The 70,488-nt window shown below is 44.2% G+C and overlaps 2 protein-coding genes and 1 long non-coding RNA gene across 11 annotated transcripts; 2 read left to right on the top strand and 1 right to left on the bottom strand.

Moving 5' to 3' along the window:
• The first annotated feature begins 25,882 nt into the window (after positions 1-25,882).
• OTUD3 (OTU deubiquitinase 3) lies at positions 25,883-53,362 on the top strand. Of its 7 annotated transcripts, none has more exons than XR_012079453.1 (9): positions 25,883-26,220; positions 32,133-32,281; positions 34,864-34,976; positions 38,505-38,627; positions 43,161-43,292; positions 43,754-43,850; positions 44,976-45,160; positions 46,143-46,442; positions 53,151-53,362. XR_012079453.1 is itself a non-coding variant. In XM_072975235.1 (8 exons), exons 1-8 carry the CDS (start codon positions 26,000-26,002, stop codon positions 46,317-46,319), a joined length of 1,197 nt encoding a protein of 398 aa, XP_072831336.1. In that variant the 5' UTR covers positions 25,883-25,999; the 3' UTR covers positions 46,320-51,212. The 7 variants fall into 7 exon arrangements, 3 of the variants coding, with proteins under 3 accessions (XP_072831336.1, XP_072831338.1, XP_072831337.1); XR_012079454.1 differs by lacking the exon at positions 53,151-53,362 and adding an exon at positions 50,371-51,212; XR_012079451.1 differs by lacking the exon at positions 53,151-53,362 and adding an exon at positions 47,287-51,212.
• A 490-nt stretch (positions 53,363-53,852) lies between these two features.
• On the bottom strand, positions 53,853-60,403 carry PLA2G2E (phospholipase A2 group IIE). 3 transcript variants are annotated; one of them, XM_072975238.1, is made up of 4 exons: positions 60,251-60,403; positions 59,375-59,513; positions 59,042-59,148; positions 53,853-54,124 (listed from the first exon to the last, which is right to left on the bottom strand). In XM_072975238.1, exons 1-4 carry the CDS (start codon positions 60,288-60,290, stop codon positions 53,868-53,870), a joined length of 543 nt encoding a protein of 180 aa, XP_072831339.1. In that variant the 5' UTR covers positions 60,291-60,403; the 3' UTR covers positions 53,853-53,867. The 3 variants fall into 3 exon arrangements, with proteins under 3 accessions (XP_072831339.1, XP_015093428.1, XP_006196781.1); XM_015237942.3 differs by lacking the exon at positions 53,853-54,124 and adding an exon at positions 55,175-56,209; XM_006196719.4 differs by lacking the exon at positions 53,853-54,124 and adding an exon at positions 56,753-57,183 and having other exon boundaries at positions 60,251-60,402.
• A 3,227-nt stretch (positions 60,404-63,630) lies between these two features.
• Positions 63,631-67,857, top strand: LOC140700780 (uncharacterized). Its single transcript, XR_012079455.1, has 4 exons — positions 63,631-64,553; positions 66,416-66,813; positions 67,363-67,497; positions 67,640-67,857. It is a non-coding gene; the product is annotated as an uncharacterized lncRNA (long non-coding RNA).
• Positions 67,858-70,488: the final 2,631 nt, after the last annotated feature.

Raw genomic sequence — 70,488 nt, 5'->3', positions numbered from 1 at the left:
TGGTGAGAAAGTAAAATTATACAGATGCTTTGGAAAACACTTTGGCAGTTCCTCAAAACGGAAAACGTAGAATTACCAAATGATTCAGCAATTGTGCATCTAGATAGATGCTCAGAAGAATCAAACACATGTTCACCTAAAAACTGTAAATGAAGGATCATAGCAGCATTTTATTTATAACAGCTGAAAAAGTGAAAACAACCCAAATACCCATTTACTGGTAGGTTAATTTTTTAAAAATGGAGGTACTGGGGATTGAACCGAGGACCTCGTGCATGCTAAGTGTATGCTCTACCACTGAGCTATTTCCCTCCCTGCCAAATTTCCACTTACTGGTGAGTAGATAGACAAAATGTGGAATATACATACGATGGTGTATTACCCACCTGCAACAGTGAACGAAGTAATGACATACTACAACATGGGTAATCCTAGAAAACACTGTGCTAAATTAAAGAAAGCAGGCAGAAAAGGTCACATAGTATTTGATCCCATTTATAGCATCCAAAATAAGCAAATATGTACAGTCAGAATGCAGGTTAGTGGTTGACAGAGGATAGAGAGAGGAGGGGTTTGGGGAGCGACTGCTAATGGATTTGGAGTTTCTTTTTGGGGGGTGACGAACATATTCTAGTCTTAGATAATGATGATGGCTGCACAACCTTGCGAATATTTTAGAAGTCAATCAATTGCACATTTTAAACTGGTGAATTTTACAGTATGTGATTTATATCTCAAAGAAAATAAGATCTAATTTTTCACTGTTGGAGGAGAAAGATACAAGTATGGAAAGGGAGAAAACTGGAATAAACTCTGAGGTTTTGAGTTGGAACTGGAGGTCCCATGTGAGCTCATGGCTTTCAGTACATATAGATGAAAAGATAAGAGACATAAATATAGGTCTCAGTGTGTGTGCGTGTATGTGCGTGTACGCGTGTGTGTTTGCACGCACATTCCTTATCTCTGTCCAATCAAAGGGCCTGGGAGCAGTGATGTTCTCGTAGCAATGAGCACAAGTAGCCAACTCAGATCTTGGTTTCTAAATATCGTTCTCCACTAAGTACTTTGCTAAGGAGTCCAAGGGATAAGGACACGTTGAGAAATGGCTGATTCCAAGGCTGGAGTGGAAAGAGTACAAGGTGAGCCTGGAACATCGTGTGCCAGGGAGGGAGGAGGTACTCAAAGAAACAATGTCCCATTGTCCAAATCAGCGACAATTTAGCATTAAAATAAGCAGTGATAATAACAGATTCAAATTCGTGAAATAAAATAGGAAACTATGAGTCATCCAGATCTAAATCCATCACAGAAGAGCTTGAAAATGTCCTGAGAAACAGGATATGGACATAGCTTCAAAGTACCTCTCCAAGCAATACTTACCAATTACAAAAGGGAAAAAGAATAACCCCATGGTGGGAAAGCCTGGCAGACACCACTTGAATCAAGGGATTAAAGTGAACATCAATAATGGGATGGAAGTAAATGATGCTCCCCCAGCAGGGGATAGGATTGCAATGGGAAGAACTCAGCGCTGCTTCATTAGTTTTCCTGCCAATGATGAAAACCTAGATAGAATCACAAGGAACTATCAGTCAAATCCTTAGTGAGGAACACTCTGTAAAATAAATGGCTTGTAATCTTTAAAAATGTCAAAATCATTAAAGTCAAAGAAAAACTGAGGAACTGTTCCAGAGTTAAGGCATCGAGGGAGATCTGCTATCTCAATGCAACATGTGATTCTGAACTGGATCTTTTTTGGTCTAATTGTTGGGACAATTGGTGAAACTTTCATGGGGTCTTTGGTTTAGAGGGTGTTCTTTTCCTGGTTTTTATAGTTTTAATGGGGTTGTGTAAGGGAATGTCTGCGTTTGTGGGAAATATATCCTTAGTATTTGAGAGTGATGCATCAGATTGGCAACTTATTCTCAAATGGTTCAGGAAAAAAAGTTGTCAGTGGTGTGCTGGAGATCATATGCTTATATTTTTTCAACTCTGCATTCAGTAACATCATGCTGGTAGCTTGAAATTGAGTGTGGTGTATTTACACCACAGAAATTAGCAAATGTTACAACACAGATCTTTTTTTGCCCCGGGGAGCCAATTGTTGAACATGTATCAGGATACCATTCTTTATAGCATCTTTCCAACTTTTTTTGGTGAATTTTTTTACTGTTACAAAAATTATTAAATTAAAAAAAGAGAAAAGATTTAATAAGTTACTGTTTCAACACCTCCTTTGAACAAGACTTGCCATAAATATAGAAAGAGCATTTGTATAGTATTTTATAGTTAACAGAAGTCTATTTCTATACTTTCACTTAATATTCCTGACAACACTGTGAAGTAGAAATTGTCACACCCATTATAGAGACAAGTAAATTGAGACCTAGATTAGTTATGTTCTTAAACTTTAGGACAATGACTCTTTTTCTTCATCTATGTACACTCAGCGCCTGGCATATTCCTTTGCATATAATAGTTGATCAATAAATGATGGCAGAACATCTCCAAGTAGAAAAGACAAGTCTGAAATCTGGAACTTGTAGCTCCAAATCTCAAGTACTTTTTCTGTTAAACTTTTAAACATGAAGTTTAATTACCCAAGTATCGCATGAGTATATACCTGTCCTAAAACTTAAAATACTACATGTAAGACTAACTTCTCCTTGGCCACTTTACTGCCCCCTCCATGGCCCCCATCCTATCCCCTCTATAGGGGCAGCCTCTTATCAATTTGTTCCCCTCTCACAGACCTGTTTCGATACATTTGTGTCTCCTCTGAACCACACCAGATAGCAAATTCATGACCAGCTTTGACAATCCTGGAGCATTTGTGTTTTCCCTGAGATTAAACTCTACCTGCTTTTTCCTTCTCTTTTTTCTGCTGACCTCGATTTTCTGTCTCTCTTTCATTAAAAAAAAAAAAAGCATTAAGTTATCTTGCCAGTAATCAAGCCACCCTCCTCTGTACAGAGGCCTCAGAAAAATGTATTTCCATCTCAGAGTAAAGTCCTGGTTTGTAGCCTTGGCCCCAGCACGTCATAGGAAAAATCACCAGGGTTGTTCAGCTGTTCCTTGACAATGACCTTGTGTTCTAAAATAAATGTCTGTGATCCAAAAACAGGAAGAAGGAGAGACAGAATATTTTTCAAATGTAAGAGTATGAGGGTGAGAGGGAGCAAAGGGTGGGGTTTGGAAAAAATCTCCTTTCTCTGTTTGCTTTCTGTGGGGAATGTCTTCACACTGGGATCAGTGTTGCCTATTCATCTTCAAGGAATTTAGCTGACTCCTAAAACAATTGAGCCAGCAGCTAGGGAGACCTTCGTCCAGTTGGTGTTGGGACTGAGGTCAGAGCACGTGGTCAGCAGTATATGTTTTCTGCCAGTGGCGCAGTTTGCTTGATTACAAATGGATCTTTTATTAGAAATAAAGTGAAGCTCAATCCAAATAACTCATCTTAAATCCTTGTGTAAGGAGTGTAAAGGACGTACTACTGGTGTGGACATGATCGCGCCTTCCTTTTCTGGGTCTGAGTCTCCGTCCTGTGCCTGACTCCCCTTGGTTGCTTTACACAGTTCCTGGACTCTCCATCCATTTCCAAATAGAAAATAAAATAAAATTGAAAAAGGAATCCATGCTGTATGCCCCTGAATCCCAGCTTGAATGTTAGTACCTGCCCTCTTAAAGTCACCCCAGGAGCAGAAACTCAGTTTTGACTATCATCTTAGAAGCATCATTATAATAGAAGCTCTAATTCTTACAGCTCAGTGTCCCAAAGTGAATCCCGTGGGATGTTTTGCAAACAAGGGATTCTACTATCAAACAGCTTGGGAAACAGAGTGTTAAGCCAAGTTAAACAGAATTCGAGTCTGGTTTCTTTTATTATACAAACACATGTTTTTGAATTGTCAAGGGATGTACAGGTAGATGTATATGACATTGTCTCCCAAACTTATTTGGTCATCAAACCACCCCTCTCTCTTTTAAGAACATCTTCCAGGACTAGGGTTCAGCAGAATATAGTTTCAGAAACTTGGCTGAGGTTTAATTTAGTTGAAGACTAAATGTGCGCCCATGTGCGCCTGCAACCACCACCAAAGTGAACCTTGTCTCTGAAAATAGCAGAGGAAAATGGAGCCGATGTGCCTTCCCTCTCAAGAAAAGCCCCTTTCTTCACACGCAAAGATGACAGGTCACCGTTGGACACTGCAGCTTCAGGGTTGTGAGTGATGATCGGAGCAACCTCTCATCTTACAGAAGGGAAAACTGAGCCCAGGAAGGGAAACCAACTTGTCCTCGATCACCCAGCCAAGACCACAGTCCCTGCAGTCCTGATGTCCAACATCAAGGGGTTAAGCGGCATTGAGCTCCAGACACTTAACACACTTTGTCTTGTTTCACTTTTTTAAAAGGTATGTGCACAGAGTTCATACACTTTTCATTCACGGCACCAGTAACTGTTTGTAAAAGGTGGGATTGCCAGAGTAAATTCAGGACAAGTTAAGTCTGACCTTCAGATAAATAACAAATAATACTTATAATAAAAAAACCTGTTCATTATGTAACTGTATTTTTACTTGCTAAATCTCCCAATCTTGCATGAGTTCAAAGTCCTTAGAGAACTTTTAGCTAGTGCAGTGGGAAGCATGAAAAAGTTTTGATATTAGGTTCACATCCTAATTTGGCCCCTCACAGACTCTGTGACCTGGGGCAAGTTGCTTAACCTCTCTGAACTGCAAAGAGTTGTAGTAAGAGTTAATTGAAAAAAACATTTGGGAAGGTTCCTGTAGGGCCTGGCATGTAGTTGGCACTCAAAAATGGCAACTATTACTATTATTATCATTTGCTTAGAATAATGCCCTTTCTCAGGCTCTTGTCCTGGCCAAGAAAGCATAAATGTGGATGCTGGGGGATTTAGTTGGAAATGCATACTTGACTTGGACAACCTAGGCACCCACTTCACTTTATCACCCACTAAAACCAGAAAAATTCAAAGCAGAAGGCAGAATGTGGGTTTTGACATGTGTGGCAGGCACTGCGAGATGCCTGCCAGGGATAGATGCAAGTTTTGTGGAACCTGAAGTTTATGCAATTTGGGAGGTGTGCTGTTAAGAAAAAAGAATATAAAGCTAAATATATAAAATTAGGTATAGGGCACTAGAAGGGGACCGACAAATGAGATACCATAAAACTTCAGCTACATTAGCTCTTCAGTAATCTATTCTGATGCCTACACAATCCCATTTTTTAACATAACTTAAATTTTGTTCAGGCAGTGCTATGGACTGAAGGTTTACATTCCTCCAAAATTCATATGTTGACACTTGATCCCCAATGTGATGGTATTTGGAGATGGGCCATTGGTAGGTGATTAGGTCATGAGGGTGGAGTCATCATGGATGAGATTAGTGCCCTTAGAGACCCCAGATTGCTTCCTAGTCCCTTCTGCCTTGTGAGGACATAGTGAGAAGATGGCCATTTGTGAACTAGGAGGCAGGATCTCACCAGATACTGAATCTGTTCATGCCTTGATTTTGGACTTTCCAGCTTCCAGAACTGTGGGAAATAAATTTCGATTGTTTAGAAATCACCAGTCTATGGTACTTTGTCACAGCAGCCCCAACAGACTAAGACAGGTAGACATGGTCTCAGATGAAAAAATAACAGCTTCCTTTTCTAGATTCTTTTGCAGCAAGGCATGTCCACAGGACCTACTTCTTGCCAAAGAGATTTAACTTGTAGAAAAATAATTGTTTTCCTGATTAAAAGGCATAAATTTAGGTGACATACTCCTTAGCCTTTGCTCTTTCCCTTTTCTCTTCTACTTCCTTGGAATGAGGACAGATTCTAGGAGGTGCAGCAGCCATGTTGCAACCATAAGGACAAAAGCCACACATTAATATGACTGATCAGAAGGATAGAAGACTCCTGCATCCTTGGTGGCACCATGGCGCCACCACACCTGTACTGGATGGTTTATCTCTAGGATCCTTGGGATTCGAGAAAAATAAGCACTTCCAGCCACCATAGCCTGGCTTTTGTTATATGGAGTCAAATACAGTCTTAACTGGCACAGCATCAGACATACCTGAGTGGATTCAAACCATAATCCCAACATTTACTATTTGGGTGACTTTGGGCCATTTACCCAAATTATCATCATCATATTTTTAAAAACAAGGGTTATGGTGATAACTAAACATCAGAACAGAGAGTTAGAAAACAGATTGTATATATGGGATATTGATATATGATAGAAGTGTCTTCAGAAATGAGTGAAGAGAGAACAGATTATTTAGTAGGTGGTGTTGGAGGAATCAGCCCACTCTATGAAAAATGTTGCATCTCTGTTTCCTACAATATGAAAAACAAATCCTCCAGTGGATTTAATACCTACTTTTGAGAGATAAAAATTATAAAGCTAATAGAAGAAGAGTGCCATTGTTTATCTTGGACATATTGGCGTGGGTACGGATTTCAAAAACAAGAGCATGAAACACACATTTTAGAAGGAAAAAAATGGACCCAGCTACATGTAAATTAAACATGTTAATGTTTTTTAAACACACATTTTAGAAGGAAAAAAATGGACCCAGCTACATGTAAATTAAACATGTTAATGTTTTTTAAACACACATTTTAGAAGGAAAAAAATGGACCCAGCTACATGTAAATTAAACATGTTAATGTTTTTTAAACACACATTTTAGAAGGAAAAAAATGGACCCAGCTACATGTAAATTAAACATGTTAATGTTTTTTAAACACACATTTTAGAAGGAAAAAAATGGACCCAGCTACATGTAAATTAAACATGTTAATGTTTTTTAAACACACATTTTAGAAGGAAAAAAATGGACCCAGCTACATGTAAATTAAACATGTTAATGTTTTTTAAACACACATTTTAGAAGGAAAAAAATGGACCCAGCTACATGTAAATTAAACATGTTAATGTTTTTTAAACAAAGGGCATCAGAAACAAAGTTAATAGATGGATGAACCAGAAAAAGATGTTTTTAATCTTAAACCAACACAGAACTATGACATAGGGTCTAGAATCTAGGCTTGCACTGTTGAGTATACAACTAGCCACATGTGGCTATTAAACACTTTATATGTGGCTACTAGAAATTAAGATGTATTATAAATGTAAAATACATACTGGATTTCAAAGACCTAGCATATTCAAAGGAATGCAATATATTTCAAGAATATTTATATTGAGTACATGCTGAAATGATATTTTAGATATATTAAAATAACAAAATTAATTTAATCTGTTCCTTTTTACTTGTTAGCATTAGAAAAATTTTAATTACCTATGTGGCTCACATTCTATTTCTATTGGACACAACTGTTCTAGACTATATGAGAAACTCCTATATAGCTGCAGGAAAAAAGAGTGGAAACCCAAGAGAAAAATGAATACAAGTTATGAACAAGCAATTTTTAAATTTACCCCCCAAATGGGGAGAAGTTATCAACAGGAATTTACAATGAAACCAGAATGGCTAAAAAGTATATGAAGAAGTCTTCAGCCTTACTAATACCCAGAGAAATACAAATAAGTGTAACAATGAGAGTAACTTGACACCCATCAAATCAGCAAAAGTCAAAAGTTAAATAGTTTCAAATGGGGACAACATGTGAGGAAAACAAACAAAAAAAAGAGGATCTTCATGCACTGCTGGTGGGAATGTAGACTGGCAGAGCTGTTCCTGAGTAAGTCGAGTGGCCTGATGAAATTATGTTTGTGGCTATTCAAGGCAGATAACTCAGTTCGTGGGCACCAAGACGGCTTATGGGCAGTGTCTGTTCTGAGTGACCACTAAGTGCCTGCATCTTGATGGTTGTTAAATATTGGATATCACACATGTGTATAATCTATAAACCAGCTGTCCCACTCCTAATGAGCCCCAGAGAAACTCTCTCTTGCATGTCTGTAAGATAATCAGAGAAATACAAATAAATACAGCAGGATTGACTTGACACCTATCAAATGTGCACACAGTTTGACTCAGAATTATTTGTGGAACAAGGAGGTGGAAGCTACCTAGGTGCCCACCACTGGGAGTCTGTTAGGTAAAACCTGGTCTATGCATTCAATGAAATATGATATAGAATCCAGAACTAATGATCCAGTGGTATATGTAGCAACATGGATAGATCTCAAGAAGAAAGTGTTGTGGAAACAAATAGAAATAGAGTAAGATTATGGTATAATTCCATTTGTATGAATTAAAAAATCAGTAGGATACAACTGACTATAACTCAGTAAAAAAAAGAAAAAATCAAAAGGATGCAGTTTCAAATTTATATTTATATCAAAATAAACAAATGGAAGGTAAATTAGATGGATTTATCTTAAATAAAATCAATTTGGATGCCTACAGTGGGGAATAGAAGAAGAAATGGAAGATGAAGGGAAAAGGAAAAAATAGAGCAAAATTTAAAATGGAGGCTTTAACTAGGGTTGCTCCACATTTCACAAATAGAAGTACAGGACGCCCAGTTAAATCTGAATTTCAGATAAAGAACAGATAACATTTTAATATAAACATGTCTCCATAATTAGACATATGAGTATATCTATAATGTTGACAGTGGTTAAATAAAAAGTTAAACTCAAATTCAACTGGACATCATGGGTTTTACCTGGTAGTTCTAGACTCAGTACATTGGTAGGTTCTCTCCTCTGCCTAGCTGAACCGTCCAGGCAATCATAAAAGTATATAATCAGATTAGAGTTCTTGGTAACTTGGTTTCTGCTTCCCACAGTGGAAACCCTGGGTGGACCCTAGCACTGCCCACAGCTTTCCGGTTGGATCACTGGATATCACAAAGCTATCTCCTTGGCAGAAAGGCGGAATGAATCAAGAGTCTCTGGCTGTTTACAGCAGTCACCATACGTTACACAGGTTTAACCCTTGTACTGTGTTAAACGCCTGTCTTTAGGACCCCCTGGGAATGTTCAGTCCATCACTCCTCACTCACATCCTATGGTGAAGAAAATCTGGGAAGACAGAGAGACGGAGAGACAGAGAGAGACAGAAAGAGATGAATGGGTGAAATCATAGGCATTACTGCCAGACTAACCTTGATTCAAATCCCAGCCCTGTCATTTAATTAGCTCTGTGATCTTAGGCAACTTACCTCCTGAGCCTCAGTGATTTCGTCTGTAAAATGGAAGAATAAGTCAGATACCTCACAAAATTTTGTGAGAATTATAAGAAATAAGAGCGGGAATAATGATAATAAGAAAACATAAGTAAAGAATTTAGCACAACTGTTGGAAATATTTATGTATCATGTATAGAAAAAAAACTTGGAAGGAAATCGGAAATATGGGCAGTGGTTAGTTAAGTAAATGACTAAATGAGGCAGATCCTGTAAGGTGCTTAACACATGACAGTCACTCAAAGAACTGTTAGTTATCATTTTCTTTTACAATTTCTTGGTGATGGGCTCATGAATGGTGGTTATTTTTTCCCTTTATACTCTTCAGTCTTTTTTGCCTATTTTCTAAAGTGAAAGCATAATGATGTTTGAAGCAACAAGTGTTTGCGGGGCACCCGCCACTGTCCTGGGCACTGTGTTGGTTGCTTGGCATAAATTCAGAACAGATGAGGTCTTAGTGGAAAATCCAGGCTGAGGTGACGGGATGGTATCTTTACTGTTGCTGTTCTCCCTCCTGCCCTTTGTGTTGCACTGTTTGTAGACTAGATACAGTGCATGGAAAAGCAACATAGCCTCATGGCCTTAGCATTTTCATTTAGGCTTTTGGATCACTCTTCACCATCACATACCCTCTTTCTTCTTCTCCCTCTACTTTTTTTTTTTCACTACTTTCCTGTAGTAAAGTACTAGAAAAGGGCATTAAAAATCATCTAGCATTGCCCATTAACTTTACAGATGGAGCATCAACCTGCAGCTTCTCTCCTCTCTCACCATCTTTTCAATTTCTTCTGTTTTCTTTTCTTTTCTTCTCCTGCCACTCCATTTCCACTTTTCTCCTAGTTATACGCATTCTTGATGAGCCTGTGGTGGTGTAAGAAGTGTCTGGTTGCTGCTTGTTCCTCTTTCTGGGTTGCTGTGTGCTCTGTCTCCCCAGACTGCAGGGAATTTTGCGTGGAGGTATCTACTACCTCTCCGTCAGTGTTCTTGCTCTTTAGGAGACAGAGTTGGGTGGTATTAAAATACTCTAGACCAAATACTAGGAGTCTCCAAGTTCAAGTCCCCACATACCAATAATACCAGCTGTAATACATCCTGCAATTGCTCTGTGCCAGGCTCTGCACTGAGCCCCTTTGATATACCTTCTTGCTGATGCTGAGACACCCAGAAAGATGTCTGAAGAAAGACAGCTTCACAAAGTAGTTTATTCTAAAGAATGAATGAATACTAGCGAGGCCAATCACCTGAATTCACTGGTTTTAAAAATTGTTTAGGTAGACTCTTCTAGAAGAACATTTTTGAGATGTATGTCAGATAATGTTTTGCCTATACTTTCTTCTAGGAGGTTTATTGTATCTTGTCTTATGTTTAAGTCTTTGATCCATTTTAAGTTGATTTTTGTGTATGGTGTAAGGGAATGTTCTAGCTTCATTGTTTTACATGCTGCAGTTTTCCCAACACCATTTGCTGAAGAGACTGTCTTTATTCCATTGTATATTCTTGCCTCCTTTGTTGAAGATTAGTTGACCAAAAGTTTGTGGGTTCATTTCTGGGCTCTCTATTCTGTTCCATTGGTCTATATGTCTGTTTTTGTACCAATACCATGCTGTCTTGAAGACTGTAGCTGTACAGTATTGTCTGAAGTCTGGGAGAGTTATTCCTCCAGCCTCTTTCTTTCTCTTCAGTAATGCTTTGGCAATTCTAGGTGTTTGATGATTCCATATAAATTTTATTATGATTTGTTCTAGTTCTGTGAAATATGTCCTGGGTAATTGGATAGGGATTGCATTAAATCTGTAGATTGCCTTGAGCGGTGTGACCATTTTAACAATATTGATTCTTCCAATCCAAGAGCATGGGGTATCTTTCCATTTTGTAAAGTCTTCTTTAATTTCCTTCATCAATGGTTTATAGTTTTCTGTGTATAATTCTTTCACCTCCTTGATTAGATTTATTCCTAGATATTTTATTACTTTGGGTGCTATTTTGAAGGGGATTGTTTCTTTACTTTTTTTTTCTGTTGATTTATCGTTAGTGTAAAGAAATGCAACTGATTTTTGAACGTTAATCTTGTAACCTGCTACCTTGCTGAAATAAAAGCAAGAATAAACAAATGGGACCTAATGAAACTTACAAGCTTCTGCACAGCAAAGGAAACCATAAGCAAAACAAAAAGACAACCTCCGGAATGGGAGAAAATTTTTGCAAATGAAACCAACAAAGGCTTGATCTCCAGAATATATAAGCAGCTCATACGACTCAATAAGAAAAAAATAAACAACCCAATCCAAAAATGGGCAGAAGACCTAAACAAGCAATTCTCCAAGGAAGACATACAAATGGTCAATAGGCACATGGAAAAATGCTCAATATCACTAATTATCAGAGAAATGCAAATCAAAACTACAGTGAGGTATCACCTCACACCAGTCAGAATGGCCATCACTCAAAAACCCACAAATGACAAATGCTGGAGAGGCTGTGGAGAAAAGGGAGCCCTCCTTCACTGCTGGTGGGAATGCAATTTGGTGCAGCCACTGTGGAAAATAGTATGAAGATTCCTCAAAAGACTAGGAATAGGCTTACTGTATGACCCAGGAATCCCACTCCTGGGCTTATATTCAGAAGGAACCTTACTTCAGAATGACACCTGCACCCCAATGTTCATAGCAGCACTATTTACAATAACCAAGACATGGAAACAGCCTAAACGTCCATCAACAGATAACTGGATAAAGAAGATGTGGTATATTTATACAATGGAATACTACTCAGCCATAAAAACCGACAACATAACGCCATTTGCAGCAACATAGATGCTCCTGGAGAATGTCATTCTAAATGAAGCAAGCCAGAAAGAGAAAGAAAAATACCATATGAGATTGCTCATATGCGGAATCTAAAAAAAACCAAACAAACAAAGCATAAATACAAAACAGAAATAGACTGACAGACATAGAATACAAACTTGTGGTTGCCAAGGGGGTGGAGGGTGGGAAGAGATAGACTGGGATTTCAAAATTGTAGAATAGATAAACAAGATTATGCTGTATAGCACAGGGAAATATACACAAGATCTTATGGTAGCTTGCAGAGAAAACAATGTGGCAATGAATATATATATGTTCATGTATAACTGAAAAATTGTGCTCTACACTGGAATTTGACATAACATTGTAAAATGATTATAAATCAATAAAAAATGTTAAAAAAATTGTTTAGGTGCAAAAGCACCTTTAGTCATAGTACTCTTTTGTAGAACATTATAAAACTTTTATATATACTGCCTCTAAAGAATAAATGAATGCAACTATGCTATATGCTCAAGTCTTTAAAAAAAAAGAGAGAGCAAGAGATTGGATAAAACATGGCTTTCTTTGAGCCGTCTCTTTAATTTTAGGCTGCTACTTATTTATTTGTTTAGTCATCTTTGAGCATTTATCAGATAGTAAACAGATACTATACTTATTGGCGGTCAGATTCTCAGCAGACAAATGGTAGTAAGTTCCAAAAGTCTGGGAAAGACATCTTTATGTGAGAAAAAGATTAAGATTGACAAACATTTAGAAGCCTTCTGGGAATGTTTGCATTTTGAAAGAGGTTTCACTTCTTATCCCAAACGCTTGACAGCTCTAATTGTGAAACGTAAGCCAGTGTGATGTGTCAAGATAAGACGTCTATTTGGAGGCAGGGATACCCTTCCAAGGCCACTCAGCTCATGCAACTGACACAGCACTTACCTTGTCTTGGAGAGGCCTTTCCAATGCGTGGGCCTCAGGTACCAAAACATCCCCCAAGCTTTATCCTAAGATAAGATGGGAATAGGGATCCTTGGGCTCCCCCTTGACAGGACTTGACCTTTGTACAACTCTGAAGAAGTGAGAAGAGAGCAACGACTGAAAGAGCATGACCCAAGTGCCACTTGCCCCATCTGGGTGGTGGAGCAGGTGTTTCCAGGTGTGTCCAGGTTGCCAAGTCAACAAGCACGTCAGTCTGCACCCACCCCGCTGTTTTCAGACACCCTCTCCTCTTCCTGGTGTCCTTTGCTCTGGGTTTTAGCTGCCTCAGCCATGACTCTGAGTGAACCTGGGCCCCAGAAGAACTCTCTGTCCCAACTCTGTCTGTCAATATCTAGAAACACATGTGTAGATGGAGAAGGAGAGGCTATGGAAGATCACTGACCTCAGAGTGTTGAACCAAAGGCCTGCTGCTTCCTAACTAGATGGCCGTGATAAGTGTCCTAACCTCCCCAGAATTCAGTTTTCTAATCTGAAAGTGAGGATCATGATAAAATCTTCATCACAAGGTTGTGTGAGAATTAAAATAATGTACGAAGAGGCTTTAACACAGTGGTGATGCTTAATTGGTAGTAACTTGGATGGTTATTAATGTCCTGAAAATTCAACATATGGGATCATTCAGCCCTTTCGGAGACTCACAGACCCAGCATCCCTCTGCCTGGCAGTCCAGAGTCTACTTTGCATATTTCCTAGAAGACAAGTGGCTTTCTCTGTGATAGTAAAGTCCCCCAGGGCAAGAGAGAATTCAAGGGGGTAGAATGGAGCGTGTGTTGGATTCTGATCCCTGTGGATGACTCACCTGCTTTGACTTGAAACCTGCATTTGCAAAATGGGGACAATAAAACATTTTCCCTTTCACTGCCTCACCCTTGTCTCCTAATGTATGAGGCTGACGGGAGCATTGATTAGCCTGTAAATTGTCTGGTCTAACCTGGAGAATAACATCTAACAGAAGCGATGAGGATGGTTGCAGTTTACAGAATTGAAGACTTGTTTTCGGAGCACTGCTTCCTGATACCTGGTACTGAAGACTTTTTTCTATGTAGACTCAGGCATGTGTAGGTGGAAATAGCTTGGAGCTTAATCTTGGAGAACCAATAGTCCTAGGATTGATATTTGTTCCTGAATCAATATGGTAGGATAAATGATTCTCAGACCCTTGGCAAAAGGGAAGTTTTACTTAAAACTTTGTGGTTAGAAGCACATTCTGGAGTTGGCCTCTCAGGTTTGAATCTCAGCTCAACTCCTGCTAGCTATGTGGCTTTGGGCTAATTTACTTAATCTCTCTGTGTCTCAGTTCCTTTATCTGTAAAATGGGAATAATGGTAGTACACAACTCATAAGACTGTTGTGAAAATTGAATGAGTTAAAAATCTAGTTTTTAGAACAGAGTATCTGACAGAGTAGGGCCTTGATACATGTTAGTATCTATCCGTCTGTCTGTCTATCTATCTATCTATCTACCTATCTATCTATCTAGCTATCATCTATCTATCAATATCTTTATCATCTGGACTGAGCAGTACAATATAGAAGAAAGAATCTAGGATTTGAAACAGATATACCTTTTGTTCCACATATACCTCTTGTTCCTGCCTTTACTACTGAGAAGTTTTGTGATCTCTGGATACTTAATCATTCTTAAGTTTCTGTATTCAGTAATGGCTGGAAGCTGGAGATACTTACATGAGCTGTATAAAATACAAAAACATCTTGAAAGTAGTAAATAGCTAACAAGATAGTGAGGAGAACTGGTTGAGATCTGGGAAAACCTAGGATCCCAGAGAATTCACCTTACACTCAGGGCCACTTTTGCTCAAGAACATTTGCTGATCTCAAATAGGCAGCTCTTTCAGAGCTAATAGAACTAATGGAGGATTTTGGATCTCATCAAGGGTAATGATCCTGGTAATTTTCATTTTTAGCTGGGACTCAAAAGCACTGTACCCCAGGAGAAGGGATGAGATGGGAATGAACTAGCTCTTGCTCAGACTGTAGCCAGTCTTTGAGTTAACAGGGCGGTCCAGAAAAACCTCAGTCTTTTGAGTTTGGTTGGTTAAATCATCCTGGACAGTTACTATCCTCAGGTATTTAGTAGAAGCTAATGAAAAGTCTCTTTTGGGAGAACATAGCATCTTGCTAAGCCTCAAATTATTTTAGCAAACATATTTTAAAATACAAAATTCAACAAGTAATTAAAGATAACCAAGCACACTAAGAGACAAGGCACCATGAGCAAAAGCCAAGAGAAACAACAGACAAGGGAAACAGACCCATAGGGACCACTGCTGTTGGAATGACCAGAAAACAACAATAAGACAGCCACACTCACTATGTTCAAAGAGATTCAGAGAAAACTGGAAAATTATGTCAGGAAACAGGAAGTGACAAAAAGTGACACAGCAGATTTGAAAAAAGAACCAAACAGAAATTCTAGAACTGAAAAACATAAGAACCAAAACTAAGACTGTAACGGATGGTTTTAACACCAGATTTGACCCAGCTAAAGAAAGAATTAACATCAGAAGCTGCAAGACAGATAAAGAGAAAATCTCCAGGAAAAAGCATAGGGAGTCAAAAGACATGAACTATGGAAGAGAAGTGACACCGAATGTCCAATTTAGGATTAACTGAATCTGGCTTTTCCAGAAAAACATTATTTTTCCCAGAAGAAAAAAGCAGAACAGAGCACAGATTATATTAGAAGAAAATGACGGGAAAATTTCCAGAGATGAGGGCACATCTTTTCAAAGACACAAGAAACCCAAATATTTCTAGGCAGAATAAACAGAAGGAAATTCACTTGGGAACATCTAATGGTAAAACTGCCTCAGTGATTCCCTATTCCTGGAACATTCTTCCACAAGGCCCATTCTAGCTAAATCCTATTCACAAGTCACATTTTATTTTCTGTCTAATGTAGATTAGAATACTTCATGTCCATCCTCCTTCCCCCACTTCTGAGTTAGGTGGCCCTTCTTCTTTGTTCCACAGCATCCTGGGCTTACTCAGATTTTCTAACTTATCATACCTGAAATTGCCTCTTTCTCTGGCTGTCTCTCACACCAGGCTGTGAGATCCATAAGATGGAGGAATGTGTCTATGTTGCTCACTGGTGACCCCAGCACCCCAGCACAGAGCCTGGCACACAAAAAAAGCGTTAAAAGTATGTGTCAAAAGATGAAAATCATCTAAACTCTTTGAGCTTCTGTTTTCTCATCTGGGTACAAATGGGTACAATGATGCCAATTTCATGCAGTCTGCATAAGGTTATAAGAATTAAGTTAGATAAAACAGGTACCAGACCTCTGCTGATGCAATAGTGCTATATATTTGAACTCCTTAAACCTCTGTTTTCATATTTTTTCAGCGGGAAAATACTATCAGTTAGGTCATTTTTAGCATAAGCTGAGACAAGCTATCAATCATGTCGTAGTTGACAGTGAGCTAAAGGCAGTTAAATGAGCCAAAAGAGGGCCAAACCCACTTATTAAATTCCTACCATGTGCCATTTGCTGTGCTAGGAGCATCATATTCTTTATCTCATTTCAAGGTGGATGACAACATGAGACATACAGTTCTCCTCGTCCCTCTTAGATACTCGAGAACTAAACGCCTTGCAGAGATCTCATCAGATAACTGTCTTAGAGGAAGAGGAAGGAGAGAGAGAAAAGATGCTTTAGATCTTGGGGAAGCTCTTGATTTTCAACTTCCACTGCAAACTCTGAGCTTGAGGAGGAGAGAGATTACTTTGTTGAGCAAGATTCTCTCCTCCTGCAACCCCAGGCAATTAGAAAAACTTTTTTTTGAAAAATCAGCAAGGTCCTAGGATCCTAATGTTCCTTATCTTATAGTCACTAGCCTTCTCAGAAATAAATATCCAGTATAGTAAAAACCATCACCTTCTGGAAAGGTGAGAGGGACAAGGGGTCAAAATCCCATGAGGCTGCTTTCAAGGGATTCAAAGGATTCAAAGCCCTGGAGTCATGTTCAGCGAGCAAGCGCTTGGAATAGGCACTGCATGACAGACTTATCCAATCTTAACAATGCTTTAAGATTGCATTAGTTAGTATAATATTACTAGATGCTACAACATGTTTTTAAAATTTCGTTTTATGAGGGGAGGTGATTGGGTTTATTTATTTACTTATATTTGGAGGAGGTACTGGGGATTGAACCCAGGACCTTGTGCATGCTAAGCATACGCTCTACCACCTGAGCTATATACCCTTCCCTCAGATGCTGTAACAAATAAAACCTAAAATTTCAGAGGTTTAACACAATCAAAGTTTTTTTTTTTTCCTCTCACTTAACAGTCCAGTGAGGTTATTTCTGGTCAATGGGTGGTTTTCCTCCATTTGGTGACTCAGGGACCCTGGCCTGGAAGGGCCACACATCACTTCCGTTCACATCTCAGAGGGAAAAATTTGTCTTTGGCTGCATCTGGGTGCATGAGGGGCTGGAAAATGGAACTTATGGAAGAGGAAGCATGGATTTTTGGTGTAGAGCTAGACATCTCTTCTGTAAAAGTGTCACCATTATCATCATCATCCCCACTTTTGGATGGGGAAACTGAAGCTCTGGTACTGAAATAACTTACTCAAGGTCTGTAGCTGATAAGTGGTAGAGGCTGGATTTGAACCTGGGTGGTCCATTTTCAAATCCCATGTACTTGCTATTGTAATCTGCTAGCTCACAGTGATGAATAAAAGAAAGATTTTGGCTACTAAAGGAACTGAATTTTTTGGTTGCCTGTGTTATAAGGCTCCACCAATGCCATTTCCTACCAAACATAAATTGTGATTGTCTGAAAGAATTGGAGATAAATTCTCAAAGAATCCTGAGAACATGTCAATGCTTTTATCTAAAACTGTGGGCTTTTGGTTGCCATGGCGACAGGGACCCATCTTTCAGGAATAGGCTCAGGACCCTCTGGAAGCTTTGCCTGATGCTCCTGCTCTGCCCCCTGACTTCTGGATGGGATGCTCTAGCATCCTAAGTCTGGCACTAGAGAGGTGACATCACAGTGACATGTTCTGCTACGATGTCTGGCTTTCCCAGACATGAGAGCCTTTCCATCCCCAGTGCTCTCGGGCACCCAGCAAAAGGAGCCTGGGCTTTTCTAGCACAGTGGTCCTCACTCTTTCACTTCCTGCATTTTTCCTTTAATGAACACTCAGCACCCATTAATGGGGCCTCTAAGGCCATAGATAACTAAGCCAGAGTTTCAGCACGGGAGAGCCAGGCTAGTGGAGAGAGGCAGATAGCAACTCTGAATATTTAATAGCAAAAACTTGAAAACGAATCAACAAAAGCTACCCATATCGACATAGATAAATTAAAAAATATAATATTCCATAAACAAGTCACAGAATGATATATTCGCCTTGGTATCATTTACGTAAACTTAAAAATGCTAAACCATACTGCATGTTGTGTGGTAATACAAATCTGTGCGTGGTAAGCACCAGATTTATGAGTGTGGTTACCCCAAGTTACTAGGGAGGAGCAGCTGTTGGGGAGCAGTGTATGGGGGGTTTCCGTAGTATATGCCATATTTCATATCCCAAGAAAGGAGTGTTAGGCATGTTAGTGTACAGTGCATTATTCTTTATCCATACTTGTAATTGTTAATATTTAATTTCATTTTGAAAGTAGTTTTACAAACTGTGGTTACCCAGGGGAAAAGGCGGGGGGTGGGGGAGACGGACTGGGAGTCTGGGAATTGACAGATACACATTACTATATGTGATAAGAAGCAAGGACCTACTGCACAGCACAGGGAACTATATTCAATTTCTTGTAATGAGTTGTAATGGAAAAGAAACTGAAAAAAAGTATGTATATGTATAACTGAATCACTTTGCTGTACACCTGAAACTAGCATTGTAAATCGACTACACTTCAATAAAAAATAAGAATAAAAAAAGGTAGATTTAAAAAATACATACACATATGCACATATAGTCCCATCTCAATTTTGTATTTAAAAATGGACTTATGTTCATGGTAGAGAAAAGATGGGAGGAAACAGCAGGTTAAACCACAAGAAACTATCATTTGTGCTGGTTAAAAAATGCTCGATTATCAGCAATATATGGGTCAACCTAACACACTAAAATGGCAACAATCACTGTCTCCGAGAGTGGGATTCAGGGGAATTTAAAAAAATTCTTTCAAGTATTTTCAGATTTTCTCCCATGCATATATTTTTCATATTAGAAAATTTTCGCTGCAGAATGTAGGAGAAGGAAGAGAGAAAGCCGTCTTTCTGCTGCCCCCTTGTGTGCCCTGCAGCACAAGGCTCCCCTTCCCTTCACCTGCCAGCTTAGTTAATCTGCACTGCAGGGTGGGGTCCTGGCACAGGTGCCCATGGTGCAGTTGCGGGTGGTTTACGCCGGATGTCTGTAACAGCAGACACTGTGAGCAATTAGGATCTTTGGCACAGAGGCACCAAACAAAGAAATGGTTATGGAGCTGTAAAGACAAGCCCTTCAGCTCAAGGACTAGCAAAGACATTTTGAATGAGTATAGGCATCGAGATCAGGGACAGGAGCCCCCATTCCCTTAGGCAACACTGTTTTCTCCCTTCAAGGGTCATTGATGAAATGGAAAAAAATCAAGTGAGGATCACATGAAAACAAAAACTGATGTCTTTTATTCTGCTGGAGAGCAGGGTGATGTGCTAGTCAGTTGCTAGAGAAAGTAACAATGGAGGATACTGAACTATTCACTTCACCCATATAAATAATTTGGCATATGTAATAGATTTCAGTTTTATAGCCATTTAAGGGAAAGTGGGGAGAATGGGCAGTGGTGAGGTAGAAAATAAGGAAGTCAGGGAGAGAGGAGGAAGGAAATGAATATTTATTGAGTCAGATACTTGGTTAGGGTCATGATATCAATTCCCTAGAACAACTCTGAGGAGTCATGATTGCTTTCATTTCTCACACAGGGAAACTGGAACTTGGAAAGAGCATGGGAAATACTGCTGATCATAGAAGCTATGGGCAGCAGAAATGGGATTTGGACTTAATTCAACATGACTACTCCAAAACTCTTTTCTTTTCGATCCACCATATGCTGAGTGGGTGAAACCAAAGAGGCGCTGGAAATCCAGAGAAAGAGGACAAGAGGGAAAGCAGGACAGACTGGGGTACATAGTGGGGACAACCATCACCAAGAACAGGAGCCACAAATGGAGAAAGTGATGGAGTGATCAAGCTTCACGTGTGCGTGCATGCACATATGCAAACACACACACACACACACAAACACACACACACAAATACACCCCCCCCAACAGACGCAAAAACAAAATGCCTGAGAAAGAGAGAAAAATACTTTTGGTGACTAGCATTCTCCCCTGTGGTGTACTAGGAGATGACACAGAAGATAACTAAACCATGTTGCATTCTGACAACATTGGATACAAATGATGAAATCAGACCTGGCCTTGGTACTCCTGCCCTGAACTTAGCTTTCTCAGAGACTCTCAGCCAATTAACTGCACTGAGCACCCACCCAAGGGAACGTGCAGAGTGGGTGTGGGTGGTGGGGTGACGTGATGCTCTTTACCCTGAGTGTTTGATGTCTACGTATGTGCTTTCTGCCCATCAAATAGAACGACTTATCATTAACTCAAATTTCCTACTACGGAATCTGTGACGGTTTAGACACAGCTGTGTTGATATTTAATTTTGCTTAGGAACCCTTGCCCTCCCAGGAAGAGCCAATTAACAGTAAAACAAGACTGATCCGAGAGTGATATGGTGAGAGAAGCAAGAAAGCAAGATGCCAAGAACTCTTTTCTTTTCAATTTTAATTGGAGTACTGTCAGTTACAATGTGTCAGCCTCTGGTGTACAGCATAATGTTCCAGTCAAGCATATACATACATATATTCATTTTCATTTTTTTGAAGAACTTTTAAAGACTTAGGAAATACTTCTTGGGAAAAGCAATATGCTTATTACACATTTGTGTTAGCTGATAAAACAGGTCCCCAGAAGAACTCTATGGGCTTCAATTTGCAGGAAAGAATAGATTTTATTAGTCTAGTAAAAAGAATTATATTAATTTTGTTATATACACAATACATGATCATATTGCGCTCATGAAGAAAATATGTATAAAGGTAAGTTTACTTTCACTCTTTCTTCCCTCCCCATTCTTACCAATTTGGTGTTTATCTTTCTGGACCTTTTTCTACATATGTGAGAACAGCTGATCCTCCGTATCTATGGGTTCCACACCCACAGATCCAAGGTTGGCTCAAGCACAATCCAAGGTTGATTGTATCTGTGGATGGGGAATCCTGAGTACAGAGGGCCAGCTGTACTACACCATTTTATATAAGGGACTTCAGCATCCATGGATTTTGGTATCTGTTAGTCTTGGAACCAATCTCCTGTGGATACCGAGGGGGACCTGTACACACTGCAGAAAACATACAGTTCTTCTGTCTTGTTTTATGTTGTTGTTGTGTTTTTACCTAAAGTCTACATGGAATAGATCTCTTTGCCATGTGTTTTTTCATTCCCCCTCACATCCAGGAGAGCTTTCCATGTGAGCTCATCTAGACCAACCTCATTTCCCCTCCACCATTCTTTTAAACGGTTGCCTAGTATTTAATAAATGGCTCTTGCATAATTGAAGAAGGCATTTTCCCATTGATGGATACTTACACTATTTCTAATTATCAGCTTTTACACAGCACTACGCCTTAAATACCCTTGGAAAGAACTCCTAGTGCATGAGTGCAAGATTTGTTTAAGATAGTTAGTAAAATGCGGTATTTCTGGGTCACTGGGCATTTAAAATGTTACCAGGGACTGCCCAAATTGCCCTCCCAGTGGCCAGACTAGTTTACCTCCCACAGCAGTGTGTGAGACTTCTCATTTCCCCACACCATCGTTGGTATGCTCTTGCAAGTCTTAAAGACACATTTATTTCTTCACGAAAGTTCTACTCGTCACGCTGTTTTACTAAATTGAACTTAATGCCGCTCATTGAGGTTTGATGATTATTTTAATGAATTCTGGTGATGCTGGCAGAGCGTTCATTTAATTCACAAGTACTCCTTCCTTTTGGCCTTTAGATGTAATTTATAAGCAGTATTGATTTGCACTCAAAGGGAGACATTGTTCAACACAGGCCTCTGATGACAGAAGAGAAACTAGCTCATTCAAGATTCTGGGCATGGCCCGACGGGCCAAGGGCTTATGCAAGAAAAGATTTTAACAAGAAGGGCAAGTGTTTGCATTTCTGTCAATATTTCCACATTTTTAAAATTGAAGTATGGTCAGTTTACAATGTTGTGTCAATTTCTGGTGTACAGCATAATGTTTCAGTCATACATGTATGTACATATATTTCTTTACATATTCTGTTTCATTATAGGTCAGTACAAGATATTGAATATAGCTCTCTGTGCTGTACAGTAGAAACTTGTTGTTTATTTATTTTATATATAGTAGCTAGTATCTGCAAATCCCAAACTCCCAATTTATCCCTTCCCACCCCCTTCCCCACTGGTAACCATAAGTTTGTTCTCTGTCTGTGAGTCTGTCTGTTTTGTACACAAGTTCATTTGCATCTTTTTTTTTTTTAGATTACACATATAGGTGATATCATATGGTATTTTTTTCTCTTTCTGGCTTACTTCACTTAGTATGACAATCTCCAGGTCCATTCATGTTGCTGCAAATGGCATTATTTTATTCTTTTGTATGGCTGAGTAGCATTCCATTGTATATATATGTACCACAACTTCTTTATCCAGTCACCTGTCGATGGACATTTAGGTTGTTTCCATGTCTTGGCTATTGTATATAGTGCTGCTATGAACATCGGGGCACATGTATCTTTTTGAATTAAAATTTCCTCCAGACATATGCCCAGGAATGGGATTGCTGGATCATATGGTAAGTCTGTTTTTAGTTTTTAAAGGAATCTCCATACTGTTTTCCATAACGGCTACACCAAATTACATTTCCACCACAGTGTAGGAGGGCTCCCTTTTCTCCACCCTCCCCCCAGCATTTATCGTTTGTGTCTTTCCACATGTTTTGTGGTGACAAACCCTTCTTCACTGGTTTCAGAGCCCAGGAGTTTTCCACAATCAGAGGAATGATTTGCGCAATTCCATTAAGCTGGTACTTAACCGCTGGCCTGGAGTTTTATATTTTTATATAATCTTTACAACTCTCCCTCCCATCCTTATGTTACCGTAGTCATTGTACAGAACAGAAAATTGAGGTTCAGATGTTAAATAACTTGCCTGAAATGAAACCAGGATGGAAACCCAGGCCTATGGGCTCTAAAGCTTTGTGATCCACTTTAATGGAGGGACAGTTAACTAGAAAATCAGCCAACAGTGGTATGTGACAACAGACATGGTAGGAAGGTGTATCAGCAACAAATATGGGCAGCGTAAAGGAGTTCATCATGAAATAAATTCAGGTACTTTATAGGGTACACTGCATAGAGTAGTTTATGAAAAAAATTATATATGTAGTATAACATAGTGGTTAAGAACATCCACCCTGGAGCCAGATGGCCTGTCTTTAAATCCTGCCTCTGCCACTTTCCAGCTGTGTGACTTTGGGCAAGATACTTAACCTCTCTGTGCTTCAGTCGTCTCGCCTATAAGGTAGGGATTAAAAATAACACATATTTCCTTCCATTGTCATAGTGATTAAGTAAGGCAGTATTTGTAAAGCAATCAGAATTGTGCTTTGTACACAACAAACATAGTAAAGGTTTTATTATTATAATTTTTATTATATTTGATCTTCAATGTTGTTACTTCCGTTTTACAGATGAGAAAAAGGAAACTAGGGAGGTTAAGTAACTCACCCACAATCATGGAATCAGTCAGTGATAGGCTTGAACCAGAACCTGGGTCTCTGCCATCCTGTTCAGAGTTTTTTTTCACTCCTTGCACTGCCTATCAACTTAACTAAATACAAACAGAGGGGTTGTTGCAGGCCTGGCAATGTCTGTGCAAGAAAAGGTGGTGGCCAGGCATAATTTACACACATTCTTTCTAAGCAAAAAATATGGCTTTGTAGAGGAGGAATTTCAGGAACTTCAGAGAAGTAAAACATTCCACAGTATTTCAGTCCAATTCTGTTTCCTGAACTTTTCCTAGCATGAGACTCTGTTTTTCCAATCTACTTCTCTTCCCTTCCGTCCCAGACGTGGCATCACCATCCCCATCCCAGTCTTTGGATGGCTACAGGAACTTCCCACCTGGCATCCTGCTTTCAACCCATTCTCCTAACTATAGCCAAAGACATATTTCTAAACATAAGCCTGCTCATGCCATCTCCTGATTGAAATGCTTCCATGGCTCTAAGGACTTGGGCAAAAACCCCTCATGTGGCCTATGAGATGGGGCTAGAGCTGGACTTTCCTTCCATTTCCTGTCTCATAACTCAAGCCCCCCTGCTCCCATCAGAGTGAATTTTCTTAAAAACAGATCTCTGGTGTTGGATACACAATCCCTTCTCTCTTGACTGTCTTAGTCTGGCCAAGTCCTACTCATCCTTTAAGCTTCAGCTTAGAACTCAGCTCTTTTGGGCATCCTCTTTTTGCAGTTTTCACTCCACTTTTTGCTCCATGGCACCCTGTACCTCCTCCATCATAGTATTTGTCATGCAATATCATAATTGCTATTTCCTTGCCTATATGTCCGACTGGAATGTGGGCTCCTTGAGGGCAACTGCCATGTCTCTTGGGTTCAGTGTCACATCTGGCATCTAACCCAGGGCCTGAAACGAGAGTTATTTACACCATGAAGATAAATACACACACTAGTTGAAATTGAGGAAGTGGAGTGTCAGAGTCAGAGAGAGAGGGAGACAGCTCACCATTTTTGGAAACCTGTACAACGAGTCCCCAGATAAACTGGAACTTGCTTTTATGTTGCAGGCTTGGTTATTTATCCCCATGGGTAGGAGCTGATTGGTGGGTCCTTATGCAAATGAGGGATACTGAGAGGTAAGTTTTGATTGGTGGGTATACTGAAAGTGAAAGGGGTGTGTCTGAAAGAGAGAGGGATGGGGATGAACTTTCCAGTAGCTTTCACTCAGGTCTGGGGAGGCGGAAGTTGCTATGCAGATGAGGTATGCCGAAGGGTAAATCCTGATTGGTGGGTTTTACAGAAGGCGGGAGTTGTTACTTAGGGTCCACTGGGCTTGTCCCGAAATAGTGGCGGATCCGGGAAAGGAGTGGTGGATCACGAAGGGGAGGTTGGTCGTGTCTATCATGGAGGCTGTTCCCAAAGGGGAACTTGGAGATAGGGTGAGAAAATAAGATTATTAAGGGCAGAAACGTTAGCAACATCCCCATAAATGGTGAAAGAGACTGGTTTGAGGAGCAAGAGGTGGAGGAGACAGTGGCATCCTGTGGGAAGAGAGAGAAAGAGGGGTTTATGGCAAGTGAGAGGGGATTACTGATGGAGTTAGTTTCCAGGGTAGGTGGATGTGGATTAGGGTTACCAACTACCCCGGTTTGCCTGGGACTGTCCCCATTTTAAAAGTAAAAGTCCTGTGACCCAGGAGAACGCTTAAACCAGGTTGAATCAAGATTACCAGAGGAACCAGTGGTTTTGGGCAAGGACTACCTCTCCCTGAGTTACGAGGGAAGGTAGAGAGGTAGAGAAGGGGAGGAGTAAATAAAGTGTATGGGCTTCGGAACTAAGGCTCTCTTTGACCTTACCCTGCTTTGCTCTCCCTGTCCCACCAGCCCCTCACTTGGAGTACCACCCACCGCTAGGGGGCGGAGTGGAACAAAGATCGGTGCCCCTCTAGCTCTGCCAGGTGCACCCTTTATGGCGCCTGTCAGCCGAGCCCGGCGGAGGTGGGCGGGGTTCCGTCACGTGACAGGGGAGCTCGGCGCAGGCGCGGTGGCCGCCTCGCCGTCGCCGGGCTCGGGCTCCCGCGCCGCTCTTCCTTCTCGCCGCCCGGTGGTCCTGCGGCTTTTCCTGCTGCCGCTGCGGGCCGCGGGGCCAAGGCCATGTCCCGGAAGCAGGCGGCGAAGAGCCGGCCGGGCAGCGGCAGCCGGAAAGCCGAGGCCGAGCGCAAGCGGGACGAGCGGGCGGCGCGCCGGGCCCTGGCCAAGGAGCGGCGGAACCGGCCGGAGTCCGGCGGTGGCGGCGGCTGCGAGGAGGAGTTCGTCAGCTTCGCCAACCAGCTGCAGGCTCTGGGGCTGAAGCTGCGGGAGGTGCCGGGGGACGGGTGAGGTGGGCCCGGGAGCGCGGGGGGCGGCGCCGGGGGACGCGCCGGGCATGGCGATCGTCGCCGGTTCTCGTCCACCCCTTCATCGGGTGGTCCTGAGCGCCAGCCGCGAGCCAGCCGCTTCCCAGTGCAGGAGGTCCGGCGGCGAGCGAGGCGGCCAGGTCCTCCCCTCGAGACGCTTGAGTAACCCCCAATTCCTCTAATCGTGGCAAAGGCCCCAAGCAAACTGTGAAAGGGTCCTCAGAGAGAATAGTGGAGCAGGTCTCCCTTAGATCGCTGCCCAGGAAGACCTCCTGAAAGGTGACATTTAAGCTGAGACCTGAAGGAGTGGGATGGAGCCACTCCGTGGAAGAGGAGGACGGCACGCAGAGCTGTCACAAGGACGCTCAAATAGAGGCATAAGCCCCACTTGGTATAACGCTTGGCCTCCTTTGAGTCCTTTCTGTTGGATATTGGACTCCTTGTACACTTGGGAAATTAGGTCTGTGAGGGCCTGTCGTTTGCTGAGCTGAAGGTAGCTTCTCTAATTCTTACTTTCATGGGCTTCAATTTCTCCTCTAAGCAACGGCGCTTACCCAAGCTTGCTTGGGGCTTAGTCTGGAATCTAGATCCAGCTCTTTTAGGGAACACGGGATGGGAGAGAGTGGGGTGGGAGGGAGAGAACGGGTGAAGGGAAGGAAAAATGGCCTCGGGAAAGGGGGTATGGATCCAGGTGCATGGAGGAAAGAAGGAAAAGGGTAGGGGAGAGGGGAGGAGATCAGTTAGCATCCCACTGCAGGGGTAGGTAAAAGGGAGTCTGATTGCCAGGGTTTGTCCCTCTAGAAGAGACAGTATTAATAACAGCCTTGCCATTGTTGTTCCTCCCTTCATTTGGGGAATCAGATAGGGCAGAGGGAAGAATAAGATGAAGCTAAAGACTGTACAAAATTGCCTTAGGTATTAATGGTGGAAGAGGGGAAGAAAATGTTTTCTAGATTTCACGTGATGACATTGAATCTTATTAGTCAAGACTGTTTCTGAACTGACTTTAATTTACCTTTCCCACCTTTCCTATATATGTGCAGTGCTTCAGGCAAATTGGATTTATAGCAATTTATTTACCGTCACCCGGCACAGTGCCTGGTACATAGAAGGCATTCAGTGCATTTTTGTTGAGTGAATGATAAAAATATCGTAGAGGGAGGCCAGCAAGACTCTCAGCAGGGCCTCTCTAAGGGGCATTTTCTGAGTGGAATTGCTAAAGTTAAAAGCTTGCTTTGCTGGGTCTTGCTTTTAGCCTAGTAGCTTGATTTTTGTCAAATATAGTTTATTAAATATTAAGGGACTTTCTTATCCTAATCATACTCACAAGCACAAGACATTGCTATATAAGCCAAAATACCAGTTGAGTTCTGTGAGATTGGCGTGAGGCTGGCAGTTCCTTGCAAATGATTGGATTGCTTGTGTCTGCTAAACCGGGTGTGATATTCCCACTGTCAGCGTGTCCAGGAAACTAAAGTGCTCAACAGGAGGTTGCTTATGAGCAGAAATGGCAGCAAGGGGAGTTGTAAAATCCTGAGGGGATTTTCATGGTGCTGTGGGAAACTTTGGGAGTACTGCCTCTACTCTCCTGCTCCCAAAGAGAGCATTCTTCTTTGGTTAATTCAGCGAACATTGGTTGAGCAAGGTGCTGGGAATACGTTGGAGACTTAAGTACTTAAGGAGTTCATGGCCTGGTAAGAGAGAAGGTTGACGGCAGATCTCAGTCATTTTGGTGTTAGCTCCCGTTTACACTCCTAAAAGTTACTGAGGACTCCAAAGAGCTTTTGTTTATGTGGGTTCTAGTTATCAATGTTTACTATATTAGGAAGTAAAACAAAAATTAAAGACGTAATACACAAACACACATTCCATTAGCTTTCAGAGTGATAACATCGTACATATCAGGTGGCCTCTGGAAAACTCCACTGTACCTTTGTGAGAGAATGAGAGTGAAAGAAATGAGTAACATCTTAGTTTTGGACTCGTGGATTACCTGAGAGGGTCTCAGAGACTGCCCCCCCCCCGCCCCCTAAAACTGGGCCACACTTTAAGAATGGGTGCTATAAATAATTAAAATTCAGGTTGATGTATTCTTAACAGTGACTGATTATAGCTGTACTATTGAGAAGGAAGTGGCCAGCACTCCCTGAAATGGTCAGGGGAACCTCATTCATCCAGCAGATGTTCACTGAAACCTACACCATGCCAGGTGCCTCTCAGAGGAGGTCACACTCAGACTGGGTCATGAACGAACAACAAAAATACGCCAAGAGAACATTCCAGGCTGAAGAGTAATGAATGTAAAGGCACAGGAGCACATCACTTTTGAGAGACCTGCAAGTTGTTCAGGGTGACAGGAGTGCAGGGGGCCAGAGGCCACCGTGACTACAACGCTCATGTCTCTCACTTCTGAGGTCCCTGTCCTTTGGACAGTGTTAGATAAAATGATAATGATAATTCCACCTTTGTAGGCTCTGTGAAGCTAATCCCTTCCTGTTTACAAACTCTTCCCATGGGTGCCATGAGGTGGACTGTTCAGCCCTCTTTAGCGTTGTCGCTCTTTTGGATATGGGGAGACAGGCTTTATCACTGTGCAGTGGATGGCGTTTCCTTTGTATGTTATGGGTTAGTAGGTATCAACAGATTCTTTGTTAGTAGCTTATTGACTACTCTTGGTGAAATATAAAATTATGGCAATAAAAAGAAAAGTTGACCATCTCCCCTCTTCCATCTTCCCATTCTTTTCTGATCACAATGTTGAGTAGCCAGAGAGAGCACCTCACTATAGGTATCCATTGCTGGCAGTATATGATACTTGTAGCATCCTGGAACCTTTGGGTGCTTGGGAATAAATGAGCAAGTATTCTCTAATGTAACCTTTGCATGAGTTGAATCAGTGTAGCATAGATTAATCAGGGAGTTACTTATGGGTCTTTGTAATGCATCATCGCCTTCATATTTGTTGTATTGTCTGAAGGGTAGACCCACATAAATTGGATTCAATTTCAAAACAAGAAAGAAATATTTTAACCTTGATAAATTGTCCTTAAAAACATGATTGGCTGTGTCGTGAAAAGAATCTCGAATTGGATTAGGCAGTACAATATTAACATCTCTCTGAACTGTATCCATTTGTATCTTACTAAATGTAGCCTCAAATTACATTACTAATTAGTAGTGTTCTAAAATTAAGACATTAAAGAATCACTAATTTTAGCCATGTATTTTTGTCTCAAACAGTTTTATTTTTAAATTTTTATCTTATTTTTATAATCGTAGAATCTTAGTGATGGAAAGGCATTCACACGTCATCTTGTCTAATTATCCACTGGTACCTGCATCCCTGTACAGCAGCCTCATTTTTTGTGTCTCGCTCAGTGGTTTTCAACCTTGAATCACGTGGGAAACTTTGGGAAAAATAAAGCGCCTGGGCGCCCCCCCCCCCAGATCAGCCACACCAGAATCTCAGGCAGTGGGGCCTGCTTATTGATCTTTTTAAAAAATGTCCACGTGTGATTCTAATGTGCAGCCGCAAGTGAGAACTGCTGATTTAGAGCCTGGAGTCTCGGCATACAGCAGAATCACCAGGAGGACTAATTAGACACTTGGAGGGACTAGATTGCTGGGTCCCAACCCCAGGGTGTCTGACTCAGTAGGCCTGGGGTGTGGCCTCAGAATTTTCATTTTGAGCAAGTTCTCAGGTGATGATGATCTTGCAAGTCACGAATCATACTTTGAGAATCCGTGATGTAGACCAGTGCCGTCTAACAGAGAGAAAACGGTAACCACATTGGAGTTAGCCAAGCCGCAAGGTTTGGGGACACAGTTTTACACAAGACTTCCCTGACTTCTGACACCAGCTGCAGTTCGTGGTTTCCCAGAATCACTCTCAGGTTTGATAATTTGCTAGACGGACTCAGAGAACTCACTGAAGGCTGTTAATACTCACAGGTACAGTGCATTACAAGGAAAGGATACAGATCAAAATTAGCCAAAAGGTAGAGTCTGGGAAGATTACACAGTGCACAAGGAGGGTTGTCAGCCAGGCAACCTCACCCAAACTTCAGTGTCCAGAATTTTTATGAGGGCTTCATTATGTGAGTGATACTGAATGACTGCCTAAGTGGTTGAACTCAGCCTCCAGCTCCCTAGTCCCCCAGGTCTTTCTGATATCGCATGGCCACATGGATTAAACACAGTTAATACATAAAACGTACTTAGAACGGTCCCTGGCTAAATGATGGGGGTTTCAACACTTTTTCTTTGCATACATTTGTGTATGTTTCTCCATCTGTGTATATACTATGCAGATGAACATGACTGAGCTCATGCGTGTACACAGTTTTATACCTACTTTTTTGGCTTACATGGAGAACATTTGCCCGTTACTGAAAGCATGTTATTTTCCGTAGAACAGCATTTTGATATATCAAATATAAGATAACTAGAAATGCAACTTTGCGCTAAATCATACCTTCTTTTAGACTGGATTCAGGAATAGACTAGTGGTGGCAGATGTTAAAGGTTTAAGAAAAGTTTGAGAGAAAAACTTAAAATTGAGAACATTTTCTCCATTAGCTTACTTCTTTTTACCCTTGTGGTTTGAAAAAAGGCTGCTATTGTTAGATATTTAGCGACAGACATCTCATTCTAGTGTATAGAACTATTATGTTCCAAACCCTTCTAGAATCTTGCCCCAGATTGATAACAGAGTTTCTTGGATTCTAGTTTATAGAATCAGTCATCTTTAAGTTCTCTTCTCCCTTCTGCAAATAAAGGTATAAATCCTTATACGTTTGAAGAGATTCCTGCCTCTCTATAATTTTCTATTGAAAACTGACTTTTCTGAGTTGAAAACTGAAAAACCTCCATCATCTACACATTTAAGTATCCGAAGTCTTTCCAGAAGTGATGAGTTTGAATTTTGGAATTAGAATATCATAGATTTTCATTTAGAGGAGTAAAGAGTTTGGTGCAAAAGTGGGCTATCGTTTGGCTTCAAAATGGCTGTTTCCATGGTTTTGAGGTTACCAGATTGTGCTTGTCTTGTTTCAGTCTCTGTGTTTCTGGGCCCTGTATTTGTGATATAGTTTGGAATTTTAGAAGCCTTTAAGGGGTTTGAAAGTAAAGATAACACTTAAAGTTTATTACCAGCATTTTAATGTTTGAAACAGAACAAAACAAGAAGCAAACTTGCAAAGAGTTTATTTGGCAGGAATGACAACAGCCCCATGGCTCCTCGGGTGAGAGGTGAGGTGAGGAGCCACGCAGGGAGAGGATGCTTGCGCGGTGCACCTTGCACCTGCCTGTTGTCCAAGTGCTCTCCTTCCGTGCCTTTCTCCACTGTGCTCTTAGGACTCAAACAGGATGTTAAGTTCAGTTATTTCTGTTGGGAGCTCGACAGATTGCTGTCTTTTGGGTGCTCTTTGTCAGATGAATGACTGGTTAGCTGGGCAGCTGGAGTGAAAAGGGTCTCAGAAAAGAGGAAGTAGATACGATTTATCACTTTGGAAGGGGGTCTGGGAGCTACGGCCCCCAGGCGTGGAATGGCCAGTAGTGTCTGGACCCTGTCTGAGGTGGATAGTTATCACCAGCTTCACCTGTTGAAGCAACTGAGACCCAGAGAAGTCCAGTAGTGCTCCTGAGTCAGCCAGCTGGCGAGTAGGGAATAGAATCCTTGTTTGCTGCCTCTCAAGAAAGTAATATGGTTGAACATCTGCCCTGGTGCTCTCCCCCTAGTATCTGGAAAGAATCCTGGGCTGCCCACAGTTGAGGCTTTATCTTGTCTCTGTGTGAAAGCTTTCCATGGGTGGCCTAGCATGAAGCATCACTGTTTTAGATGAACTAAGTTCATTTCTAAAAGGCCTTGACCAGTGTTTCTGTTTCAATAGCAATTGCCTATTCAGAGCTCTTGGTGATCAATTGGAGGGACACTCAAGAAATCATCTCAAGCACCGACAGGAGACAGTGGACTACATGATAAAGCAGCGGGAAGATTTTGAACCCTTTGTAGAAGATGACATTCCTTTTGAGAAACATGGTAGGTTCACCGTGGGACACCGGATCCTCCAGGAGTAATGCATTGGGTAATTAAATCCATCAGCATCCCCCACCTTCCCAGCCAGGGATTTGATTACATCAATTGTAACGTTCATTTATTCAACAAATATTTATTTGCCTGCTCTGTAATAGACAGCATGCTAGACAGGTCAGCAGTTTACATATTAAATGTGGGTATATGGTGCCCATTTTGTAGTTTAGTGCTATATAAAATGAGTTGTGTCACTGATCCAGTTAAAATATTTTAGGTGAAGTGAGTTTTTAGTTGAGACTTTGAAACTTTGAACATCTTCAATGTAGATCATGTGGTAGATTGGGGTATGGCAGGACCTTAGACATACAGTGGGAAGGTGTTTCCATGAAATGTCGCTGTGCCGGCCTGATGGTTGGTTGGTGCTGTGGAAGAGTTTGTATCTAAGAAGTGAGAAGTGGCTGTGACAGCAGAAATGAAGAGAAACCTGGAAGTCTGCTCATGCTACTTGTGTGCTGGTTGAAGACTAAGCTTCCTACATTTATCACTCTTATGGTTACGTGTTCTTAATGTCTGTCTGCTGTGTCACATCATGAGACTCTTGAGGGCAGGGATTCTGTTCCCCAGCGTGGCGATGGCTGGGCACATGGTAGGCACTCATTTTTGTTAATTGAATGAATGAATGGCTCACTTAACTCCTCAGGACCTCATTACCCTTGCGTCTGGCTGTATCTTTCAGGATGATTCCTTTCCTTTAGACTGTGGCTTTGGAGAATCAGCACCATCTTTTCCCTCACTATGCAGATACCCAGATCAGAAACCTGAGTGTTCTTCATGCCTCCCTCCTCATACTCAGTCATTCATTAAGTCTTATCACTTCTACTGCAATACTTTATTTCTCATTTCTACTACCTCATCAGATCAGGCCTCTGTGGCCATTTGCCTGGATTTCTTCAGTACTCTTTGGACTGGTCTCATTGCCTCCTGGTCCCTTCTGTTTATTTTCCAAATTGCAGCCAGAGTAGTGATCTAAATGTATATCTAGTAGGTGTTCCCCTGCCTAGCACCTGTAAAGTCCAAACTCTTTAGCCCTTTAAGATCTATGATTTTATTTCCCTACTCTCTTTTCTTGTCATTTCCCAATATATTTTCTTGCTCCCCAAGCTTGCCATCTCAGCATTCTAAGTTCCTGCCAATACTGTGGAGTCCACAGGCTCATCCTGTTCTCTTTCTCACCTCTGCTTGAAACATCATCCATTCTTCTGTCTGTCTCCTACCTGCCCTTTGGGAATCAGCATAGTTGTCTCAGGTGAGAAACTTACCTAGTACACCTTATCTCCCTCTCCTTGCTGATCAGACTGTCTTACGTTCCCCCGCTAGAGTTAGCCAAGCTGCAAGGTTTGGGGACACCAGCTGCCAGTTCGTGGTTGCCCAGAATCACTCTCAGGTTTGATAATTTGCTAGACGGACTCAGAGAACTCACTGAAGTCTGTTAATACTCACAGTTACAGTGTATTACAAGGAAAGGATACAAATCAAAATTAGCCAAAAGGTAGAGTCTGGGAAGGTTACACAGTGCACAAAGAGGATTGTCAGCCAGGCAACCTCACCCAAACTTCAGTGTCCAGAATTTTTATGAGGGCTTCATTATGTGAGTGATACTGAATGACTGCCTAAGTGGTTGAACTCAGCCTCCAGCTCCCTAGTCCCCCAGGTCTTTCTGATATCACATGGCCAGAGAGGTCCACCATGAGTTGCCTCATGCATAAACTTAGTATAAACTGTCAGATGTGCTGAGGGGCCCACTATGGATAACAAAGACACCTCTGTCACTTGGGAAATCCCAAGGAGCCAGGGGTAAAGGCCAGACCTCTCTTTGGGTAAGGCCGAATTCTTCACTACACATTTCTTTCTGAAAGCACTTACATATCAGCAGTGTCTGTTTTCTTGTTGTTTGCCCGCCCCCCCCCCCCCCCGCTGGTTGTAAACTCTTGAGGGCAGACTGACAGGCTGTATAACGGAGTGGCCAGGAGCCAAGGTCTTAGAGTCAGGCTGCCTGGGATAAACTCAGCTCTGCTGTGTACTGACTCGTGACCTTGGGCACTGTTACAAAGTACCCTCTGCCTCAGTTTCCTCATTGGTGAGGTGGTGTGCGTGATAATACCTCTTTCAGAGAGTTGTTTTGGGAGTTATAAGTGATTTATCAGAAGGCATTATAAAATCTGAATCTATGAGAAGTGAGTGAAGCAGTGCTGGGCACGTAATAAACATTCATTAATGCAAACTATAGTGATTACTGTGGTTGTTACATTTCCAGTGTCTTTCAGAGAGTTAGGCATTTCTGAAGCATTCAGAAAATATTTATTGAAGGAATAAATAAATGAATCCTTTCTTTTGAGTGATCGGTGCCCTTCCGAGTAGCAGTCTGCGTAGGGTTCAACCAGCTTATGTTCTGACAAAGCTAATGGACTTTTTCAGGTATATACCCTTGTTTCTCATTGTTTGGAGCTAAACAGATATCAAAGCATGTTACTGTTTGGATTTTTCCATTATAAAGACTTTTTTTTTTTCACTCCTCTGTTTTCATGCAGTGGCCAGTTTGGCAAAGCCTGGAACATTTGCTGGCAATGATGCTATTGTAGCCTTTGCAAGAAATCATCAGTTGAATGTAGTGATTCATCAACTTAATGCCCCTTTGTGGCAGGTAGGTCACCTATGCAGAAATTTATGGTAAGCTCTTATTTAGAAATTAGCTGCGGGGCTGTCCTGAGGTGATGGGGCTTGACTACTGAGCCTAACCAAAGACAGGAGGCTTGTGGTGGCTTGGAATTAAATAAGCCCTACGTTACAAATGGGGTCTGGAGTATAATTCAAAAACCTTTAAAATGCCAGAAGTATTATTCAGCAGTCAGTTAATTGGGTAATTTGAGACAGAGGGCCTAACGTGGAAATAATTCAGATAATTTTGCAAAAATATCTAAATGAGACTTTAAAGGATTTGCATACAAATTCTAGTTTGCCATTTACCTGTGTCATGGGTATGTTTTTAGTTTTTAGATGGAGGGAAACAAAGACTAAATTCAGTGGACTAACCATTGCTAAAAAGTATATTCTGAACAACAAAACTTCCTTCATGGCCTAGGCTGTCAAGCTCTGTTTCTGTGCTCTGTCCAGCTATACAGAGCGGTTCCAGTGGTTTTTCGGTAACAAATAAGATTTTACAACAGACGTTCAGTTTGTGCTGTTGGGCCGCCTAGGCCTTCCCTCCCCCTCCTCACTCCCACCCCCACCCCTTTGCCTCTGGTATTCTAAATTAACCTAATCTCCCAAATAATGCATCAAACCAGACATTGTGGAGGATGGAAGGTCAAAGGGCAGGTGAAAATGTGCACAGACTACCACCCGCTACTCTTCCTCCGTCCTCTGGGTGCTTTTCACGTTGTGGCCCAGCTCCTAAAGACTGCTCGTGCGCTTGCTGCCAGTCCTCCCCCCTTCCCCTCCACCACTTCCCTGTTTCTAACTTTTCTTTTAATTGAAAGTAGAACATAATGATTATAGAACAGTTTGGAAATTCCAAAAAGCCCAGAAAGGCAAATAAAAATTACCCAGAGTTGCACTCCCCAGAGGTAATTACTGTTAACTTTTTAGTGTGTATCCTTGTTATTCCCACACACTGTTAGCTGTAAAAATATTCGCACATCACTGGGAAAAGATGTCTGGTGAGGTCACGTGTTTTAAGCACGTTTAGACCCACAGACACATCCATATGTATGTACACACTCACTTACCTATCCCTATATATTATATTATTATAAAGGCAACAGTGGCCTTTCTCTCGTCATTCTCCTGTACCTACCACTTGCATTTATATTCCGTTGTAAATTGCTTGTTCCTAGCCTTTGCTCATTAAAAATAAAGTCAACTTTATCGAGATACGATTTACGTGAAGCAAGATTCACCCTTCTCTGATGTACAGTTCTATGTGTTTTGACATAGTCACGTAAATACCAGTATTATCAACGTATAGAATATTTCCCCTATCCCGAAAACTTCCCTCGTTCTCCTCTGCAGTCACTAGTCCCCTCCCCATCATCCCCAGCTTCTTATAGCCACTAATCTGACTTGTCTCTTACAGCTTTGCCTTTCCAGAATGTCATATAAATGGAAGTATATAGCTTTTTATGTCTGGCATAATGTCCTTTTAACAAAATTACACGACAGCAAAATAGGGTAGATACTGCATGGTTGGTGAGGACTTTCACCTGACAGGGACACAGCGAGCAGCACGGGAACGGTATCTGTGTGTGTTGTTCTTTGGGGCCGTGTTGTCAGCGGTACTGACACCAGGGAGAGCTGTCATGTTTTTAGTGAGGCTGTCTCTGTCTAAGGATGTCTTTGAGTCGAGAATACTGGTTACCTCCTTTGTTGTCCCAGTTTTTGTCCTTAAATCTTTACTGCTTAGCAGAAGTCATCAAAATTAGCGTAAGTCATCAAAATCACTTGAATGTACAGCATGATGATCCTGTCCTTGAAGGAATGTACTCAGTGCCGATTTAGTAATTGTAGCTTGCCTTTTCTTCCATTGATAGCTTTCTTAAAGTTTCTTAATTATCTAGGTAGTTGTGGAAGATAATTCTACATAGTTAGAATTTTTTTTTCAAATACATGTATCTCTATCGTGTCCTCTTTCATGGATTGCTAAACATTGAAAGTATATGTTTTTGGCATGAATGTGTTTCCTGTGAGCTGGCACTGTTCACTAGGCTTCCCCCATCTCCCTCCACCCCAGTGAAGCATCTTACACAGTTTGAGAATTGAAACTGGATTGCTTGCTGCTGTCATGGGTAAGAGCTCTTGCATTAATAGTGAGTAGGTTTATATTCACAACCTACACTTTTCTAGTTATGAATGGACTGTGTGCTTCTGTAAACAATATAGACGTGTGTAGCAGAGAAAGCGAAAGTCCTCTGTCATCTCCCTCGTCGTGAACTTCACGCTTAACAATTTGGTGACTGTTCCTCAAGTTGCTTTTCCTACTCATGATGTGCGTGGAGTGTCATTGTTATTTCCGTACGTAAGTGTGTTAGCGATCATGTCATTGAGAGGTTCCTTTCCCCGGAGTCCTCCTGGGAGGTGAATCGCGCTCCCTCTGTCGTGCATGTGTCAGAACCAGACCCTCTGCACCTCGACACCTAGCATTCTCCCTGGAGGACGCTCCCACCGTTCTGACTTCCAGGCCTTTGTGGTTCCTGTTGGCTCCGTGGTTTTGCTGTCTTTTTAGACCACAGGTATTGTTTAATAATAGTACCTTCCTGCCTACGACTTTCAGCAAAAACGAGAAGGCGGTGCTGCTATTTGGGGGTTTTAACCAAGAGACAGTTACTGGCCTTCCTGAAGGACCGATTCAGAATTGCCTTGGAGTTTCTGTGGAGGTGGTGGTTTTGGGGGGGTATACGCAGGTTCCTCCTTACTTAGGGCATCTGTATTGCACAGCTCCAGGGAGCGCTGTTCTGGTCGGACTGCGCTCCAGGGGGACCATCCACACAGAACAGCCTGTGAGTAGCGTCTCCAGGCTTGTGCAGTGCAGCGGTACTGCTTGACTGTGTATAATTTTGTTTTGAAATTGATACACGTGGGAGATCTTGAGTTTGTTGTTCATGTTTCTCAGTATGTGTTTGATGAAAAATGCAATTTTTGTTTTAAGGACAGGGGTGGATTTACTGTGAAGCTAGGGAAGCATGTGTTAGGTTCCTCATTTTTATGGCCCCCTTTCAAGGGCTTGGGAGAGCTTCTAGCAATTTTGTATTTTTAATTTTATATTCTTTTTCTCAAAGAGGGTCCCAAATTGTTTGAGCTTCAAGCCCAACAAACCTACATCTGCCTCTGGCCTTCCCTCTTGGAAGGGCCTGTGCATTTGAGGGGCTGAGAGATACTGACACTCCTGAAACTTCAGCTTATTTAAGTTCATTGTAAATCTTCCCCTGGTTTTTGAATCTGTATTTTCATGTGGATTTATTTCCATATAGTTGCAGATTAAAGCGCATTGAAGCATATGTGCATGAGTGGGAGAAAGGTAATTCAGAAATTGCTTAGGACATAACCCAGTTATCTTCCCAGTCCGTCCTGTGTAGAGCCCATTGGCTGGGCTTCCTGGGCGTTCCAGGTGGCGGCTCCCTTCCGAAAGGCACAGTGTGCAGATCCTCGCTGGCATCTTCCCTTCCTCTGCCCGCAGATCCGTGGTACAGAGAAGAGCAACGTTCGGGAGTTGCACATCGCGTACCGGTGTGGCGAGCACTATGACAGCGTCCGGAGGATCAATGACAACTCGGAAGCACCTGCGCACCTCCAGACTGATGTGAGTGAATCTCCATTTTCTTCTCTATTCTCAGCCCCGCAGGAACCAGGTTGAGAGCCGAGTGCCCTGGAGCTAAAAACCAGTGCTGTTTTTATGGAAAGTTGCCTGTCTTGAATCTGTAGGCTTGATTTTTTTTTTTTAAACTGTTAGCTGAGAGCAACAGTTAAAATTGTTTGTCATTCTTTTGCTTTGCCTAACAGCGGAGGCTTATGATTACATGAGTATAATTTATAAAAATATTTTAGATTACTTTTGTTTTAAAATTAATCCATGCTTCATATCTAAAATTTGGAAACTATAGAGAAGGTAAAGAAGAAAATAAAAAATACATGAAATCAATAATTTTTGTTATTGTTTTGGTACTTACGTAGCTTTGTTTCCTGCTTTTTTTCAATTAGCATGATTTCATAAGCCTTTTCTTACATTATTAGACATTTTCATAGTTTAAAAAAATGTGAAAGTTACTCTCTCACCTTTGTTTTACTTTCCTGGGTGCAACCAGTGTTACTAATATATTGTAAAATTACCTAGAGATATTTTACATACCAAGCAGATGTGTGGGTATGTGCATGTGTTCCACTTTTGCTGGATTACATTCTCCCTGTGCACAGGGGTGGCATCCTCTACATACTGCTCTGCACCGTGCTTTTTGAGTAGAACATATCTTGGAGTTTAATTCATAGCAGCACATAAGGAACTTCCTAAATCTTTTTAAATGAATGCATAGTATTCCGTTGTATGGATGCATCATAGTGTGTTTGAATAGTCCCTTTGAGGGACTTTTAGATGGCTTTGCCACTTTGCTTTTATAAATAACATGCAGTACCGTATATGCATATCTTTTCACGCATATGTGAGTGTTTCTGTGGAATAAATTCCTAGAAGTTTCTTCTTACACATCAGAGGATGCGTGCATGATAATTGTGGTAGGGATTGCCACCTCGCTCTCTGTAGAGGTTTCACAGTCTACACTCCCACTTGCGGTATGTGTCTCTTCCTGTACCTTTGCCAGCACAGCGTGTTATCAAGTTTTTAAACCTTTGTCCCTGTTAGGGGAAAAGTTGTTTTCTTAACATAGTTTTAATTTGTATTTCTCTTATTAGTGAGTTTATGCATCTTCTGTGTCTAAAACTTATTCATATTTTTGTGTGTGAACTGTATGCATTTTCATTGTCCGTTTTTTTTTTCCTGTTCAGTTTTCTTAATGATTTTTAGGAGATATTTATATAGTAGCCTCTATCTGTGGTATGAGTTGTGAATTTTTTTCACAGTCTGTCATTTGTCTTTTTATTCTTTTCTGTATGGTCTTTGCTATGAAGGAATTTTAGATTTTTATGTGGTTAAGTTTATCAGATTTTCTTATGTGTCTTCTGGGTTTTGGGTCATAATTAGGAAGCTGTTTTCCCACTCTGAGGTTAAAAAGAATTCTCCCGTAGTTTATTTTAGTACTTCTATAGTTTCATTTTTAAAAAGAGAATTAGATCTTGTCTCTATTTGGGATTTATAGTCACATAAAGGTGTGAGGGTATGGATCCAACTGTATGTCTTTCCTTGTGGTTACCTAGTTGTGCCCAAACCATTTATTAATTATAGATTTTTCCCCACTGATTTAAAGTGCTGCTTTTTTCATATAGTAAATTTTCATATGCAGTTGGGTCTATTTCTAGACATTGATTCTGTTCCGCGGATTTCTCTGTTCATATGTTAGTGTGTTCATCATTTTAATTAAAGAGCATATTTTAAAATCTAGTAGAGTTTTTCACTCATCATTACTTTTCTTTTTTTATGATTTCCTATATACTCTTGCGTTTTTTGTTTTGTATATGAATGTTAGAACAAGTTTGTCCAGTTAAAGAGAAGTCCTGTTGATTTTTGTTTTTATTAGGATCTCATTAAATTAATAGATTAACAGGAAGAAATTGGTATCTTTATGATGTTGAATCTTCCTAGCCAAGAACCTGATAAGCTTTTTATTTGTTAAATTGACTTTTTTGGTCTGTAGGAGCATTTTCTTCATATAGATCTTTTCTCATTTTTTTCTGAGTTTAATTTTAGGCGTTTTGTGTTTTCTGTTCCTGTTGTAAGGAAAGGATCTTTTTTCCTTTATATTTGTATGTATGATTGTTGCTGAGAAAATGTTACTTATGTACGTACCCAGCTATTCTCCAGAATTCTCTTTGTTTTTAATTGAGGTAAAATTCACATAATGTGAAATTAACCATCTTAAAGTGTCAATTCAGTGGCTCTGAGTATACCCACAAAGCCGTTCCAGAACATTTGCAGCACCCCAGAAGGAAACCTGCTTCCTGTCAAGCAGTCATCCCCCATTCCTTTTCTACCCCTTCCACCACCAGCCTACTTTCTGTCTCTATGGTTTCACTTATTCTGGACGTTTCTTTTAAGTGGAGTCCCACAACTGTGTGGCTTTTTGTGACTGCCTTTCGTTAGTGTGATTTTTCAAGGTTCATCCATGTCATAGCATGTATCAATACTTCGTTCATTTTCAAGGTTGAAAATACTCCATTGTATTGCTCTACCACCACTTTTGTGTATTCTTTTCATCTGTTGATGAGCATTTGGATTGTTTCCACTTTTTGGCTATTGTGAATAGTGCTGCTGTGAATATGTGTGTATAGTAGTTATTTAAGTACCTGTTTTCAACCTTTTGGAGATACAGTTGACCCATGAGCAACGCGAGGGTCAGGGGCACCGACCCGGCACAGTTGAAAAATCTAAGTATAACTTACAGTTGGCCCTCTGTATCCGAGGTTCCTCCGTATCTGTGTCCATATCTGCAGTTCCACATCCTCGGAGTCAGCCAGTCGTGAATTGCGTGGTACTGTAGTATTGACAAATGAAAAAAATTTTGTAAGTGGACCTTCCAAACCCATCAACTATATACCTAGAAGTAGAATTGCTGGGTCGTATGGTAATTCTATCTTTAACTTTCTGAGAACGTGCCACACTGTTTTCCACGGCGTGTAGCTGCACCGTTTTATGTTCCCACCAGCAGTGTGTTGCGGGGTCCACTTTCTCCACATCCTCACCAACACTTGTTGTTTTTCTTTCTTTCTACTTAAAATTATGGCCATCCTCCTAGATGTGAAGTGGCGTCTTATGGTTTTGATGTTCATTCCCTAAAGTTTAATGATGTTGAGCATCTTTCATTTGCTTATTGGCCATTTGTGTATCTTTGGAGAGTCTATTCAAGTCCTTTGTGTGTGTTTAATTAGGATATTTTTGATTTGGTTGTTGAATTCTGAAAGTTATGTATTTTGGACACTTGATTCTTCTATAAATACATGATTTGCCAGAGCTCTTTTTGCTTGGGGTAGTTTTTTTGTCAATCCTCTCTTTTTTTAAGGTATAGAATTCTATTGTCTGCAAATAGGCAAACTTTTCTTCTTCCTTTTCAATGTTATACTTCTAATTTGGGGGGGGGGGCAATTGCATTGCTGTTACCTCCAAGACATTGCTAAATGATAATGGTGGCTGTGAAAATCCTTGCTGTGTTCCTTACTTCAGTGGGAACGAAGCATCGTTCTGTGGATTTACCACAGTTATTTAACCATAGCCACACTGTGAAACCTCTAGGTGTTTCCAGTTATTCACCACTGTTAGTGGCACTGGCATGAGCATTTTTACATACATCGTTTCTACCCTTGACATTCTTTCCTTTGGATGAATTTCAAAGACTCTTGATACACGTAGCCAAATTGTTAGGGTAAAATTTTAGAATAGGTTGCTTTTTATTAACATTCTAAGGCATATACCGCACATTGCTGGATTCCACTTACAGTTTTACATGCAAAAAGTAGAAAAGCCCTTGTTCATTTCCCATCTCCCTGCATCAATAGGAAGCAGAGGGAGGAAGTGGTTGGGAGCCACAGAGGGATGCTTTTAGTTGTTCTGAAATGGGCTTAGGTTGTAAAGGCCTGTGGATACCAAGTGAGCTGCTCTTCATGTTTTTAGAATTCGGATTAGCAGATTCCCTTGGGTGTGGAAGCACGGGAGGTTGGATGAGTCATGCTCACTGCGATAATCTGGTTGGGACAAGATTGTCAGCACATTGAGCTTGCTGATGATCAAACAGGATCTAGGGAGCCAGATGAGAGTGGTATACCGTGTTTATTCAAGACACGCTGGCCACTGAAAAAGCCCGTCGGGTGCCAGTGCCGAGGACTGATTCTGTTCCTAAGCTCACAGCCCTGGAGACCCGCTGAGACAGACGTGTGCTGTCCGAGTCAGCAGTCATTGCCACAATGTCGGTATCTAGAAACTGTCAGTGCTCTAATGCCGTTTTCACTGAAGAGTCTATCCCGTGTCGTGGGCCCTTCTTCTTAACACTTCAGCTGTGGCCTGTAATCTCAGTGTCTGGATGACATTTAGCCTGGTGGTTGCCATTCCTTTAAGATTGTTCCTGGAACCTTTTCCCATGTATTTGAATGTTTTTGAGCTTAGAGTGTCTCCCTATGTTGCAGATTCTGAACAGAGTTTGCTAGAGTTCTGTGATTCTTCCTCTGCATCCTTTAGTTTCAGATGCTTCATCAAGATGAATCAAATAAAAGAGAGAAGATCAAGACAAAGGGAGTAGACTTTGAGGACGACCTGAAAGATGAAGTAGAAGACGCCGTCCAGAAAGTCGGCAATGCAACTGGGTGTTCAGTTAGTGTCTGTCACGCAGCAACAGTGGTTCACAAACTTGCTCTGCCTCGTTTACCTGCTAGCTTTGTGCCAGCACTCTTAGTGTGCCAGCACCCCATGGGCCAAGATAGGTCCATGATCTTTAGAGTTTGATTAGGTCATGTGATACGACTTAATGAGAGCAATTTATTCATTTCTCTCTCGTTTGCCAGACTTTACCCAGTACTGTTCAAAATCCTGAGGAAGTGTGTGAATGTATTCTTTTTTTCTGACTAGTGCAGTTTTATAAGAATTAATTTTATTAAATGGTTATTTCAGATGACCAGTTTTACTGAAAATTAAGACATTTTCTAAATGGAAGGTCTTGAAACCTTACCTCAATTCTCACTATTGCATCCTTTTGTTTATAGCAAATTGTTGAAGCCGCGATAGGTAGAGAAGTATACGCGGAGTCTTGACGTGGTCCTTTGTTTCTTGCGCAGGATTTTAATTTGATAGTCCAGAACCTGGAAGCTGAAAATTACAACATTGAATCTGCGATAATTGCCATGCTCCAGATGAACCAGGGGAGAAGAAATAGTAAGTCCATGGTTAATATGGATAAGCTCTCAAAATGGTTGTGTTGGTGACTTTCCAAATATTTATTTTTAATCAAGTGACAGGTAGCAATTATGTTGTCACCTGTTCGTTCAGCAGTTGTTTACTGAGTACTTTGTATGTGCAGGCGATTTTACCAGGTGCTAGCCCTGCATTAGGGAGGGGATAGTCTGGGGGAGCGGGGGCGTGGTGGAGAGTCATAAGTAAGTTAGTGTAATACGTAATGGAGGGGGTACAGGATGCTAGGCGAGCACATGAAAGGGCCTCCTAGCCCAACTTTGGAAGAATGGAAAGTGTCAGGGAAGGCTTTATCCTTTTAGAAATTACATCTGATTATAATACAAAATTGATAACTGACAAGGAATGGAGAGGAAAAATTATTTTTCTAATGGAAATATTTAGATTACTAGCATCTGTCATCTGTTGATAATTCAGAATTTTTTGCTTGAACTGAATTTAATTCTGTGATTCAGAGGAGGGAAAAGAAGATGTTAACATCTGTTTTCTCAAGTTACTTATTTTAAATGGTTTCAGTACTTCTTGCCAGGCATGATGTGCCAGGCCCTGTTCCTGGCATTGTAGTTTTCTGATGGGGTATTTTATTTTCCTCTTAAATGTTTGCTGTGCAGTATCTGTGCTGTCCCATATGATATGTACTTGACACGTGGCTGAGACTGAGGAGCTAAATGTAAAATTTTATTTAACTTCATTTGATTTTAATTTGGCCACATGTGGCTGGTAGCCACTCTATTGAACAGCACAGCTTTAGAGCCGGTTTCCTTTCTATTTTTTGGGTAAAGTGAAAGATTTCCCCATAAAAATTCATGTTAAAAAATGGTTAATCTAATAAAACACTCTCCTGGTGGGAAGCTGATGATAAGACTGGTCAACAGGTTTTTAAAAAGTTTATCTTCCAAATTTTACCAATTGTTTTTTCCCCTACGTTCACCACTGTATCGGCTTGATATTAGAATTATGCCTCAAGGAAACTTGCTCTTCAGATGACAGTGATCTAGGGACCCAGGTAGTTTTGGAGTCATTTAACAGTAATTGCATTGTGTGACTATCTTAGGTTTTCGATTTTAATAAAATATTTTCCTTTGGAAGATGCCGAGGAGAACCTTGAGTCCAGTGGCCGAGTGCTGAAGCAGTGTGGCCCTTTATGGGAGGAGGACGGCAGTGGCACCAGAATCTTTGGAAATCAGGGCTTAAATGCAGGCAGGACTGAAAACAGTAAGGCACGGGCCAGCCCTACTGAAGGAAACAAAGCAAATAAAAACCAGCCCCCAAAGGTAGGGAAGATGGGGTTGCCAGGGCGAGTGGTGGGGCTGCTGTAATTCGGGGGCAGTGGAGGGAACCTGGAGTGCAGTTTAGTGTGCAGTCTTCTTGTGATTTATAAAAGTGGTTATTGTAGGAAATACGGGGCGTGCCTGAGGGTATACCGTGAAGCAGAGCGAAGACCTTGCGTGTCCTGTTTGGAGTCTGCAGTGATGACTGGAAGGAAGCACACCCTGAACTCCTGCTCTGTCCACGTGGATGGGCCCCTTTTCCAGCCTCACCTTACTGTGTGCATGGATGCTTTCCATGCGAATCCATGTGACAAAAATCCCATTTTGTATAAATGCCATCATTTTCGGTGAACACCCTTGTGTATAAGTCTTTGTATTTTGCATTCTTTGTTTGGCTAGAGTCCCAGAAGAGGAATTAATGGGTTAAAGGGCATGGGTATTTGAATCTTTTTTAAAGCCTTTTGGTAAATTGTCAGATGCTTCCCAGAAGGGTTGTGCATCTCCCTCCCTGCCTCCACTCCTACAAATTGTATGTGGCACCATTTATTTTACTGAAATTGGAACTTATTTTAAAGACTTTCACCAAGAAATTCTGAGCTCAAAAATGCAACATCGTGTAAAAAGCCACAGAGGCTACGATGCAGTAAGCTTCGGAGGATTTTTTTTAGGATGGCCTGGGACGTTGAATTATGTCCAGAAAGGCGTCCTGTGCATGTTCGAGTGTTGTCTCCTGCTGGACTGGGGTTCATGTTTCTTTAGGTCATTTTGAATTAGTTTATGAGGGGAGTGGAACTGATTTTGTTGGCCATTTAAGTGTGAATTTGAGCAGTAATGGAAAGTACATCATTTTTGGTCTAGTAGATGGCTATTCCCTGTTCTTGTTGAAAGGCTGCCTGTGCCCCTTGCATCCGTCGGGCCCGCGTCCCGCTGGAGCCGGTGCAGCGGGTGCCGGGCCGGCTACTCAGCTGGCAGTCTTCTCTTCCAGGTCACAAACAGGCAGCGGCGCGAGCAGCAGCGGCTAGAGAAGAAGAAGCGGCAGGAGGAGCGGCATCGGCACAAAGCCCTGGAGGGCAGGGGCGGCCCCGGGGACGGCAGCAGGAGCGAAGCGGATGCGAGCGCTCAGGTCACCTTGGTGAAGACCTTCGCCGCTCTCAGCATCTGACTCAGGCCTCCCGGGAGACGGGAGGGGCGAGGGGAGAGTGGAGTGGACCAGCTTTCCAGCAAGGCTGTCCTTTTCCAAAACGGAACTCATCCCACAGAATCCACACGGCCGCTCCCACGCCGAGTTAGTGTCCTTCAAGCTGCCTCTTTTTTGTTCAAAGTTTTGTTAGTGCTGTGTTTTATTTAATGAAAGTGCAGTGAAGCCATTCATGTTCTGTAATTAAAGTATCAAGTTTTAGGGCTGGATAGTTAGGTCAAGAAAAACTTTGTAAGTGTGGTCTTTTTTGCCCTAAAAATCAGAGTTCAGTAACCCTGGGATCTTTCCTGAACACTTAGGGTGAGTTTTGCTGTAACTGGTCATGAAATAGTTTAGATTAATTGCTAGAAATTGAGAATAACAAGTTTCCTTTGTTTTGCTTTCATTCTCAAACAGATATTAATATGCAGGATAGTCTATAAATGATCTCCAACTCAGGTACCTGTTCAGAATTAATTTTCTTCTAATCCAAGTTAATGAGAAAATAATTCAGGAAGTGTTTTCCCAAAGTAATATGATACACGGGTTGTGGCCTGTAGTCAGGGTGGAAATTAAGTTACCGCATTTTTCTTCTGGATTCTGATGTTATTTCAGATGCGATGCAGGTGCTGTTAGTTCGTTTGCTCTCAAGCCATATGATAAATGGGCCTGACTGTTACTTAGGCCTGGACTTTGCTGGAAAGTTGATAGTGTTGCCGAGTTTTGGGTACTTGTTTCTTGACAATGAGAAGACGGCATGTTACGGCTTCTGATGGCACTTCTGGGCTTCTGATAGTATGGAAAACGGAGTCCGTAGTTGTAAAGGGAGGCATCAGGAGAGTCCTGAGTTTGTGCTCAGGGAGAGTTTTTATAGGGGGAGAGTGTCTGGAAGAATGTCTGAGGCTTTTCATGTTCACATGTTAAGTAACTCTTTTCTTCCCTACCATTCTAGATTTAGAAAGATACCTTCAGAGAAATAAAAGGTAACTTGACCTGTTACTCAATTTTCTTAGTATCGTGAAAATGAAATCCCATGAAATGCTGCACTTACCTCTTTTTATTTAAGCCCTGTTTGGGATTTTGATGTTGAAAAGCTCTCTAGCACCCTCCGGAAGCTGTCAGTGACTTAGGTCACACCAGCAGGCCGGAGGATGTACTTTGGCTGAGGTCTTTGAATGACTCCACAGTGCTGAAATAGGTGGACCCGGGCGGTGGAGAGATGTCACTCCTCGTACTGAATTAGGTGGATGTGAGCTTTAGAACTGTAACGTATGCAGTGGCCAGTCTTGGACAGTCTTTGCCTTTTGGGGACCTAATATTGGGAGAAATAACATATGCTGACTCAAGAGGTAAATTATTGGTTACCTCCCCCATCTCAAATTTGAAAATTTTAAGAGTTCCGAGACAAAAGGAAAATTATAAAAGGGTTTTGACATGTATAGATGTGTTAGTGTGGGCTGGCCTTGGAGCCATTGGGTTGTCTTCATCAGGTGATTTGCTTTCTTTGGTTTTAATGATGTGTTTTAATTTTTTGTTTGGTGACTTTTTGTGGTTGCAGCATCAGTGGTCTCTCAGAATTGTTCTCAGGACATCCTGGAAGAGGACGTTGTAATGTTTAGCAGATTTAGGAAGTGCACGGCGGTTTTTCTTTGCACACTGTGAAGTCCTGAGTGACAGCCTCTAGTCCAAACAAGTGAAAGGTAGGTCTCTGTTGCCTTACTGTCTCCTAGGGAGTGAGAGCCAGTGCTTTAGGATCTGCTGTCTCGTGGCTTTCCGCTCTGGGCACGTTCTGACCGTGGCCGAGCATTTCTGAGGGAACGCTCTTTCTCGCCTGCTTTGTCCTGTGAGAGTACCGGAGACTGGGTGCTCCCAGAAAGATCAAGACTGTGTACCAGACATTCAGCAGAATTAGGCGTCAGAAATGGCTGAAGGGAGACCCATTACCCGAAGTAGTAGAGCTGCTTTATTGACTTGGTTAAATGAAAGTGGCCTTGGGCCCTGTTGGGTTTTAGAAGTTGCTAAAAAGTTACTAAAGAATATTGGGCACATTTATTTATAAATTACCTAATTCTGATGATAGGCGTCCATATTTCTGGGGTAAAATAATAGTGGTTTTAGAAACTAATCAAATGGCTTCAGTCGTTTTCTTTTATTACCATTGCATAGTTTTCCAGTTGTAATTGGTCTGTGTTTAGTATGTTAATTATTAGGAACGGGGTACATGTATCCAACATTAGTGATGCCTTCTAGCTAAAGGCATGAATTCAGACCTCGCCGCCTCAGCCTCACCCGGGTGTGAGGTGCGTGGGCACTTCCCTGCCTGGGCAGGCCCTTGAGGCTGACTTTCTCGGCAGCCGAAATGGAGGCCCAGTGTGTGTAGTCCTGGGGTGGCCGTTGTCAGCGGCGGTCCCTGGTACAGTCACTGACGTGCACGCCGTGTCAGGGAGTGAGTCTCTCTTCACCTCTGTGGCTGTTAGAGGTCTGTTACGTGGGATTGCCTCGGTGGCTCTGGTCAGGAGAAAGGGGATGGGGCAGTGGTCCATAGCTGCTTACTAGTCTTATAAACTGTATATAAAGATTTTATGGATTAAAAAAAGATTTTTTTAAAGGTCAAAATAAGAAATACAATTTTAGTGGCAACAGCTTTGTGCTAGAGAGTATTAAAACAGCATAGAGCCATGACTTCTAAATTAATATAATTGCCACCAGGAGATTTTAGAGAGAGGGACTGTATATGTATATTTAATTTTTCAATAATAGAAAACATGTTTTCAGGAGCAAAGTGTGGTTGAAGAATTGTGGCAGAAAAAAGAATCATGTTAGTTGCAGTTGTCTGTAGTTGCTTTCATAAGCTTTGAAAACACTTCCAAACCCATTTTGATCCCAAGGGCTTGTGAAGTGGGGTCTCCCTCGTGGGGCAGCTAGAGCTGGGCTTCGAGGGGGCCTTTGTGGCGGCTCTGTCTAGCGCCCTGCCCTGCTTCCCTGGGGAGCTTGGGCGATGGGAAATGATACGATCCTGGGCGGGAGGAGGGCCGCGCTAGCGGGGGAGAGCAGCTCACATATTAAACAAGTAGCGACCAGATGGACTTGGCGTTGAACTGTGCTCACAGTCAGTCCCTGCTGTCAATGTGCAATTTCTCTCATTCTGAGAAACTCTCTAGACTGCCTGGGTTTTACTGGGTCCACATAGAGTGCTGTCAGTTTACCTCTGTGAAATGTTCAACTCGAATGTGCAGTCGGTTGAAGGAAACTTGGACTCCCCGTCAGAGCTGACACTCACGCCGACCAGAAGGGTCTGCGAGGGTGGGCGACTGGCGCTTCCTGGTTTCCGCGTCACGTCTGTGGCCCTCTCTGACTTCCATTTTGGGTAGATGCGTAGCTCTTCACCTTTTTACCTCAAGGCTCTTGTCTATCTATAGCAAACCTTTTAGACTCAGAGTCCAATGCAGTTTTTTTGTTTTGACATTTCACGATTCACTTTTATTCATCTCAGCTTTCAGAACAGGTGTTGCTCAAACTCTGGGGCCTTCTGACGGCTGTTCTGAGGTGATTTAATAATGGCACTTTTTACGAGGTGTGTTTTTCTGACTGTAAAGCAAATTGTATTTTTCCACTGATGTCGTTAAGTTGGTGATCTCGATGGCATGTTTAAATTATAGCAAACCTTCTGGCATCACATATCAGCAGGGGAAACGGATCGTTGGTTTGAAGGGGAGATACTGAGCACCAGTCACGAAGTGCGTGCTGTGCGGAACTCAGAATGTGTGCCACAGAGCCGGGCCCCGGGGAGGAGCGGGGCCGCGTGGGCTGCCTGTCTCCCTTCTGTCCAAGGTCACGTTCCCTGTAAAAACCTCAGGCTCTTCACCATTTCTTCTGAGGGATTACTTTCTAGAGCCTCACTGTTCTAGTTTGAACTACTTTGTAGCTCGATTTAAATGTTTAGCATCCTTGCAAAGTTACTTGAGAAGGGGCTGGTACCAGTAAAGAGTATTTCTATAAAAGCATGAACTCCCCGTGGTGACTTTGTTTTAAGCAGGGCCTACCCGTGATCCAGAACTAGTGCTGCTCACCGCGCCGGTGGTCATGGAAGGTAAGGACCATGGGTGAAACCTCGGTGGTCTTCCCTTCTTCTTCTGTATGTCAGCATCCACCAGGTCACTGTCACCAGCCGTCTGTGACAGCCGTTTGAGTTCAGTCACAGACCTCTGCCTGTGGTTTGATCTGCTCAACTAAAGCTTGAGGAATGCTGGTGTGGGCTCCTCTCGTGTTCATCTTCCTTGGGGAGAAGGGCCCTCGGCCGCCCTGGCTACCCTCCCAGCATCCTCCATCAGCGCTGCGCTCAGTGAGAAGAAGGAAGGAGCCAGGAGTGAGACTTCACGCTTGCGTGTTCCTCTTGCTGATGTCGGAGTGCTGGGGGGTGTTGATCACCTCAGTGAAGGGGGCGCTTGGGTCTGAGGGGAACGCAGGGGCCTCCACGGGCTCAGCCGCCTTCTCTTTTCTCTAGTTGCACTATACCTGTTCTTGCTGCAGTCTGGAGATAATACTTAAGACCTCCCTGGGGTCATGATCCGTAGTCTTGGCAAGTCTTGCCTCATCTATGGAGCTCAACTGACTGTGGAGAAATGTGACCGTTGTCTGATGTCCGCAGTTCATTTCCCCTAGGTTGTTTCTTTCCTCAGATTGTGTTACTCTGAACCATTTTGTTTTTTATTTACTGAAGTACTGTACTTGGCTATTTGCAGTGTTTTCAAAACCAAATGTTTCTTTTTTTGGGTTTTTAATCTCCAATACTTGGTGCAATAGAAGCTGCAAAGATGTGCCACTTTATCTACGAAATGGCATTTTGTATACCAATAAATTCTAGTTTAAAGACAAAGCTTCAAGTTGTTTCTGTCACTTTTCTGACCACGTTTGAGTGCACAAGTCAGAGAGCATGTGGGGAAATGACCTTTTTGGAGATGTTCGCATGGAAGATGTGTGTGTTCTTCTGGTGCGCAGCCGTCTGAGATCTCACTGAGCTTAAACAGCTGATTGTAGCTTCCGTTCAGGTGAGTCCGGCCGCCACACCCCCTGGCAGGGCCATCGTTACGATTGTGGCTTGATATCTAAGAACGTCTCTGATGATGGCTAAATACAGAGCAGCTGTCTGTTGGCCGCCACCTTGGGGTTTCTCTTGAACTCTGAGGGTTGGTTTGACCCCGTCCCAGGAAGAGCCACCTCCTCCCAACACACATGGGCGGCAGTGACTGCATGACTCACCTGGAGGAGGTCCTCGGGGTCCCTCAATGCACGCGCCAGGGCTCCAGACAGTCCCTGGGGCAGGATTGGTCTTACTGGCCTCGCCGTGTCCTCGTGACTGTGGCCTTGAGGTTTCTGCTCTCTCTTGTTCTCCGTTTGTGCTTATCAAGCAGCCTTTGAGTTGGCTCCGCAGCGCCATCCAGCACCACCCCGGATGAGAGAGGAATTCTCCAGCTACCGGCAAGGCCGTTCTCTCTCTGTCACTGGCCTTGTGTGATTTTTTATTTTTGCCTCCTTCTATGACTGAGAGACGACTGGGTGCACAGACACTCCAGTTCTTGAGCCCACGAGGCCCAGATTCTGGACCCTGTTAACCCAACTGAGACTCTGAGAGCCTAGGACCAGAGGACCAGAGGACCAGAGGGCTGTCCCGGTTTAAGTGTCCCCATCCCCAGCTGGAAAACTCACGGCCTCCTTCACCCCATCTGCACGGTGATTCAGCGGAGGCCGCGGCCGCCTACTGGGTGGGGGGTGTTCCGGGGCTTCCCTCCTGGGTCTTGGTGACCCATGAGATCAGATGAGTCTAAGGACAGCAGCGTCCTCAGGCCAGGCAGGGAATAATTAGAGACCGCACTTAATTATTTACATTTTCCTCCAGGCTGCAGCCTAGCTTAGTCTGGGTGAGTGACAATTTATGATGCTGAAGACTGAGGTAGCATAAGGGGAAAAGTGGCTGTTCTGTGTCTCTCTTCGGTAACTGCTCATGGTTGCCTAGGAGAAAACAGGGTTGAAAACCCATGTTTATACAGTTTGTCAGACACCCCACAAGCCCTCCCCCAGTGCACAGAAAGTGTATGGCAGCCTTGAGATACAACCAAAATTTGATACAAAAATGCTCTGCTCCAGTATGATTTTGGCTGGACTGCTGGACAGAACGGCCACTCTCAGACCATAGTGACGCAGCGATTTAGAGCTATTTTGGTTGAATAGGATCGAGACCCATCCTACCAATTCATAGATTCTGGCTTGGCAGAAGGAAAAATTTCCCACCTTGGAGAAACCTGTCTTTATCTCCCTATGGTAGAGAGACTTAGATATCTCCAAATGTTCAGGTTTTCAATTTACTCACCAATCCAAACATCCGAGAATCCATTCATCATTTACTGAATGCGTTCTGTGTAAGAGTCTTTACTTCTGGGCATTGAATCAGACATGGACTTTGTCCTAGAAAAACCGTTCAGTCCAGCAGTGACAGCGGCCATGTAACCATGATCCAAGAGAACACAGGCCATTGAAGGAGGTACCGATAGGAGGGGCTGTGAGTTCAGAAGGGAAATCAAGGAAGGCTGGGTGGAGGAAGTGACATTTGAACAAGGCATGAAAGGGGAGACAGGAGGAGGAAATAGGGAGCTAAGGTATTTGGGCCTGCAGGGCCAGCATAAACAAAAAAACCCCAGAGTGGGGTAGTGGGATGTCCCACGTGTTTAGGACAGTTTATCAAGGGTATATGATTAGTTTGCAGAAAGACTAGGAACTCCTTTTTTCAAACACTTGCCATATGCTTTTTGCTTCTGGAAGAATAATGCTGTGCTTGCTGAATGAATTCCGAAGATGAGATGTGCCTGGTCCCTCATGACCGCATCCTACAGTGTCACGAGTCGGCCTGTGTGTGCGTTTTGACCTTGGAACACATCCCCGGTAGCAGCCCTGCAGGAAGAGTGCTGCACAGCGTCTCTCTGGCCAGTTTTGCCTCATTGCCTGCGTGGGACCGCAGTTCAGGGTACTGAAAGGTAATGATTTACACTTGTCCATTCAAGATAAATGAGCACTCAGAGCAGTGAGCCAGGGGGGCTATCAAATATATTAGTACAGTATTTATCACGTGTATGATGCCCGTCCCCTAAAATAATTGTAATTATCGCGTATCCGTGGATTCAGTTGAACAGATAGCATCCACTTAATGAATTCAACAGGGCAGACAAAAACTCAAAGCAACCTAGCCAGGCCCTTTGAATTCATTGTCTCATTTAAACCTTAAAACCACTCCACGAGGCTGATGGTCCCACCCCCCATCTTACACATGGTGGAATAAGTAATGGGTCCAAGATCACAGATTTGAATCTGGGACAGTCTGCCCCACCATCTAGGAACCCAAAACAACCTAAATACTGCAGTTAGATTTTCCTGGGAAGGTACAAACATTGCTGGCCATTCAGAGGAGGGCGAAGTTTTCTCCAAGGGAAAAAGCATCTTGGAAAAGGTGGCATTTGAGATGTACCTTAAAGCACGTGGACGTTAACGTGATGAGGAGCCTGTGAGGAAGGCTTCTAGACTGAAGGAAGCTATTGCACAGAGGGGTAGAGGCAGGTGGATGTGTTCTGGCAGCGGTGAGGAGCATAGGGAAATATATATGGCTGGATGAAGGAGGCTGGGAAAGCAGATGATACCAGGCTTGAATGTCAGCGGTTGCTGGATGATGGGGAGCCACTGATGGGTCGGGGGCAGAAGAATGACGTAACTGGAAGTCAAACTATGGGAAGGTGAAGCTGGCTCTGGTGGACAGGATGGAGAATAGGGGGCTGAAAAACTTTTGGTCCTGACAGCCCGATCTTAGCTCTATTATAACACTTCCTGGTGTGCAGTAACTGGTGTCTGGCTGCAGACTGACCACATCAGGTTTGTCTCTATCTCCAGCATTCAGCAAGGGGCCAGGAGCATAGTTTGTATAAAAGTGTATTGAAGGAAAGAATGAAATTTAATACAGTATTCAGTTCTCTCCCAGTGACACTGCCAACAACCCCAAAGGAGCAGACAAATGTCTGTGAAATCATAATTGGACTCAAGTTAACTTGGGAATTCCAATGTGACTTGGCTTCTAATCACTTATTCAGCAAGTTATTTAATTGAACACTTGGTTAATAGCTTTTCTTAGGGGCTAAGTGGGAACAAAAGCAAAAACCATCCAAATCCTGTCATCCAAACTGGAGAGGCCAGCTATGAAACATTCAGGTAACAAAGTCCCTTCTCCAGCCTTGATTTAGTCCCCCTGCTGCATTCATTTCATTCATTCACTCATTGTTTCATTCATTCAGTGAATTAATAAACAAATCATTTAGAACAGTGCCTGGGGAATGCCAAAGGCTTAATAAATGTTAGCTACTATTGTTACGAAGATTATCATTCATTCATTTACAGGACGCTTGTGTGCTAGGCGTTATTTTGTATAAATTCACACATGCCAGATTAGTAAAACCTTGCTACAACCAACCTGCCAGGAAAATGTCATTGTTCCATTTGACAAATGCAGAAACTGGGGCTGTGGCCATTTTGCAGCACTTTTTGGATTGTAATGTGCACACAAATCCCCTGGGGGTCTTTTAAACCAGCAGGTCTGGGAGCAGGTCTAAGAGTCTGCATTTCTAACGAGCTCCCTGAGCAGTAAGGTCTAGATCGGATGCACTTCTACTAACTGGCAGAGCATGGAGCTCTACCGGGAACCTCCGACAGCAAGGTCAAGGTTTTCCTTCCTTTTTTTCAGTTCTTTCCACCAAGTCTGCAGATGGAAATCAAGTGTGTATCCTACAGACACACACTCTGTATCAGGATTTAGACAGACTCATTCATTCACCCAACATTTATTGATGCCTGGGAAAACAGACTGCACCAGGGCTTGATCTTAAAGTTCTGATTTTCACCCTGTCAGGTGGTTAAACAGCTGTAACATCGCCGGGTACTCAGTCCATCGCTGCCTTAAATCCATCACGCCCAGAACATAGCCTCTCCCCATCTCTCCCAAGTCAGTTACTTCTTCCTGTATTTCTTATCAGTGTAGTGGCACCATCACTCTAAGATGTTTGTAAGGACTTATTGATTATTTCTCAGCATATTTGTTACTGAAAATGGGAGGGGACAGATTTCACTAGCCCAGAAACACACTTTGTCCCCCATGAAGGGAAATCCAGGTTTAAGCCAGATTTGTTTCCTCCTTGTAGCTGAACAAAATAGACACCAGAGGGCGCCTCAGGACTACTGTTCCCAACAAACACCCTCTTCCCTGCAGACCCGCACATGCTTTAAGAACTGGTCTCCCGGTGCCTCTTCACGGAGGGTTTGTCAGTCACAGCAGCCAAGCATGAACATCTGTTCTCTCCTGTTTTTTGTTTTTGTTTTTTTTCCCTAACACAGAAATTCACCGTTTAAAGTTTATGATGATCATCCTTTTGACTGCCTCAGGCTCTTTCCTGCCCTCAAAGTCCTGAATGTTGTACACACACCATGAAAAGGACAAAAGGAGTGGACATTTATTACCCGTCTGCTGTGAACTTCACCTTTGTGATGCTTTTTTACACGCTTTATCTCATTGAATAGGCTCATCCCAATCCTGGAAGATTTTTATCAGCATAGTACGGATACTGGAGATATTATATCTATATTTAGAAGGAGAATCTGCTGAAATACACTGCTTCTAGGGGAGGCTGCATTCCATTTGATGGGAATCCTTTGGTGCATTAAACTGGCTCCAGAGTTGGCCCCAGGATGCTGGATGCTGACATCTTTCCTCTTCCCCTCCCTGTATCAGGAGCCTGACCTGGCCCGGGCATCCTTACGGCTGAACTTCCCTGGGTACTCTGGGGTGTCTGAGATGACAACCAGAGGGGCAGAGGGGCAGCGGCTGAGATTGACTCACGAAGAAATGAAGGCACCCTGGCTCGGGGGTGAGGACACCCTCTTAGGCAGAACTTCCCCTCTCTGAATCCCCAGATGCCCCTCTGTCAAAGGCGGGATTTGAATAAGATGATTCGAGAGCTTCTTCTTGCTCTTAGCCAGCATTCTGATGGGAGGGATTTGAAGCCTGATAACATAGTGGGGGCAATATTTTTAGGCTGATATTTCACATGCCTCTCAGATTACGCCATACATCCAGAAATGTTCCTTCCAGAGACTGCCATTGTTGTCTTGGATAAGACTGTAGAATGTTAGAAAAAGAGAATCCCCAGAACTTACTGCAATGGGAAATTAAAAGAGCAGAATGTTGGAATTGTGTGTGGGGGCCATCCAGTCAGACCCATGCTGTGCCCCAGTGCTTAGCACGTTTTTGGCACTTGGTAGGGGCTCAAAACACAAATGAATGAATGAAACTGTAGACTAGTTAAACCCATAATAGAGTCTGAGATCAGTACTGGAATAATGGAAAAACCTTATCATATTCAGAAGAGGAAACTGAGATCCTAGGGGTGGGTTACAGAGCCTTCTGGGTGCTGATGGGCCCTGGGGGCACGGCGTTCCTAGGGGGAGATATGGCCTGGGAGGCCAGCGGCGGTCCTGGCCAGAATCTGGGAGCTCTCAGGGAGTGATGGGTTTGCAGGGAAGGGATTTTCCAGAGGGAGGGCCTTGGGTGCCAGTGTTCCTGAGGTCTGGGGCAACAGCCGCTGGAGGTGGGGCCGCAGGGAGGAGGCCGGAACATGGCCTTAGCAGGGCGGGGTGGGTCCGGTGCACAGCTTGTTGGGGTAATTGACGTATTTGCGGTTGAAGGTGCCCAGGTTATGGCGAAAGCAGAGCGCGGCCCTCTTGTCACACTCACAGGTCCATCGCTGGCAGGTGGTTCTGCCCGCTGGTTGGGACGAGGCGGGTCAGGGACTAGGCACCTCGGGCCTGCCACTCTCGGACCCACAGGGGACCGCACTGGGGTCCCCGTTCTCAGCCCCATTCTGCTGGAAGCCCGTCCTCACCAGGGAGGGGCATGTTCTAGGGATGGGTGAGAGAAGGCGCAGGCACAGTAGGGCCTGCTGGGACCCGGGATGCTAGAAACCCGGAAGTGTGTCCTCACTGTTCCTTCCTCTCCCAAGCCCGCTCCGCTGCCTGTACCCCACACCCCACCATGGGGAGATCATCTTGTCCACTGGCTCTCCTCTGCCCCAGCCCCAGGTTGTGTGTGTTGGGGGTACTTCTAGGCAACACCTCCCCCCATGTGATGCCTTGCTGCTGGTAGAGGGCAGCCATCAGTCAGAAAGGAAAGCTATGAAATGAAACCGCTCAGTCCCAGAAGACCTGGGTGTGCCCCAGAGGGACTGAAGCTGGGGGCCTGCTTGGGCCCATGCCCATCTCCCTCAGGGAGATAGAGCCCGTTTTTCTGGTGTTTCCCTGAGGGTTCCCCCTCCGCGCATGCACCCACACCCGGCCTGGGGATCAGAGCCAGCGTCAGCTCTGCGGGCACCTGAAGCCCCAAAGCCTCCTCTTCTCTCCACTGCATCTGCTCTGAGTGGCTCTGGCCCCTATTTGTCCCCATGAGTGCATCCCATAGCTCAGAAATGTCCCTGTTCCTCATGTTCTCTCTAAAAGCTCGGCCTCCATCTCCTGTCAGGGTTCTGCTCACACCTGCTCTTTCAGCAAAACTCGGGAGTTGGAAGGGGCCTAAGCGCCACGTCAGCTCCTTTGGGTGGTTCTTGCCAGGAGCCCGACTAAGCTGGGGAAGTGAGTGATCATCGCCATTTTCCAGATCGGGAAGGAGAGGCTTCTGAGGGGTTACATCCCTTGCCCAAAGTCACACAGTGGGTAGAAGATGAACCCCCAGCCTGTGTCTCTATTCACCTGGCACCTCCCCTCACTCATTCTCTCGATGCCGTCCCTGATAGGTGGCTGTCCCAGCCTTGCATGACCCCCTTCTCATGACAGGGAGCTCACTACCTGTCAAAGCCGCCTTGCTGAGTGGATGGTGGCAGGAGACAGAAACTCTGAGCCAAAAGATACTCCCAGGGGTTCTGGTCCTTGCTCGACCGCTCCCCCAGATCAGACCTGAGAGATCTGAGCTGAGTCGTCTTTGACCTTCCCAGCTCCTCCTGCTGTGCCCTGCACTGGGCCTGCCCTCCCTGCAGGCTGCTCCTGGTTTTGCGGCAGGAAGAAGGTTGCGTTCTCTGATCTGAGCTTCCACCACCCTCTCAATTAGTTCAGTCAGCTTCCCTGGGCCCGGCACCAGAGGAAAGCTAATTGCCCCAAGTGCCCACTGGAGCTGGCAAAGAGGAGTCAGCCTGCGGGAGCAAGGTCTGCTGTCCCAAATCCAAGCTCCAGCTCTCTCTTGTCTGGGGCTGCGCTCTCAAGGCTCTGTCCTGGGGGCCTGTCTCTAGCTGCCGCCCCAGCCTAGGGGAGGCCAGTGTGAGAACACAGCTCCTCTGGCTTTCGCTCAGCTCTGCCCCCTTCCTTTCTCTCCCCAGAGGCTGGAGCAGGGAGGCCTTTGGGTGGGGGGAAGTGCCTGGGGCCAGGGCAGGAGCCGATGGGTCTTTAGACTGACTGGATGCCACATGAGCATCTGGGTGGGTGGACAGGACTCTCCCCAGTTCCCTGATGATGGAAGACCCCACCCCTCCAGCCCAGGGTCTGACCCTGACAAGGCCCAAGAGTCACCCCAGGACGAGGTTCCTGGCTGAAGCTCTCCCCCTCCCAACATCTGGGGGTCTCTAGGGCTATTCACTCACCACAGAGGATTTTGTGCCTACTGACAGAGAAAAGATACTTTTCCAGTTTGGGTTCACATCCCAGCTTCTCCAGACGCCCGTAGCAGCAGTCATGGGCATGGCAGCACCTGCAAAGGTCACGGTCAGCCTGGAGGGGCCTGTGGGCCAGGCTGGGCTGGACCAGGGGCTGCCCAGGGGCCCGGGTCCCTAAAGAGCTCAAGTGAGCCCCCACTTTCCAGGTGTCCCCAGCTCCTCCTTCCCCAGGATGCTTCCCCAGCTCCTTCCTCTTCCCTAGACACTCCCCCCAGCCCCTCCATCTCCCAGAGAGGCCCCGCTGCTGGACCACCTGCTCACCAGTCTGTCTGGTCCACCGGCCAGTGGGAGCCGCCAACTCCGCAGTAGCAGCCATAGTCATTGTATTGCAGTGCAGGCTTCCCCGTCATCCTCTCAATCATCACCCCGAACTGGACCAGGTTCCCACCAGCCAGGGCCACTGCGGGGAGGGAGGGTGGAGGACATCAGGTCCCCCGGGGCCCCACCTTCTGCAGCCAGCTTCCCCTGATGTCCCCTCAAATCTGAGTCGAGACCTCTCTAATTGTCTAGGTCACCTCACCTCCCCAGGCACCTCGCTCCCAATAATAACAATGCTAATCAATAATGACATCACGATAGCATCGCACCTCCATCCTGGAGTCCTCACCCCCATCGTGTCGGCACACTCAGCCCCCCTCCCACTCTCCTCCACCATCTCCCAGAGCACCCCCCACCCATCTTTCTGGCTGCTTCCCAGTGTCTCCCATGGGGTCCTGATCTCCCCAGCTGTCAGCCCCATGCCCCCAGGAGCACTCTGTCCCTGCCATGTCCCATCGGATGCCACTGGATAACCTTCTGAACTAACTGGACTTCCCTGGATTCCTCCAGATCCTGCTGATGCAGCAATGGGGGGTGGCCCACCCAGGGAGGTTGGAGCCCAAGCTCAGGTGATGGCTGGAGTGTGAGTGGCAAGAGCCCCATGTGTGCTGTCTGAGATCCCTGCCAGCCCCTCTCCCATGCCCCCTGGGGCCTCCTGGGCTTCAGTCTTCCCCTCTTCTCCCTCTCTGCTGGCCAGGGTTTGCTTAAGCAGAGCTGGCTTCAGGAGGTCCCACCACGCCCTCCCCAGGGACTGGCTTAGGGACCTCCAGGGAACTGGAGCTGGGGCAGGGAAGGGGTGAAGGCAGGAAGGTTACTTACCCAGGAGGCAAAGTAAGGTCAGAGTAGGGGAAGGCTTCATCCTGGGGGGAGGGGAGGGGAGCAGAGGGCAGAGAAGCTGGGCTGCAGGAGAAGGAAGTGAGCAGGGACGCCTCTGATCTCAAGGCACTTCCCCAATTAGTTAAATACCTGGTCTTGTCCACTCCCCTTCATTAACCCCCATTGCCCAGTGATGCAACAGTACTTCCAGGTCTGACACTTGGGCCAAGTCCCCAGGGGAGGGGCCAAACTGGGGCCCATGCGCTTTGCTTTCAGGCAGTTTGGGGAAAGTTGGGGGGCTGCAATCTGTGGGCTTTGTTCACACTGCCTTTCCTATCACATCCTCCTTTCCCCAGATCGCTGCAATAGCTTCACACCACGGAGCTGTGAGCCCAGGCTGTGTTTGGTACTCTGTACTCTTAGTATCTTTTTCTCACCCCCATTTTACTGATGCAGATACTGAGGCCCAGAGAGGCCGAGAAACTTAAGTTCATGTGGCCTGGGAGTGCCAAGTGCAAGTCTGTCCTGTTTCCATAGTGCTAGCTCCTTCAGCGTGGCCCCTGCTCCCTGCCCTGCCCCTCAGCCGGCCTCTGGGAGGCCCACGGGGAGAGCAGAGACAGCAGCCCGAGTGCACTGCAGGGCACCGGGGCCCGGGGGCCATTTGTCCGAGAACCTAGAGTCCGAAGACTGGGAGCTCAGCCAGCTGAACTTAGGGGTGTTTCCTTTTTGTTCTTTCCTGGGCAGGCTCCTTCTTGTTGGGCTGGTAGCAAAAACACTCCCAGATGTGAGTTCTGTGTCCTTAGATCCTCGAGCAGTGGTGTAGTCTGGCTGCTGTAGAAATAGGCTCTGTCTAAGTCAGCTGGAAAACCCACATTCCAGCATGGACTAGAAGCTTCTATCCTTTTAATGTCATCTTAGGGCCTAGAGAGGGGAGACAGTAGTCTCCTGGTCCAGCTTGGCCCCCAGAGAGAGCTGCTGTCCCCAAAGTCAGGTCAGAACATCGAGGCCCGGGTTCAGAGTGGGGCTGGAGGTCAGCGGGATGGAGGGGAGGGCCTGGCTCTGTCGTGCTCAGAAACGTCGAGGTCCTACTAGCCATGTGCTCACAGCGGCCCCCTTGGCTGGTTGCTGCCCCCTCCCTGGAGTTCACTCAGGCAGAACAGAAGGCAAGATGCCCCATCCTGGCCTGAGCCTTCCTGCTGTCCCTGCCCTCCCTGGTCCTGGTCTGCAACTGGGATAACTTGACCAGCCGCTTCCATCAACACCCAGGGCCTGAGAGCTGCTTGGTCTGTGGCCTCAAAGTCCTGATTCCAGGGCATACTATGTGGTCTTGGGCAGGTTCCTTCCCTTGCTGGGAGCCTCAGTTTTCCTGTCTCTACTGTGGGGATAAGAAGGCATCCCGCCCTTGCCTCCTTCACGGGATGGATGGGATGCTCCCCTGCAGCTAAGCAGTACCTGCACCCAGTACTTACATGCGCCAGGCCTGTGCCAAGCTCTTCTCGAGCAAAATCTCAAGGAGCCCTCAAACAACCCCGTGATGCAGGAGCTGCGATCATCCCCATTTTACAGAGAAGCAAAGTGAGGCACATGCCTCAGTGTTTGGTGAGCTAGAATTTGGGCTCAGGCAGTTCAAAGGACTTAGCTAGTACCAACAGTCTGCAGGGTGCCAGGCACCCATGATAAGTTTAGGGGCCCTCAAAATATTTTTTTTGAGGGGGGAGATAATTAGGTTTATTTATTTATTCTTTAAATGGAGGTACTGGGGATTGAACCCAGGACCTTGTGCATGCTAAGCAGGCACTCTACCACTGAGCTACACCCTCCCCCTAAATCTTTTAATTTCTTTAAAATCAGACTGACTATAACCCAACTTGGATTAACGTTTTTCTTCTTATCAATGTGGTCCTAACATTTGCTTTTCATTTTTTTTTTTTTTTAATGGAGGCAAGGGCCCACAAAAGCCCAAGCGGACAGAGCCCATGACAAAATCATGCTGCGGCCTTGAGCTTGACCACCAGGCCTAGGGCCTCCCCTTCAGGAGCTGATTCGGGGTCTGGCTTTGGCCTCCTTTCCAGGGCAGGCGGCTGGGTCTCACCCCAGACAGGGAGGATTTACAACACGACTTCCCCGACCCTACCCAGTCAGGGATAGAGTCCCTGGGGAGGAGGTGACACTGGGGTGGGGTGGGCAGGCTGGTAGCAGAGATTTGGGAGTAAAGGATTTTTAGCACGTGAGTAAAGCTGGGTACACAGTGCAGCGTTGTGCTGTGGCCCTGCCTCCTGCCCCTCCCGGTTCCTGCTCCGCACCCCTCCTTGGCCTCTTCATGCTCGGCTCTGCTCACCACTTTGGAGAGGACTTGGGGGCGGGGCCAGAGTGGTGAGTTCACCTGGCCAGAATCACCCAGCAGCGGTGAGTCATGGTGTCCAGAGAGAGGGGTCCCCTTTCTCACTTTGGCCTTTCGATTTTAATGAGGGTGCCTCCTGGCAGCCCCTGGCTCCTGGCCCGGGTCATGAGAGCCCAAACGGTGAGTCACTGAGAAATCACCTCCTAAACAACTGAAAATTAGCTTTGATTCCTGGGGAGGTTTGGGCCACAGCCCTTCCTCCAGCAGCATGAGAGTGTTTTCCAGGAAGAGCCAGGTTTCTGAGACAACCTCTTTGCTGACCCACTTTGAATCCTGGCCTGGCCAGGATGAGGCCCCTGTGAGCCCTGCCAGTGTGGACCTGCAGCAGAAAACCAACTACTGTAAGTAAGGCCAGAGCCAGGCAGGGAAATCCAGGCAAGCTTCCAGGCAGAGGTGTCCTCAGCTGAGGTTTGAAGTGGGAGCGTTGGGAGGACTTGGATTTGGAGGAGAGTTCCAGGCATTTGGGAAATGGGGTTAGGTTTTTGGTTTTCCCACCTGTGGCACGATGCAGCCAAAAACACTGGGTCTCCATCACCAAGCCACGGACTTGAGTGTCAGCTCCACCACTTAGGGGCTGTGTGACCTTGGCCAGTCCTGTCACCGCTTAAGCCTGGCTTTGTTATGTGTAATAGGGGGATAATTAGACCTCCCCTTTAGAGTTTGGGACCAGATGAAAAGGAAATGGAATGTGTAAAGCTTTTTGCAGAATGCCATGCCCACAGGAGGAACTCGTAAACACTGGGCCCCTCCTTTCCTCCCTCCTTACCTGGCAACACAGGAGGCAGCTACTGTCCAAGGAACTCGAAGCCCTCCCTCCACTGGAGTAGCGCCTGGAGCTGGGCGGGCCCCCAGCATCTCAGTGGGATTATTGCCCCTACGTGACAGATTTTAACTTCCACGCTGGAGGAAGATCAGAAGGAAGAGATCCCAGTCTCTGCAATGTCGTCTTTCTCTTGGTGTAAACCAGTCCCTTGTAGTTTAGAAAGTATTCATTGCTGTGCAGTCAATAAAGTTGATTGAGGATGTACTATGTGCTGGGGCTGCACTGGGGAGGAAAACTGGACCTGATTCCTGCCTTCATGGGGCTGGCAGTCCAACAGGGAGACTGACATAAGTAATTATGTACTGAATGGCAACGTTTAAACAGGGATAGGTAGCTTGACAGAATGTTCTAGGGGTTATGAGAGTACTTAACAGGGGCGTCTGATTTGTGCAGGGGGCAGTGAGGGCTTCTCTGGGGAAGAAATGATTTAGCAGGGATCTCAAGAAGTTAATTGGGTGAAGAGGGATGTGGAGAGAGTTTAAGTGGAGGGACAGCCTGTGCAAAGGCCCTGTGGTCTGAGGGACATGGCACCTAGGAGGGGCTGAAAGGAGTCTGTGGTAGTGGGCGGGCCTTGAAGGGTGTGATTCACTGGGAAGCTGACTGTGACCTCCCATTCACCTCACAGTAAGCCTTTTGCTTGAGCCTGATGGGCAGGTGGCCTAGAGCTTGCAGGAGGCTGGAGAGGCCACGAGGGTCCCCCATGAGAATGAGGCACCTCTCTGAAAGACCTGGTGACATTTTCATCCCAACAAGGAGCCTCTGTGAGTGACCAGAGGACAGGGAGGCTTGTCCCCCATCAGGAAGAGGCTTTGGCAGCTGTGCTCCCACAGCTGGGCTCTCCCACTTGTGATGGAGGGTAAAGAGAAGCATCCTCGGCCTGGGTCTGTCGTCATCTTTTATAAGGTTGCCAGCATCCTTGTAAAATGGCACCGCCGTGTCTTGCTGATTTCTGTCCAGGGAACCATGGGACGCCAATGAAAGGTTTGAAACCGGGAGGTGTCCTGCTCAAATGGTTCCGGCTGCTGAGAGGAGAATGAGTAGGAGGGTAGCAGGGTATCCCAGGCTCCAGGACCCCATATCAGGTGATGGGGACGGCCGTGCTGGCATGTACTAGGTGGGCGGTGGAGCCTGAAGAGGAATAATGAGAGCCTCAGGCACCGCCCCCTCCCCGCCCCTTCACTGAGCATTCATGGGTGCAAGGGTCATGGGGAGGGAGAGGAAACTGAGGATCCTCGTTCCGCAACAGCTTCGGTCCTCAAGCTGACCCAAGAAGGGAGAGGCAGGGGGATGGTGCTAGGGAGCAGGGAGGCTCACACACGTACGGGCAGGTGTACTGCATGGACACCTTTGCGTGTTGCTTGGGGTGTGTCTGTATGTGCCTGTGCGTGGGTGTGGGCGGGGGGCGGTGGGGTCGTGCAGGCTCCGCCCACTGTGAGGGAACCCTTTGCTCCCGGGTGCCCCAGGGTCCTGGTTCAGACGGTACTCTGGGCTCTGGGGTCAAGCTGCCTGGCTTTACCACTGGCAAACTGGGTACTCCTGGGCAAATGACCTCACTTCCCATGGTCTCCGTCTCCTCACCTGTACAATGGGGACATGAACAGTACCCATCGCATAACGTTGTTGGGAAAGTTCATAGAACAGCATTTACAATGTGCTTGGAAGAGGAGCTTGCAGGTACAATATTTAAGACTCTTGTTGCTGTTAGTGGCAGTCATGCTAGTTAACACAGATTTGGGGGCCTCCCCTACAAAGCCCCCTCCTGCCTGGACTCCTCCCCTCTTTCCTTGAGGCCTCAAGACCCTGTCCTGGTTGGTGGTGGTGGGGCTCACCCTAACACTTTAACTTTAGTGGGGGGCTGGGAGGTCCTCTTGCTGTGTGTCTAAATATTTAAAAGTTATTAATCAAGCTGATGGATTGGGAAATAAAGCACGTTCTATCATACTATCTAAATATACTTTCCTGACAACAAATTAAAGAATATTTGGAAAACCACAGTTTTTGGAAGACTGAAAGTCAGAAATACGTCCAGGTCGATTGAGTTTAATTATTATTGTGTGTCTGGGTGTTCTGTTGATGGGCTGGTGATGTTTGAATGACTTACAAAGACATACATACTTCACAAATTATTGTACATTTGTTCCATAAAATGTGTTTCTTTTGTTTTCATTTCAGCAAAATCTCCAATTATGTTATAATCAAAATTTTCTGTAATTTTTTGTTCCTCTGACAGTAATGATCTTGAAGTTTTTAAAGATGTAATTGTAGATGAAGTACATGGGATTGAATTATGTTTCATCAAAAAGCAAACCTAAAGAGAAAAAACTAAAATTATTTTAATACATGTTTTAAAAATTTGTTTCTTCTAAAACACTCTGAATTCTCTATTCAAATGAATAGGCAAAATATAAATGCCAGCTAATGAATACCAAAAATTTTAAATGAAAGTATTTGAATAAAGTTGAATCTTTGAAAGTTTTTTTTTTTGGTTGAAATTTAATCACGCTTGCCAAATATTTTAATAAAAATAAAACTATTTGTAATTCTAATGCTCAATGTCATTTAGTTGCCAATGTAAAGAACTACTATTGTGACACAAGGTTATGGGCAGACCTAGATTTATTTTTATTATTTTTTAAAATTATTTTTAAAAATTGAAGTATAGTTGGCTTATAACATTGTGTTAGTTTCTGGTGTACAGCAAAGGGACTCAGTTATACATATATATATTCACATATGTATACAGTAGGTCCTTGTTGTTTATCTGTTTATGTATAGTGGTGTGTATCTGCTAATCCCAGGCTCCTAATTTATCACCCCACTTCCCTTTTGGTAACTATAAGTTTGTTTCCTATGTTTGTAAGTCTGTTTCTGTTTTGTAAATAAGTTCACTTGTATCATTTTTAAGATTTTTAAGTGATATCATATGATATTTGTCTTTGTGTAGACCTACATGTATATGAACGTACGAGTAATATGCACTGTTTCATCTTGCCAAATGTTCCTCGGGAGATACCCCACTAATCCACGAGCCCTTTCAGACCTGTGAATTGGAAATGAACAGACACAAGAAATAGATATTTGAAACCCATGGGAACTGATACTCTGTTATGCAAGAACCAGTTCGTCCACGTCCTCCGAGAGGAAGGATCTGATGGGCTGGCTCACCCTAAGCGCCCCTGCTGCTCCCAGCCTCCCTGTGGAGTGGCATCCGTGTACGGTGTGGCCACAGCACAGCCTGCAGCCTTCGTGATACTTTGATGCAGTTGCCTTTTGTTTTGAGGACACAAGGCAAGAGATGTGAGGAAGCAGTTCACTGGGGCCTGAGCAAAGTTAGATGTGAGAGTGAGTGTTGGACGTTGGGGACTGTCCTGCCAGGTGCCGCGCACTCATCGGGGGACAGGGGCACTTCTGGGCCTTGGAATAAGTTTAGTGTATGTGTTTCTGTGTGTATATGTCTGTGTCTGTACGTGCCTGTGTGTCCCTTTGACAGGGTGCATGCATGTAAGTATGCGTGTGTCTGTGTGCCTACGTGTCTCTGTGTGCACATGTGTCTTTCTGTATGTAAGTGTGCATGTGTGCATATGTGACTGTCATATCTGTGGGTATGTGTATCCATCTCTGTGTGCACCTATGGGTGTCTTTGTGTGTCTGTGTGTCTTTGTGTGTGTGTCTATATGTGTGTGCGTGTGTATGTGTGTGACATGTGGGGTCCTCTAGAGCATGGAGCCCGGGCAGGGCCTCCTTTGCCTGCATCTCAGGGCAGTGCTCTTCATAGTGATGCCACCATCCATCCATTCAGTGCCTCCTGTCTTGTTCTAGGGGCTTTACATGTGACCTTCACCACAGCCCTGTGGAGTGGGCATTAATTAATTAATTAATTCTGTTTTATAGATGATGGAACTTAGGCTCAGTATCTTTTCGAGGAAATAATCAGCCAAGGCCACTCAGCTACCCAGGATGGGTAGGGCCACAGGATGTGTCGGACATCAGATGCCTGCTGCTGTTGCTCCACGCTGCCTCCCAGTGGTGAGTTTGGGCACAGGCCTGATATCCCTTGCTTGCTCAGAGTCCCCAAGGCCCAGGGTCCCAGGAATTGGTGGTAGTTCAGTGGATGCACTGAGGCTGACCTCAGCAGCCTCCTCTCACCATTTGTGCTTTGATCTTTCAGAGCCTGCAGCTCTGCCCTCCCTGAAAGTGCCCTGCTACTCAGAACCCAATCCTTGGAGCTTCTTTGGCTTATGATCTGGATTTCCTGAAGCTCTGCAAATTTCCTCCCTCTCAGAATCCATCACCAGATGTCACCAGTGCCCTGATGCTCAGAGATGCTACTCTTTCAGAACTTAAGCAGCCTGAGACACAGGCTGGAGGAGAGAACCCCAAACGGGGAGGTGAGACATCAGGCTTTGGGCTCTGCAACTAGCCCACAGCACCTCCCGGGCCAATGTTTGTTCTGTTTTCTCTCTGTGCCACACCACATTTGTGCCGTGGCCCTGGACCTGGTGGGACTCTTAGCAAGGGATCCAGATGTGAAAGATGTCCACTTCTAGGTGTCTATTGCTGGTGACAAGTCACCCCAAAGCACAGTGGCTCAAAGCAACAGCAATTTGCTCTTTCTCTTAAATCTGGGGGTTGGATATGTGGCTCCTCTGATGGTTTCTCTTGGATTCACTCATGAGGCTGTCATCTGCTGGCTGGTCCACTGGGCTGGGAGGTCCAAGATGGCCAGACTTCCATGTCTGGTAGAAAGAGCTGGCTGTCAGCTAGGACCTCTCAATTCTCTTCCTCCCCTAGGATGAGAGAGGTGACAATTCATCCTCCACTTGGCTTGACCAGCTTCCTTACATGGGAGTCTTGGCGTTCCAAGGGGGCCAAGGCAGAAGCTCTGCCACCTCTTGAGGCTCTGGCCCTGGAACCCCCCACCCCTACTCCCCTGGCACACCTTCTGTCACATTCTACTTGTCAATGCAAGTCACAGAGCCAGTCCAGATGCAAGGGGGTGTGGGGGAGAAACAGATTCCACCTCTGAATGGGAGAACTGACAATGTCACGTTATGAAGAAACCTACACACTAGGGTGGGAGGAATTTGTGCTATTAAATAATTTATCCCAGACTGATAGCACCATCCTTGGGGGTAATTTCAGATTAACTTATACCAGGGGTTGGCAAATTCTTCTCTAAAGGGTCAGATAGTCTATATTTTAAGCTTTATGGGTTATATGGTCCCTCACTCTACTTACCTCTGCCCTTGTCACTCAAAGGCAGCCATAGACAATATGCAAACAAAAGGGCATGACTGTGTGCCAATAAAGCTTTAATTTCAAACACAGGCAGCACACTGGGTTTGGCCTGTGGGCTGTCGTTTGCCAACCCCTGACTTACACACACATTGATGATTAGCCTGGAAGCATCTTGAGGTCAGGGACAGCGTTTCATGGAAGTGGTTCCTGCTTTTAGACACAATGAGCTCCTAAAACCCATGTCACTAACAGTACCGATCAGATTACTTTCAGCGTATTCATTCATTCTGTAAATATTGCTGAGCACCAACTAAATGCAAAGCACTGTTCTAGGCACTGAGTGAGCAAGACAGAGGTTCACTTGCTTTCATGGAACTTACTTACATTCTACTGATTGTAAGGAACAGAAAAGAAAAAAAGAATTGCTCACACATTACCACGAATTTTGGCTCAAGTAAATGATGTTATGCAATGGGGAAGGGGTGGATCCCCAAAGGGAAAATCTGGGTTCTGTTAGGAAAGTATTAAGAGGGCAAATGGATGCTGCAGAAACACAGAGCATGTCCCTTTCCCTACTGTGTTTCCAGAAATGGAGGCGTTTCTAGAACCACTTAGAGTAAATCCAGAAATGCCTATTTAATTGGAGGTAGGTAGACAGGAGGGCCCATTATCATGAGGTTGGGGAGAAATATCAAGTCCAAACTGATTCAATAAAATTGTGGAGCTGAAACTACTCTCAGAAGAAAATCTAGAAGAACCCACACCAGATTTGGGCAATTCTGGAGATATTTGCTCTAAGCCCTAGAGTCTTAATCTAAAGATATGATGTTTGCTGTTCTAAGGTTTTGGAAGATGCATGAGTTATATTCAGGAAGTCAGCACACTAAGGATGGCCCAGGTGCCTCCCTGTCAGCCAGAACACAAAACAAACAATTGGATTCCCTTAGACAAAGAGAAGTGAGAACCCCAGGACAAAAAGCCAGAAAGATAAGATGTAAGAACAAAGAGCACATCTCAAAAGCAAAGCAAGGCAGCTCTAATGCTCCCTGCAAGTCTTACAGCACAAATAAAGGAGCTGCCAGAAGTCAGAGAGAAGATGGCAGAGCAGCAGCAACCCCCCAGGGTTGCCTGGAGACACCCAAAGTAGGTGCAAATTAAAAGTTACCAAGTCCTTACGAAGAGAGAACAGAATTCAACACGTTCAATTTAGCGGACATTTAGGGTTCTAATGCTGTGTCGATTGCCAAGATGAAAAGACTCCTGCTGACCTCAGTGGACAGATAAGCGAATGTGTGAGAATGAGCTAGGACAGAGTGTGGAACAAAGCACAGGGGAGCCACAGAGGAAGGGATAATTCATTCTGCCTGGATGGCCTTTACGGAGAGCTGCAGTGAGGAGCTGTCAGCTGCACTGGGGCCTGGAAGCATGACCAGGACGCAGCTGACGATAGCCCCAAGGAGGGAAATGCAGCAGGAGCCATAGGGACAAAAGCCCACGAGCTCGGAAGTTCTGTGGATGTCTTAGCTTCTCTCTGCTCAGAATCCCTTCTCCTCTCCTTTGATATTGTCACCCCATTTTTCTCTCTCTCATTCTCTGTGGTCCTGGTGGAACTGCCAGTCACAGTGAAGCCCCACCCCAGAGGCAAGCTCATGACCCAAGCCAGCCAATCAGACTCTCTCTTCAGAGTCTACATCTTCAGCAGAAGGATGCACTAGCTTAAGGCAGATGGAACAGAGCCATCCGGTCCTTAGTGTCCTAAAGAGACCATTCATGAGATCT

Source organism: Vicugna pacos, chromosome 13 (genome assembly GCF_048564905.1).
Source record: "Vicugna pacos chromosome 13, VicPac4, whole genome shotgun sequence".
Classification (NCBI taxonomy): Eukaryota; Metazoa; Chordata; class Mammalia; order Artiodactyla; family Camelidae; genus Vicugna; species Vicugna pacos.
The sequence above is the reverse complement of the archived record's forward strand: the minus strand, read 5'-3'. Positions and strand labels throughout refer to the sequence as shown.

What these genes read in the sequence shown, in the direction of transcription:
- PLA2G2E (XM_072975238.1), bottom strand. Translation starts at nt 60,290, where the DNA reads ATGAAGCCTTCCCCTACTCTGACCTTACTTTGCCTCCTGG. An exon ending in GACCTTACTTTGCCTCCTGG is followed by an intron (nt 59,514 to 60,250) that starts GTAAGTAACCTT and finishes CCCTCCCCGCAG; the next exon opens with TGGCCCTGGCTGGTGGGAAC. An exon ending in CCGGTGGACCAGACAGACTG is followed by an intron (nt 59,149 to 59,374) that starts GTGAGCAGGTGG and finishes TGACCTTTGCAG; the next exon opens with GTGCTGCCATGCCCATGACT.
- OTUD3 (XM_072975235.1), top strand. Translation starts at nt 26,000, where the DNA reads ATGTCCCGGAAGCAGGCGGCGAAGAGCCGGCCGGGCAGCGGCAGCCGG. An exon ending in CGGGAGGTGCCGGGGGACGG is followed by an intron (nt 26,221 to 32,132) that starts GTGAGGTGGGCC and finishes CTGTTTCAATAG; the next exon opens with CAATTGCCTATTCAGAGCTC. An exon ending in CTGCGCACCTCCAGACTGAT is followed by an intron (nt 38,628 to 43,160) that starts GTGAGTGAATCT and finishes TGCATCCTTTAG; the next exon opens with TTTCAGATGCTTCATCAAGA.